This window comes from Peromyscus eremicus, chromosome 16_21 (assembly GCF_949786415.1).
Source record: "Peromyscus eremicus chromosome 16_21, PerEre_H2_v1, whole genome shotgun sequence".
In the NCBI taxonomy this organism is placed as follows: domain Eukaryota; kingdom Metazoa; phylum Chordata; class Mammalia; order Rodentia; family Cricetidae; genus Peromyscus; species Peromyscus eremicus.
The window spans coordinates 43,603,146-43,664,093 of record NC_081432.1 but is presented as its reverse complement, the minus strand read 5'-3'; the positions used below and the strand labels follow the sequence as shown (position 1 = coordinate 43,664,093).

At 35.3% G+C, this 60,948-nt stretch overlaps 1 pseudogene; it reads right to left on the bottom strand.

Annotated features, from left to right (window-relative positions):
- Positions 1-5,680: 5,680 nt before the first annotated feature.
- Positions 5,681-42,056, bottom strand: LOC131926128 (ornithine decarboxylase-like; annotated as a pseudogene).
- Between the last annotated feature and the right edge of the window lie 18,892 nt (positions 42,057-60,948).

Sequence of the window (60,948 nt, the reverse complement as noted above, 5' to 3'; positions counted from 1 at the left end):
CAGATGTACATGAACAGATATGTACAACAAAGAAAATAAACATATAGTAAAAAAAATAAGTAATTTTTAAAAGAAAAAAGAACTAGCAACTCACAGTCTGTATCTCAGCTGTGCACAAACACACCATGGAGTCTAAATAGCAGTGAATTAATTTTACTCTTTTACTTACTGGTGTCTGTTACTTGTGTAAATTACAGGTCTCATGATATTTTCATGCATTTTGAGTTAATTATTGATTATATTATTTTTAACAATACTCTTCTAAAGTAACAGGTTAAGTCAACAATTTAATTTTCGAATAAAGTCCATGTCCAGTTATTCAGTTAGTTTAAAATATTGTTGAAACCTAAAATATTATCTTTAGTATTCATACAGATACTTAACTCTCTAAAGTTTAAGGTTGTACAATGGTATTGAGCACAACTAAAATTTTAATTAACTATTTAAGGTTTCGAGACCATTTAAGCTCACTGAAATTTTGTCAGCTCTAGTTTGTTGTAATTGTAATTAGAATTTGTGATTGATAGTGGATAATGTAAATTAGATATGATGATCATTTCTCTTCCCTGATACTTCATAGAACAACTGAAGGAAGAGCATTCTTGATTTACAGGAAGAATAAATTGCGAGTATTTTGTTGATTGTAGTCTGTAGTTTATGTTATCTGTAACTTTTGCAGCAAACTTTTATTTAGAAGTAACAGCATTTGGTGTGGTTTCATTAGAATTCGAATCAATATATAAGCAATAAAGAAAAATGTTTAGGTGTTTGGTGACATAAATATAAATACAAATATAATTACACAGCATAAAGGCAGCCTTAGGTTTTCTGATAATTTTATGTAAACAAAAACCACATGCAAGCAAAGGCCAGAACCTGCTTGATACTTCTTAGGCAGAATTAGATGTTTAAAGTACCATAAACACGGCAAAATTGAAGGTACAGTCTCAAAAACCTCGTGCTTCTTCATTCTCAGTTTACCATTTATTTCTATGGTTATGTAACTACTGAACTCAGAATTCCTTCAACAGATTAGAGACACTGGTTGTTGTCAAATGCTTTGAGAGTCTAAAGTACAAAGAACACAAAGAAAAATTGTTCTCTTATCTGGAAGGCAGAGTTCCACTTAAAAGGGTACTCATATTGCCTATTTTATATCATGATCTGCTAAATAATTGGGTTGCATCTGAAATCTAGCAGGACTCCACTGGAAGGAATGTTCTTGTCTGAATTCCAAGTCAAGCTAATGAGGCAAAGAAGAAATTCTCACCAAGATTCAAGCACTTTAGCTCATGATGCCAACATGGTATGTCACAAAAAATAGATGGTTGGTAAGAAAATAAAACAGCAAATATTATCGTTCATATATTTTTTGAAAAATGTTTAGGTGTTTGGTGACATAAAATAAATACAAATATAATTACACAGCATAAAGGCAGCGTTAGGTTTTCTGATAATTTTATGTAATTATTTAAAAATTGCAATTCTGAGAAGAAAATATGAATAACCTGGCTTCACAAAAGGGTAAAGAACACCCCCTCCATCCAAAAAACAGAGAATATATTTAAGAAGAATAAAAGTTATATTTTTCTTACACATGTTAGAAATGTCTTCTCATATAAACTGCATCATACTAAAAAAAAGAAACCAAAAAACGTTTGTATAGTTTTGCAGATTGGCACAAACATTTGAGTTCTGCCTCTACATTGTTTATGATGTAAATAGGATACCCTATAGCTATTTCCAGAGTAATTTAAAACTCATCCTATGAAACTTCATAAGACAAGGAAATAGGAAAAGCAACTCTGGCCAGAAAATAGTTTTGCTAGATCTGTTCAAGCAATGAATTTTTAAAAGCTTTGTTTAAAACAACAGAGTGTGTCAGCTGGCAGCCCTGCTCCAGATATAAGCTTTCAGGTGCTTTCTCTGATCCCAGGCAGTTGGGTGATTTGTACTCTATTTGATGCTTTAGGTTTTCTGGAACTCACATTGATTCAGTACTTTTTGAATTTTTATGGACAACAGCAATCTGTGGTAGGCTTTGTTTGGCTGATAATTTTGCAAGCTGGTAAATATAAAGTGTGTACAGCACTCAAACCTTATGTAGATGTGCTATTTCAAACTATCATCCTTACTGGGGAAAATTCTCAATGCAAGTGCAATGCACCGTAATAACTGATTATAGTTCACAATTCTAAGGGTGATGTTTTTAATTTTTAATTTAATAGAAAATCTGCCTTCATGCTTACTTACTTTTTCTATGTATCTGTGATATGACTGGACTTCAATAAAAGCCTATAAAGTTATTTCTGTACAAAATCAGTGATGCAGTTCATAAGGACATTTATAATAGATAATTACGCTTCCCTGTGATAAATATTGTTACTAATTTCTGTCTGTTAAGAACAAAGTTACTGTTAAGAAGACCTTGTAATCTATAGTAAAACAAATGATATACATGCTGTGTATATGGGTAAAAAGAGAATTAATGTAAAACAATGTTTTCGCTCTCGATCTATTTAATAGATTCTATTATGAAATATTCCCAATAAGTATATTACTCTAATCATTCTTTAAATTAGGACATTGAAACTCACAGATGATATTAACATGTCCTGGGATGTTCAGCTTCTAGAGACTGATAGTCTTACTAACTGGTATCTGATGACAATAAATATCCTGGCTCGCAGGTGGCTGTCTTTCTTCTCACTGGGTTCTAACTTAGTGAAAGAGATGAAGGAATGGTTTTCCTATGAGGATACTCCATAATCTAGATCTCACATGCTAAAGTATAATAAATTAAGAAAAAAAACAGTAATTGATAGATGGGATCAAAATATGATAACAGAAGATTTTTCATATGGTGGAATGTTTGAAACAAAAGATAGAATCTTGGAGGCATGTCTGATAAATGAGAGAAGGACTGACTAAAGGGGTAGGCAAAGGTCATCAGAGATTCAATTAGAATTATAAATTAGTGCATGAATATTGTAGGTTCAAATATACAAAAAGGGGCATACCTAACTCTGTCACATTATTATGTTAACACAAACTATCTAGTGTTTAAAATGTGATTTCCTTTTGTATATTTCGATACTTCGAAATATGAAGCAGGAAGGTTAAAATGTATTAGTATCTTTGATTATGAAGTGTTTTTAAGTGTTACTATAATACATAATGGAGCCCTGTAGTAAAACAGTAACATATCAATATAATAAAAAATAGTATAGAGGTTAGTGAAGTAATGCTAAACTGAGCTGCATACTAAATAAACAGTATGTTGACATCAGGTGTTGCAAAGCTTTCTTGTCTTTGTGTAGTTCTAATTGGGTTCCCACATTGGGATTTGATGACTATCCAAGTCAACATTTACTAGCCCTAATCACAACTCAGAAATCATGAAGGTTGTCTGTGTCAACCTTTATCTGCTTCCTCCTTTCCTTCTCAAAAAAAAAAAAAAATAGAGAGAGAGATGAAAATTAAGCAAAAGAAAAAAATGTGAAAAGCAATATTCACTTTCCAACTTGTTACTCTAGAATCAGTCTCAAGTAAGCTTCAAAGGTAGATGAAAGACAGTTTGGGTGTAATTCTAAAGTTTTTAATTGATTTCACTGACCTCTCTAATATTATAAACAAAATATGCAAATGTGTTTAATGATAAAATATTGATCAGGAGATTTTTGATGGTAGTTAGGTCAAAATGATTGGATATCTCAAAGATTGGGCAATTATTAGTTTCCTTAAAATATTTGAAAGTTAAAAACAACACTTGGTGCTAGGGATTTTGGCTATTCATATATACAGGAGTGAAACTGTATCTCTTGCCAAGTTCAACAGTCAAAATCATATGAAGTAAAGGTCATGTTGTAAGATCTGAAATTCTGTATATGCTAGAAAAAAATTCATGTAAGCATTCTAAGATTTAGGGAATAAGAAGAAAATTTCTGGAAAGGATTCTAATAGCACAGGGAATAAAACCAAAACTTGAAGTGGATTGCTTTAGATGGGTTTTCTTTTTACAGCAACGAACATAAACAACACAGTTAAGAGACAGCCTACAAAATGAGAAAAAATGCTAGCCATATTCCCAATAAAGTATTAATATCTAGATCTAACATAAACTAAGAACTGATAATACTAACTACCAAGAACCAAAGAAGCCCAAACAATAAATGGATTAATAAAAGATCAATTTCAAAAGATGAAGAACAATTGACTAATAAGCATATGGTAAAATGTTCACCAACCTTAGTCATCATGCAAATACATATTAAAACTACATGGACACGCCGACTTGCCCCATTGTCATTGAGAATTGATATCCTAAATTAAACTAATACAACAACAAATACTGAAAACGATACATGGAAAAAAAGATCATCATTATACACGGTTGTGGGACAGTAAGCCAGCTTAATCACTAGAGAAATCAGTATGCAGTTTCCACCAAAATCTCAGAGAAGACCTACTGTATGATCTGGCTGATCACTCTGGCCCTAATATCCAAAGGACTCTAACTCATTTTCACAGAGATAGTTGAATCTCTGTGTGTATTGCAGCCTTACCCACAGAGCAAAGTTATGGAGTTTTCTTAATCATCTGCTGTTGTGGAATATTAATTTAAGATGTGTTACATTCATTTATGTGGCAGAATATTTGTTTAATGATACAATGACATGTTACATTTGTTTGATTAAATAAAATTAACGTGGGGTCAGGAGGCTGAGTCAGCAACTAGCTGACAGGAAGTGGTAGGGAGGAACTACATGTAGCTAGGGTTCTTAGGTGGGGGCAAAGCAAAAGGAGTTTTAGTTTTTTGGGAGAAGCAAGCCAGAAGAGAAGTTTAGCTATTTGCTGTTCAGCCTCTCTGAGAGAGCAGAACTTCACCTCAGTCTTTGAATTCTGAGTTCTATAGAGGGATAGAGATCTAGATAAAGTTCTCGTTAGCAACCCTGATAGAGCCTGTGCCTGAGGGAACAGAATTCCCATGTTGCTGGTGCCAATGCAGCTGATCCGCTACTGGTAGATGCAGAGTTGCAACTGTCAATTAGGACAGCAGTTGCTTTAGGGACAGCTACTGAAGTTAATGGAATACAACAATCTGCCAATAGACTAATGGGTAAGTAAAATACAACGTAAAACACAAATTCTATGATGTTCTGTTCAGCAGCAATGAAGAAAACTGTATTTTTATTTTTATTTATTTATTTATTATTTTATTTTTGGAGAGGACCAAGCAGATGTTATAAGAGGCTGCTCAGTCTCCTCTCAGAGATCCAGCCTCAATTCCAGTTTCCTAGGACTAAATAAGCAGTTACTGAAAGAGCCACAAACAAAGGACTTTTTTTTAATTTCAAGATAGTTTATTTTCAAAATGGGTCACAACATTAGCTTTTGGCCCATTCTGCCAAATGTACAAGCTACAAATGCTTGCTCAGCAGCTGAGGGGCACACATTAGTATCATGTCTGAAAAGTGAATAAAAATCCATGTAAAACAAATATTCAAAGTTTCCATAGGAACATAGGTAAGTGTGACCCATCTCCTAGCCTTCTATTCTACATCTCTTGCAACCCCTACTCTTACAAAGATCTCAAAACTAGCAGTAATTAAGTTAAATGGCCCCCCCCAAATCCCTTAATTTGAGCTAAACTTGCAGGTGAGAGCTACAAGAATGGCATCTACACATTGATACTAGCAGAAGCACAGGCTGCTGGGTGCCGGTCCATCCCACTCTCCTGGGCACATGACAAGGGCAGCAGAGTGCCAACATCCTGCTCCTCCACTTCTGGTGGGAAGCCATGGCTCTGGATGAGCTGCCACATTGACCTTGACATTATGTAGTAGATGGAAGGCCTCTGGAATCCACTGAAAGTAGATGCAGCAACAACGGTGTATGTACCCATGTTCTCAAAGAGCATCCAATCACCCACATGCATTTCAGGCAGGTTACAATGCTCGACGATCCGATCAAGGCCATCCCACGCTGGTCCCCAGATGCTGGATGAGTAATACTTCTCATCTGGCTTGGGTCTCTTCGGCAGCAGGGTCTTCACATGTGCATGATCGTAAAGAATGCAGTTCAATGATCCATGGACTCTGTCATCCACATAATACATGATGGTTTGCTCATTTGACTCATCTTCATCATCAGACCCAGTCTGCTCTTTCCATACTATTTTTTGGCAATGATATTGACTGCCAGTGTGAAAGCTGACATGACATAGTATCTGCCTGACTCACCTATGGCTCTTACTCCAGAGTGTGCTGGAAAGTACTTGTGCAGAACAAAGGACAATTAATCACTGATTTGCTTGACCACAGGGGCAAGGGAGATAGGATACACCAAGCTTGGGCCACTGAGCCAGCCCCCATAGTCATTATGTCCTAGCCCAGCCAGCCTCCATAGCAGCTCAAGGACAAAGCCTGGGACTTGTTCAGGCCTGCCCCAAAATGGAAAACTGTAGCCCTGACCTGCAGTTAGAAGATTTCCTTTGTCCCGGCCTGCTAGCGGTTGGGACAAATGTCTCCCAATCACATCCCCCAAGTAAACACACAGAGGTTTATATTAATTATAACTGTATAGCCATAATATTAATTATAACTGTATAGCAAGCTTCTTGCTACCTAGCTCTTATATCATAAATCAGCCCATTACTATTAATCTATGTATCACCACATGTTCCGTGGCTTTACCTGTGTCCCATTACATGTTGCTCCTTGGCCAGTCGCTGGTATCTCTCCCCACCTTCTTCTTGTCTCTCCCTTTGAATTTTCTGCCTGCCTCTAAGCTACCTTGCCATAGGCCAAATAGCTTTATTTGTCAACCAATCAGAGCAACACATATTCACTGAAAGACATTCACCTATCATCACTGACCAGCCTCTAACTAGCCCTGGCCAATTACAATGTACTGATATGATTGCCATTTGCTTAAGCCAATTACAACTAGAGTGACCTAACTGCCTTAGGACTTTCCTTTGGCTATGCCTAAAAGGAATTCACATGTCCTTCTCAGGGTCTTCACAATCTTGTCATTGTGTGGAATGGCAGGCCCTAGCATGCTGGAATAATAAACAGTTTTATTGATTGTATATGTGGATGTTGGTCTTTTGTGGGATTTCTCCAGGGTCCTAACATTTTCAGGAACATGGACACTATTGAAGTACCTCATATTAGGCAAAGTAAATCAGAAGCAGAAAATACCACATGTTATCTGTCATTTGTTGATACTAGATACTATATAGATTTATAAAATCTTATTAATTTATAGTCATGGTAGAAGAAGAGAAACTGTGGTAATAAACAGGGATAGCAGGAGGTAGAGGGTGGAAAAGATCATGGGGTAAATGTCATTAATGTACATAGTATACTTATATGAAAATGTGCTTATGAAACCCATCACTATATACAATGGATATACAAGAATAAAACACCACTCATTTTACAGATAAAGTATTTATAGTATGACCACATAGAAAAGAATAGTATTGGGATTCAAGACATTTTGACAGATTCTTGGAACATAAAATTTATAATTGCCAAGGGAAAAGGAACCAAACATTCCATTGCAGAGAAAAAGAAAAAATAAATCTCACATGAAAGTGAAAAACAGTCCAGAAGCAATTCCAGTTTCAGTGATGATCAGAGCACAAAGCAAAGGAGCAGGAGGAGGCCCAGGCCCAGGAGACTCCAGGCATTGAAAAGGCAGCACTGTGACACCTCAGGCCATTGAAGTCCTCCTTGCTCTATGACCGAGAGACTTGGGCAGCAGGGGTTCTACAAACAAAGCTCAACACAGTCCTGAAGAAATGGAATGGTCAGTAGGAAAAGCCTATTAGAATTCACCATAATACTGAAAGCTAAATCACGCGAAGAAATCGCTGGGTCTCCAAGCACAAATGATAGAAGTGCAAGAAAGGCAACAAAACTTCATCAGTATGATGGGAAGGGCCCAGTAATTTAAAAGCTGGAAAAAGATGTGACACTTGGCCTCTTCCACTATCTATATAACCTAATGCACTACCCACAGCTGCAGAGTGTGTCTTCTTTGTCAGTTCCCTGGAAAGAATTACATGCTAATGGTGCAAGCTGACACTTTGAAGGACTGAGGTCAATGGGTGTTTATTCCAGAAACTCTCTGAAAAATCAGGTTCACTAACTCTTTGAGAAACAACAAATTCAGAAGAGGAAGTTTTTGACAAGCAGGGCAGCTGATAGAGAAAACGTCAAAGTTGATATTAAAATGTATTCTCTGCAATAGAATACTCACTGTGGGGCTAGGGAGATGGATCAGAAAGTAAAGTGCTTGTTGCACAACCATGATGACATGATTTCAGACTCCCAGCACCTAACTAGTAGCCTGCTCAATGCTGTGTGGTTGTGAAGAAATGGGGAATAGAGACAGGCCTATCCTTGAGGCTGACTGGCCAGCGGGCCTCTCTGACGTAGAGGACTCCATCTTCACTGAGAAATCCTGTCATGAATTAAGGTGGGGAGAGATAGAGGAAGACACTAAGCATCAATCATTGACCTCCATACTCACACAAATGTGGATAGATGCAACCATATGTGTACACAGCCCCCACCCATGCACACATACAAGTAAAATGTACATGTTAATGTTAAGAACAAGTTAAAATGAAAATTGAAGCACCTATTATTCTCATTAAACAAAGGGCTGTAGGAGAATGACGGCAAGAAAGAAACAGCATTCTATTTAAAAACATTATTGAAATAAATGGGAATTTTCTTATTAATAACATTTTGATGAAAAATAAAAAAATATTTAAATTCTAAACATTTTTATCATATGAATAGTACAAAATGATATTAAATAAAATATCTTTTTTTCATATCACTCTAAAATTTGGGAAAAGAACAAAGTAATGTTGTCTATTAGTATTAGGTTTATGATACAATGCAATATAAACCTCTTTGAATATGAAATTTGAATGATGAAAAGAAATAAGAAATATGATTTCATAAAATTGAATGAAATAATTTGTACCTAAAGTGAAAGTATTGAATACAACAGATATGAAAGGAGGCCTCTTTGGAGACATTCATAAGCTGAAACACAGTGAGTGTCTGGAACTAGAAAAAAAACTTAGTAGATTCTCTAAGGAATATATCCTGAACAAAATATTTCCTGCCAAGAGTACAAAGCAGTACCAAGCAAAATACTTAGCAATTTTGTATAGTAGAACTCAAATTTGAAAATAAGAAAGTACAGATCCCAATTGTACATTAACCAGGCATGGTCTTTATATTAATCACCACCTACTGCAAAAATAAACTTCTTTGGTGAGGCCTGAGAGATGTTCTAACTATATAACACTTGCTTAGGTGATAATTTAATGCTTTATCCATTTAGAAGAGTATTTGTAGTACACTTCTCCTAGGTCCTATTGCCTGTCTAGACACAGATTTTTTTTTTTGACCAGCTATGTATTGCCTAACTTTAGCTCACAGGGTTCACGGCTGAGGAAGACTGTTGATTGCTTTTTTTCTCCCAGTGACATGATTACCAACTTCCAACACTATAAAAGCCAGCCAGTAGTGGTGTAACTTTTAGGTAGGTACCAGCTTGATTTTTCTACATTTGGTTAGGCAACTGTGAGGTATCTTCAGCAATGGAAGTTTAACATTAAGTTGTGGAGGGTAACCAAGAGCAATGACAGTAGCTTTTAATATTTGGGTGGGCCTGTGGAACAACACCGATGAGCATCTCAGACAATTTAACTGCTCCATGACATTCAGTTCTTTTGTTGGTGTGGTTGTTTATTTGTTTTTTTTGGTTTTTGACAGCCTATGTTATCTGAAGGAAGCACTGTGCCCTCACCTCCATTATAGATAACTTCACTTAGACTCTTTTATGTATGTGTAAGTATATATTTCATGAAGCTTCTAGAATAGTTGATTTTTGTTAGTATTTAGTGTTAGTTGTCCCTCCCCATTCTCTGTCTTGTGTCTTGCCCTCCCATCTTCCACTACATAGAACTCTTCTTGCTCCATTTTGGCACATTTCCCCGCTCATAGCACTTACGTTCAGTCCTCCTTTGTTTGAAATACACCTATGACTCTTGACTTCTGTGAAGTTTCCAAATCAAATACGTTTCTGAAGATTCAAAGTTAGGGTATACATATGGGTAAAACAAGTAGTCTTTTTCTTTCTGTGCCTAGCTGACCACATTGAGCATGATTATTCCCAGATTAATTATTTACCTGAGAATTACATAATATTTTTTACACATCCATAGTTTATAAGAACCACTTCTTGAATTACTATATTTATTTTTGAGATTGCATTTTAATTACAACCTTTCTCCCTTACCTTTCCTCCCTCCAAACCCTTTCATATACTGCTCCTTGCTCTCCTGCAAATTAATGATCTCTTTTTCATCAATTGTTATTGCATGTATATCTGTATTTGTACATATAAATATATTATCAAATAAAACCGATTGAATTCATATAATGTAATTTGTATGAATTCATTCATAGCTGACCATTTGGCACCAGACAACTAATTGATGTGCTCTTCACTGGGGGGACCATTTTTCAACTCTCAGCTTTATTCAATTGCCTGTAGTACTTTGTGTATAATTGAGGCCTCATGGAATCTTCCCACACAGCTTTGCGTGTTTATTCATAGAGTCCTTGTTCAGTTCACTCTTTCGTGGTCATGCTCATAAAATTTATAGGTGTAGCTTCTGATGTTACTAGGAGACACAATTTCACAGCAAAATACCTGATCTTTGGCTCTTACAATCTTTCTTCCACAATGTTCTCTGAGCCTTAGGTGTGTTCTTTTATCTGTATCCATCTGGACTCCATTTTTTTAGTTGATAAACATCAAGGCTGTTATCATTAACAGTTTTTTGTTGTTCTCTAGACAGAGAAACAGCACACTTAGATGAACCAGTGTGCATGTAGATATTTGGTCTTCTGGTATGTGCACAGCAGTGGTATAGTTGAGTCATATGGTAAAGCTTTTTCTAGGTTTTTGAGGAGACTCCACACTGATGTCTGAAGTGGCTATAGCAGTGTGTAATCCCACTAACAGTGATCACTTTCCTCATATCATCACTGGACTTTGTTGTCAGCTGTTTGCATACTCTTGATCATTCCATCTGGATAGAGACAAAATCTGAAAATAGTTTTAAGTTGCATTTGCCCTATGGCTAATGATGCTGAACTTTTAAAATTTTAACATACATTCTTAGCCATTTTCATTTCTCTTTTGAGAATTCTTTAGTACCACATCTCAATTGTTTCAATTATTTCTTTTAATTTTTGAGATTATGATATGGTTATATTATTTTCTTCTTCTTTTCCTCCCTCTTAGCCATCTCTTATATATTTTCATGTTCTCTTCCTAATCATGGCCTTTTTTTAAACTAATTGTCTCCTTGGAGCAGAGACTACTCTCAGTGGCTACATCTACAATACAGCACCCACAGCTAAGGCTCTGGGATCACAGCAAAAACGGGGCAGAAAGATTGTAAGTTGTGGAGGAACGTAGAGTTCACTGTGAGATTGTGTCTCCTAAGAACACCAGAAACTACACGCGTGAAGTCACGCTTCAATTTTCAATGGGCAGTTTTCCTTGATGTTTAGCATTTTTTAGTTCTTTCTCTCATCTACACAACCATATACTGTCTGATATAAAATAGTGAAGATTTTTATTATCCTTGTGTCCTGCTTCTTTGTTGAATTGATGTCTCCTTCCCCCCAAGACTCAGGCGACATCCCAGAAGAAGGGGTAAAAAGATAATAAGAGTGGAGGTTGTGGAGGACGACTATAAGACATGTTTATTCAGACATGCTCAGCAGTTGTGACTAACTACCCAGACTCACGCAAGATCAAGTGAGACAAAATTATACTATGGATAGGGAAGGGGTCCCTGAATTTTCACTCTTAGATGAGGACATATTGGCATTTGGCAGTTGTTCTTGGGGTTGTGAACTGAGCCTGTGCTTCAGAAGATGGCTATACACTCATGCAATTACTGAGCATACAAAATGGACTCAGTGAATCTAAAGCAAAACAATCAATTAAACACACAAAACTAAAGACATACATTAGGAAAGAAAGTGAATGGAGTGAGAATGGAGTGAATTGGACATGGGAGAATGGGGGACTAAACTTAATTAAAACACATTATTTAATTATTTACATGTGTGGAATTCTCACATAAGGGCTTAAAGTTAACAAATTAAACAATAAAAGTAACTGCAAAATCACTATTATGTGATGGTAGTAGCAGCAATAAAGTAATGATATAAATATGCAACAGACTCAGAAAAACATAAGATAGCATGTTGGCAAGCCTAATACTAAGTCCAAGCATTTAAAATAGATGGTAGAACGACAAACACTGGAACTGAAAAACGGACCAACCATAAATTTAGAAGTAATATTTTTCAAATGAGTATTATTGTGAGAAAATCAGAAGTTTAATAATCTTACATATGCTATACAGTAGAAAATGAAGTTTTGAGAACTGTTTAAAAAAATTAAAATGTAGAATAAGAGACACCCTAGCATCCAAAACTTAGAAAGTTACAAAAAGATAGAAAGCATGTATAACAAGTTAACTATCAGAGAAAATGCAAATAGAAAAGAACTCAGTTAAAAAGTGTGAATTTCATAGACAAGCTATTTTAGTTGTAACATATTCCCCTGTTTAGGTTAGTAGTTAGTATTGTCAACAATCATAACTTGCTGAAGATGCCAAAATTAAACTCTAAATAGACTTAAAAAAAAGAGATCTGCTTACTGATATTACTTGGTTTTGTCTCTATGCATGGTGTTAAAAAAACCACATAAGCAAAGGGTACTTAAAATACAAAGTTCATTTGGTCATTTTTTTTTTTTTTTTTTTGTTTTTCGAGACAGGGTTTCTCTGTGTAGCTTTGAGCCTTTCCTGGAATTCACTCTGTAGCCCAAGCTGGCCTTGAACTCACAAAGATCCTCCACCCCTGCCTCCCAAGTGCTGGGATTAAATGCATGTGCCACCACCACTCAGCTTCATTTGGTCATTTCTTAATGATGACTAATTCTGAGAAAGATTTGTTAGAATTATTTAATTTATTAGAGAGCCGTTCTTATTCTGATCATGGGGCTGTATACCTTCCAACATTATCTTGCTTACTTTTTATATGACTCACTCAGGTTTGAAGATTGAGCTGAAAGGAGGAGGTTTATGAAGTCTGGCCTAAGGAGCACTGGATATAGTTATGGGTCAGCACACTGGAAATTTCTGCTTAGCTGTACCAGTGTATTAACCTATTCTGTTGTATGCAATGAATTTGTCAGTGCTCTTTATTTGTTGGTTTCTTTGTTTTCGTTCGGTGAAAGTTACGATGTCACCAAAACATGTAATAATAACCAATTGCTATGAGAGTGCCTTGCTTGAATTTCAGACTGCAACTACAGGAAACACAAACAGGCAGTTCTCGGGGTATGTTGTTTTCACAGCTCAACAGTAGACTTTTATCTCAATAAAAAAAATAACCTTCCACTTCCTCATACAGTGTGTATAAGACATGAGTATCTGTATCTGCACATCACTTATGTGAAATATGCTCACTTAATAATTTAAGAGACAAGCAAAAAAATATACCTACAGGTACTGAGAATCAGCTTCATTTGTAGAGACCTTGTCTAGAATGCAGGGAATCTGGGTTCTATAACTGGCTTTGCATTATACTGAGTATAGTGGCACGTGTCTGTGATCCCAACACCAGGAAGTCAGAGAGTACTGATGATTAAAAGTTCAAGGTCTTCCTGAGCTTCATACCAAGTTCAAGCCCAGTCTGAGATACCCAGGACACTGTCTCAAAAGAAAACAAAAGAAAAAGAGAATACTTTTGTTGCTGCTGTTGTTACTGTCGTTAAAGAAACTGCATAGAGACTCACACTACAATTGATTGCATGCTTTCTTCATCTTTGCAGCTGAGAAAGTATTTATAGAATCCACCAGGCAGTACAATACACATTGAACCTTAGGCACTTTCTGTTGTTGTGAAAGGCATTGTTAATTTTAAGAAAAGGAAACAAAGTTAAAAACAACAAAAAAAAGTTTTTATTTCCCCAACTATATAGAAAGAGCCTTATGCCTTTAAAATTTGCGTAGATGCAATAAAATGTACCTGGCCCTTCATTAACACTCTCTGCAACTAAACATTTTTGTTACATTTTGCTGACTTTAAACCCTGTGCTTTGGCACATTTTAGCCCCATTTTCAGTTGTATGACTTTTACCTACATTTCCATTTAGCATCCTGCCTCCTTCAAGGTTTTCTTGATCCCTTAGTCAAGACAGAATATACAGTCTTGACATTTCAATCACAATTTTCCCCATTATAACACTGATGCTTAAATTTAATTCAAATGGTATTTTTATTCACTAGATTGATAATTGTACATATAGGTAAACCATTCAGTTCTGGTCAAGCCAGAAACCTGTTTTAATAGCTATCAACTAAAAATATTTTCTACATAAAAAACATTTAAATATTAAAAATACAATTCCATTTTCTTTTATGAAATAGATTTTTATCTATTGTATTATATTATCTATTTAATATATAGAGAGATAATATATCCTGATTATAGTTTCCTTATCCTCGATGACCACTAGTTTCTCCCCACTTCCCATCCCATATGGATCTACCCTGTTTCTGTCTTTCAATACACAACAAACTAGCTTCTAAGGGATAATAATAAAATATAATAAGATAAACAAATACAAAATTAAACATTGACAGAGTATTTGAGACAAGGAACCTCCAGAGACTCCTGTCAGTTCATTTTCTATTGGCTACCGACAGCAGGAAGCAGTTGGAGAATACAATGTCCACAAACCCAAGAGGGGTGTGGGAGGCGTTTGGTCATTAGGTGGGTTATGAATGTTTGTTATCATTTAGGGGAATATAGGAATGATAAGATAAAAGGGTAGATTATTGAATTTACTTTAAATTAAAAAGAACAACTATTAATCTCAAGCATTTTGCATTGGCATAGATGTTTGTATATTGATACACATTTAAAGTTAATTTTGTTACACTGTATATTTTATATATATATAATATATATATATATTACATATATTTACTCTTGTTTGGGATATTGTACTTAATGCAGTTCATGTAAAATGAGTGTATAAATAAGAAGTGAAGTTAGTAGTTAATGTATAATAATTAAACTTATAGTCACATTAAGTATGTTTTCAAGTTTAAATAGGTATGTTTTAGATAGATAAATGATCTTTAAACACTTCAAAGGCCTATAGAATATAGTATTTAAAACGTTTTTTAAGGTTTATCATGACAATGAGACACATCTGCATCTGGTAGTACCAATTTACTTCAGAGATGATGGGCACTGAAGACATTCCTTATGGAGTTTGCTTTTATTGTGGCAAGGGTAGCCACTGGATAAAGAAACCTCTCTTGCCTTTGACGGCTGACAATGTGCTTTGCAGACTGTACCTGCAGGACACACAGGAAAAAGATAGTTGAACTTTGCCAAAATAAGACAGGACAGTCCTCCAACTTTCCTGCTTCACTGAAAAGTTAGCCAAATGCTCTCGGCCTGTAGGCTAAGGATGAATGCCCCAACATTGCAGAGGAATTTTTGGTGACTGCCCAGGCAGCCAAATGTCTGTGTTGTTAGATACTATTGCATCCTGGGTCTTTGATGGAGTTGAAGACTAGATAGTTATAACTGCAATTTTCCTTAGTTAAGACAGAAAGTAAATTAGGTGTAAATTTTTTGATTCACTAAGATATAATAGATAATGCATTATTTTCAGTAAATATGCTAATTACAAATAGAATGTTGTAAATTAATTCTTACTTGATAACTGTTATGGTTGTGTATAGTTTTCCTATGTTAAAGTTAAAACATTTCTTTTTATTTAGACAAAATATTGTAGAATTTTAAGATGTGTTATATATGTTTATGCTATGGAACATTTGTTTAATGATGCAAAGATGTGTTGCATTCTTTTATGTTGCATTTGTTTAACTTTGTGAATCTGTGTTACTCTGCCTGTCTAAAACACCTACCTGATTTAATAAAGAACTAAATGGCTATTAGCAAGACAAGAAAAAAGATAGGCAGGGCTGGCAGACAGAGAGAATAAGTAGATGGAGAAATCTGGAAGGAAAAGAAGAACTGGCAAGAGAACAAGGAGAGGAGGAGGCCAGGGACCACTCACTCAGCAGCACAGCCAGCCATGAAGTAAGAGTAAAAGTAAGATAAATAGAAGTAAGAAAAGGAAAAATCCCAGAAGAAAAAGATAGATGGAATAATTTAAAATTAAGAAAAGCTGGGAAGAAACAAGCTAAGCTAAAACTTGGCATTTATCATTAAGAATAAGCCTCTGTGTGTGATTTATTTGGGAGCTGGGTGGCAGGCCCCTAAAAGAGAAAAAAAAAAAAAAACAACAACAATGTTTCATTTACTGACAAGGAATTTCCAGTTAGGACCCTGTCTCTCCCATTATTTGGTAATTTCATTTAGGTCTCCTTCATGTGTGCATATATTCTAGGAAGATTCTGCTGTGTTAGAATTCCATACTGACCCTCAAATGTCTCTCATGGTGAGAAAGACCAAGTGTCAGGAGCTTGACAAAGCTGGAAACAGCCAATACAAAATCCAGAAAACAGTAACAAATACCTGGATTCTAGACCACATCTAACTCTCTCCTTGCCATGGAATGGACTCATTCACAATAAAGATAGTTCTTCCCACATCAAATAATTAATTAATATTATCACCCACAAATATTTCAGAGCCCTATATTTCAGGTGACTCAATTTCTTTTTTTAAATTTGACAATTAATACTAGCCACTGTTTTTTATCCTTTGTCAACTTGACATTCAATTGCATAATTTCTTTACCATAACCTTCCACCTCTTGTTCCTGTAGGCTTATAACTATATAACCATGTTATAACAATACACATAGTGTTTAAAATGTTAACACTTTAAAAGTCCAAAGTCTTTGAACTGTGTGCTCCTATTAAAGGAAAAATTAAGAAAAAAGAAAAATACCAACAACAAAACTGAAAACAAAATCTTAGTTACATATTTCCAAAACAGAAAAAATATGGAGTAAATATTCTCATGTTAAAATGAAATAATGGAAGTACAGTAACATCAAAACTTAATGAAACTTCAGCAGGGCAAGAGCAAATTCTTGCAGTTCCCTGTTCAGTATCTGTGACTATAATGTAACCAACTGGATTCTTAAATGCTTAAGTAGTCTCATATCTCCTGCTTGGCTTCCTGTAGCAGACATAATTTCTATTCTGTTCCAGCTCAATTCCAATGCTAGTAACACGTCTAAAAGCCATGTCACATAACCCTGACATTCGTCAATATCCTCTACTCTCTACTCTAGCTGAGACTTCATCTTCACAGCTTCATACAATGACCTCTCCAAGCTTCTCTGAATGGACTCTGACCTTTCTATACATAACATGACTGTAGCTGTACCTAATATTATGGGGCAATGGGGTCCTAAAAACCAGGTAATTCCTAGGTGTATAAAATCAGTGCCACATGGACAACACTGCCTAGTTAATTATAATTTAAGATAAAATCTAGTTTCTTTGGACCACAGTTGATTCAGCTTCTGTGTGCTGACCCAAGAGAAACACTTTTCTAGGTATATGCTTTCACAGATCAGGGAACTGCATCACATTATATTTTCTGTCTTTGATAAATCAGAATCTTCATAAGATAGCTCTTCCAAGTGCTGGAGTTCTTCTCTGAAAACAGCATCCCTGTTGACCTGATGCAAAACAGAAAGCTTCTTTTGAGAGGTGCTTAGATCTTTAGTGCCAGCCCATGAGCTCTGCTGTTTTGTTTTTTTATATATATAATTTAATTTAATTTTACATATCAGCCACAGATTCCCTTGTCCTCCCTCCTCCCGCCCACTTCCCACCCTCCCCCCAGCCCACCTACCCATTCCCATCTTCTCCAGGGAAAGGACTCCCCTGGGGATTCAGCTCAGCCTGTTAGATTCAGTGGAGGCAGGTCCAGTCCCCTCCTCCCTTCATCCAGGCTGAGCAAATTGTCCCTGCATAGGCCAGAGCTCTGCTGTTTTAAAACTGCCTTCTCTAAACAAACTAGTTCCCATTCTTTTATTTCAGATACCTCCAGGTTTTGGGGACATGGACAGAATGAAGCCAGATTGTTGTCAGTAATTTCACATGAATGTCACCTAGCTTAGCTTCTGGTAGATACTTGTTCCCCCTTGAGATGTCACTAGCTAAGGCCTCTGCTGCATTCATTTCCCTCATCATTCTTGTCTTTCAAGCACCACCAACACATTCTATAAAGCTCTATTTATGGTATCCAGCTGTTTTCTCTACCACAGTCTTAAACTCTCCCACAAAACATGCCCAATAGCTTAAGTGTCACATGGATTATCATAGTCATCGACCAACTTCCCAATTTCTTCTCCTCCTTCTCCTTCTCCTCCTCCTCCTCCTCCTCCTCCTCCTCCTCCTCCTCCTCCTCCTCCTCCTCCTTCTTCTTCTTCTTCTTCTTCTTTTGGTTTCTCAAGACAAGGTTTCTCTGTGTAGTTTCGGTGCCTGTTCTAGTTCTCACTCTGTAGACCAGGCTGGCCTCGAACTCACAGAGATCTGCCTGGTTCTACCTCCCTGGGTGCTGGGATTAAAGGCATGTGCTACCACCACCTGGCTGGACCAACTTCTTAATAATAATTTGTATTTAAGTTTCTTTTCCCATTGGTGCACTAGAATACCCTGACAGAAACAACTCAATGGAGGAACTGTTTATTTTGACTCACCATTCACACACAGTGCGGTATATTATGACAGGGAAGTCAAGGAGTTTGAAGCAGGTAAACACAGCACATCCACATGGAGAAACCAGGGAGCAATGAATGGAAAGAGGCCAGACTGTGTTTTCCATTTTATGTACTCTAGGATCTCCTGCTGGAGAACAGTACTGCACACAACAAAGGTGAGTCTTCTCACATCAGCTAACAAGGAAATCCCTCAAAGGCATTCAAAGAAGCACCCCTCACAGGTGATTATAACATTTTATCAAGTTGACAATGAAATCTAAGAAGCATAGGCACCATTACTAATTTCTCTTGAACAATATTGTTCTATCAGAAAACATGAACCTATAAAATACCCTCAAAGTCTCATTTTCCCACTTGATAGCCTCATTATTGCAGTTTTTGTATATAGTATGTGACATGAGAGTTGTGGCCGTTGTACCCATAATCCAGCATCACCTGATACTCAATGGGAGCTGAATTAGATGCCAATCATGTATTTTCTACCATCACCACCATTTGTGTTCCACATTCTGGCAAAATGTAAAGTTTTTTATCTTTGTTTACTGAGGTTGATAAAGCAAAATGGAAAAAAAAAATAAACTTTTAAGTATAATCATGAGTAGTTTTGCTTGTGCATAAATTTGTATCCCACATAGTTAAGGCAGAAACTGTTTTAGTTTCACAGTTTCAATTCTGCTTTCTGTTAGATAAAGGGTAACATGGGTTATAAAGAAATGTTTTCTTTTATCAGAGTTGGTGAATGTGCTAAGTATATAATCATTCTACTTAAAAGAAATGTTATCATAGACCCCATTTTCCTTGATTCTATATACATTATGAAATTTAGAGCACACTTACGGCTATATTTTATCAAGACAGATAATGGAAATTTCATCTTTACTAAACACTTAGCATGATAATCCAGAGGTTCCATAGAAAGTGTGAGAGGAGCAGGAATAATCTTAAGATCTGTCTGAAAACAAATGTAATTAATGCTGGTGCTTGTTTTGGATGGGATCATTCTGTCTGTTTTAAACAGAATCTCATGTAGACTCAAGCGGATAATGTTAGTTTAGAAACGCAAATTCAGAAACAGTTATATGCCTTTATCCTCTTCCATGCTGGTACACTGTTGCAGAGCTCAATAACAGATTGTTGCAGAGGGGAAAAACTTGAATTTACAGCCTACTAGAGTAAATATATGAAACTCGCCAGGATATTTGATAGACTGAGAGGTGACTGACGGCATTCCAGACAGAATTTAGAAGCAGGCTCACCTTTGATTTTAATGATTGAGGGAAACCAAGGCAGGTACCCTGTTTAAATATCCTTCAGGGGACAGTGTCCCTGATGCGATTCAGTATCACACCTAGATGTTTTGTGGTAGATGAAAGAACAACAGAGGACCCAAAATGACCTGGAGCTTTGGTTATTCTCAGAGATGGTTATCCGTACCTTTCAAAAAGAATTGGCATACATATGTTGCAGTCCTCAGACCCCAGCAATCCAGCCAGCCATATGTCCTTAGATTTTTACATAAGTAAGAGACATTCAACAATAAAAGAGAATAGATAATAGAAATGTATTATAGGGAATTGATAAAGTGCTTACCTGATGTGCACAAACCACTGTATTTAATCCTTAGCACAAAGTAAAAACATAAATTAAAAAAAAATTAAATAAACTGACTGTAGTGTTCATTTTTTGCTCTAGTATACTGGTTATGTGAGACTGGACAAGTATCCTGATGGGGAAATGTCTTTCTGTGTGCTGTGAAAATATGTTGCTCTGATTGGTTGATAAATAAATCCATTTGGCCTATGGCAAGGCAGCTTAGAGGCAGGTGGAAAATCCAAACAGATAGACAAGAAGAGAAAAGAGACACCAGCGAGATGCCCAAGGAACAACATATGAGATGCAGGTAAAGCCACAGAACATGTGGTGATAATGTAGATTAATAGTTATGGGCTAATTTAAGATATAAGAGCTAGCTAGCAAAAGGACTGAGCTATGGCCATGCAGTTATAATTAATATAAGCCTCTGTGTGTTTATCTGAGGGACGTGAGTGGGAGAGATTTGTCCTGATCACCAGCAGGCCGGGACAAAGCAAAACTTCAGCTACAGTCCTCTGGTTTGTAATTCACTTTCCGGCATCTATAGAAAGGAATCTCCCTTACATATTGCATATTATTGATATAAAGTATGATTGCTTATCCTTAAAATTGCCCTATGCATAGCTCCTGTCATATTCTTCTTCCTTCTATGTTATTTTAGTCAGATTTATAGACATGAAGAACGACAAGGAAAATGTCATAGAGAGTTTGACTTTTGATCATAAAGGGTGATCCAACAGCTGGTGCTCTATGTGCTGAAGTAGCTACAGCAAATTGTTTTTTATTTACCAACTCCAAATCACTTTATAGAGAATGCTGTGCTCCTGAACTCTTACCAGCAAAGGGATTATATTATAGTTACGTATTCATATAAATATGTCCTCATTAATTCATCATGGAGATACCCTGAAGTATTAATAAAATTTTCTAATGCAACAAGAGACATACCACAGAAAATAGTTTACATAGATGACCCTGTGAAAAGAATTTCTTAACAATTTAGCAAAAAGTCCAAGCACATAATTGTCCTTTCTAGGGGATCATTATAAAACCTTACCATCAGGCTTTAATCCAATCATTCTAAGAAGGTTATTAATGAGAATTCAAATTCTCTTATCTTCCTATTTTTCACATTTCTCTCTATTAAATGTATCAGTGAAGCTTTTTAAAAAATTCTTCCTAATTATTTTTTGTTCTCCAAACTGTATACAATTTTTGAAATTCTTTACAGGTGTTAATTTTGTTGATTATCCACCAGAGAAGATTACTCAGACATGGGTTCAGGCCAATAGAAAGTATTAGCTGGCCAGTGACTACACTGGGTTTTTGGGACTGAGTATAGTCCCTAGCCTTACTCAGAGTGAAATTTTAAGAACAAAAAAATCTCATCCTAAGTTGACACATCTCAATTAACTAAAACAGTTTGACAAGAGTGGAGCTACAGAAGCCAAAAAGAAAATTTACTGCATTTAGGGCTATAGACTTTGATGGATAATGACTTTGTTCTCTTTTCAGCAGGTATTGCTAACTATCTACATCCTGGATTCTAAGGCTTGAATGGCACTTACATCACGACATCAGTTGTGCTAAGGCCTTGGGGCCTACTAAAGTCTGGGGGCCTGTTTTAGCATTAACAAACACTTTGCAGAATCTTAGTGTAGGTTGATAGCAAAATATTTTTCAATAATATTCTTGATATTCATATTGAAATTATTTGAAAAAAATATAATGCCTGAATACATTGTTATTCTGATATTTTTCATTTACAGTTGACAATTTAAGCTTCATGATAGCATTTGAGCTATTAGAATACAGTAACTGGCCCTTACAAGTCAGAGAACATTGTTTTGCCATTATTTGACTTTGGAGCAAAAATTAATTTCAACACGTGATCATGAAGTGTCTTTGTATCTCTATGAATTATTCAAAGACATTGTCATCCTAATAATTTTAAAGTATATGATTTCATGTATACTGAGAACTTTGATTTAACTGTAAACTTAAACTGTTATGACTTCTTTTTAGTTTTCATCATATAGTTAAAAATATACTTTTCTTTATGAAGTTTGCCTTTGCCTTTTTTTTTTTGAAAATAGGTTCTTTTCTCATACAATATGCCCTGATTATAGTTTCCCTTCTCTCTACTTCTCCCAGTTTCTTGCTATCCCCCCTCCTCTCTGGATCCAATCTATTACTGTCTCTCAAGTGAAAAGAACAGGGTTCTAAGAGATAAAAACCCACATGTCAAAAGAAAATATAGTAGAATGAAGCAAAAACTGTCATATCAAAGTTACACACAGCAACCCACAGGAGGAAAAGAGTCCTAAGAGCAAGCACAAGAGTCTGAAATCAGCACCTTCTCACAGTCAGAAGTCCCTACAAATAGTAAGCTAATAGCTAAAATACATGCACAGAGGGCCTGGTGTGAACCCATGTAGGCCCTGTACATGCTGCTTCAGTCTCTATGAGCTCAAATGCTCTTTGCTTAGTTGATTCAGAGGGCTTTGGGTTCCCTGTGTTCTCTACACCCTCTGACTCTGATATTCATTCTTCCTCCTCTTCCATGGGATTTCCTGAACATTGAGGGGAGGAATTTGATAGAAATCTCCAATTTAGACTCTCTCTCCACATAATGTCTGGCTGTGGGTCTCTGGATCTCTTCTGATCTGCTTCCAGGAGAAGCCTCTCTGACCATGACTGGATAAGGCATTCATCATACTATCTTTAGGAATGTTTCTATTTATTTACTCAATCATTTATTTAGACTAGCAGTGTTTGGTTTTACTCTAGGACTCTGAACTGTACAGACTCTGGTTATTGGTTACCCAAGTAGTATCAGTATGGATTCCTTCTTGTGGATTGGGCCTTAAGATATTTCATGATAAAGTCAAATTTAAGCAATATCTACCTACAAATCAGGCCATACAGGAGGTGCTAGAAAGAAAACTTGAAGATAATGAGGATAATTACATCCATGAAAACAGTGAAAATAAATAATCTCACACCAGCAAAATTGAAACAAGGGAAGCATGCACACACTCACACACACACACACACACACATACACACACACACACACACACACACACACATACAGAGAGAGAGAGAGAGAAAGAGAGAGAAGAGAGAGAGAGAGAGAGAGAGAGAGAGAGAGAGAGAGAGAGACTCACATACACACAACCACAACCACCACCACCAGCAAAAATTACATGAATCAACAGTCATTGGCCATTGATAACTCTCAATATCAGTGGTCTCAGTTCCACAACAAATTGACACAGAATTACAGAATGATGTGAAAACAGGACCCATCCTTCTGCTGGATCCAAGAATTACACACGATTAAGGATAGATATTACTTCATGGTAAAGGGTTTGGAAAAGATGTTCCAAGCAAATGGATATAATAAACAAGCTAATATAACCATTTTATTATCTAACAACCTAGACTACAAACAAAAGCTATCAAAAGAGATAGGGAAGCACACTATACACATAAAAGGAAAACTCAGCCAACAAGACATTTCAATTCTTAATATCTATGCCCCCCTCCAAAAAGTCATCCAAGTTTGTTAAAAAAAAAATTCTACAGCTTAAATCACATATTTCCCCATACACTGATAGTGAGAGACTTCAATATCCCTCTCTCAGCAATAGGCAGGTCATCCAGACATAAACTAAATCGAGAAATACTGGAGCTAACTGAGGCTACAAGCCAAAAGTTTCTAAAAGACATTTACAGAACGTTTCACACAAACACAAAAGATTATATGTTCTTTTCAGCACCTAATTGAACTTTCTCCAAAATTTACCACATACTCAGACACAAAGCAAGTCTCAAGAGATACAAGAACATTTAAATAACTCCCTACATTCTATCAGACCACCACAGATTAAAGCTAGATATCAACTAAAATAGAAAACTTACAAACTCAAGGAAATTGGACAACTCTCTACTGAATGACTATTAGGTCAAGATAAGAATAAAGAAAGAAATTAAGGAATTTCTTTAATTCAGTGAAAATTAAAATACAGCATACTCAAACTTATGGGCCACCAAGAAAACAGTACTAAGGGGAAAGCTCACAGAACTAAGTGCCTGCATAAAAAATTAATATTAAAAATGAGAGATCTTATATTAGCAACTTAACATCAATCCTGAAAGCTATGGAACAAAAAAGAATAATCACACCCAAGAGGAGTAGATACCAAGAAATGGTTAAATTGAGAGCTGAAATCAATAAAATGGAAAAAAGGAGAACAATACAAGAGTCAATGAAACAAAGAGTTAGAGTTAGTTCTTTGAGAAAATCCACAAGATAGACAAACTCTTTTCCAAACTAACTAAAAGGCAGAAAGAGAAAATGGAAATTAACAAAATCAGAAACAAAAAGTGGGACATGACAAAAGACACTGAGGAAATCCACAGAAACATAAGAACATACTTTTAAAACTTGTACTCCACCAAATTGGAAAATGTAAATGATATATGCAGTGGGTAGCTGTTCCAGCTTTGACCTGGAAGTACTACTCCCACTGAGGGAGTACATAAGAACATACTTTTAAAACTTGTACTCACCAAATTGGAAAATGTAAATGATATATGCAGTGGGTAGCTGTTCCACCTTTGACCTGAAAGTACTACTCCCATTGAGGCTTCCAGTAACTGTTACACCTATGAGACGGGGCTGAGACAGGAGCTCTTAAGACCTAAGATCCTGATGTGCTGGCTCTCTTGGTTCCTGGATCCGGGACGCTGGAGGTAGACCGAGCAGAGTTCTCCAGAGAACACCTCTGGACTGCATCACATCTTTCCTGGACCCTCTAACCTATCCCTTTACTTGTAAGTTACCCCACAAAATAAACCTCCCTTTTAACTATGTAGAGTTGCCTTAATACTTCGACCAATATATATAGATAATTTTCTTGATAGATGCCATTTACCAAAGTTAAATCAAGATCAGATAAGCAATTTACAACCCCCAGTGAAACAGAAACAGTCATTAAAATTCTCTCAACAAAAATCAGCCAAGGTACATGTGATTTTAGCACAGAATTCTACTAAACTTTCAAAGAAGAGTTAACACCAATACTCCTCAAATTTTTCCACAAAATAGAAACAGAAAGAACACAGCACAATTCAATTTATGGGGCCACAATTACCCTGATACCTAATCCACAGAAAGATGAAAAAAAGAAAGAGAATTACAGACCAGTTTCCCTTATAAACATAAATGCAAAAATACTCAATAAAATGTTTGCAAATGGAATCAAAGAACACATCAAAAATGTTATCCACAGTGATCAAGTATGATTCATCCCAGACATGCAGGGATGGTTCAATATATGAAAATCAGCCAATGTAAACCACAATATGAGCAAACTGAAAGGAAAAAAAAAACACCCCACATGATAATCTCATTAGATGCAGACCAGCCTTTGACAAAATCCAACACTTCTTCATAATAAAAGCCCTGGAGGGTTTGGGGTACACAAGGGACATACTTAAACATAATAGAGAAAATTTACAACAAGCCTATAGCCAACATCAAGTTAAATGGATAGAAATTCAAAGCAATTCTACTACAATCAGGAACAAGACAAGGTTGTCCACACTCTTCATATCTATTCAATCCTCTACTTGGAATTTTAGCTAGAACAATAAGGCAACTGAAAGAGATCAAGTGGTTCCAAACTGAAAAGAAAAAAGCATAAGGATTGTTCCTTAAAAATGATACGATACATACATAAGTGTCCATAAAAAATTCACCAGGGGACTCCTACAGATGATGAACACTTTCAGAAGAATGGCTGGACACATGACTAACTGAAAAAAAAATCAGTAGACTTCCCATAGTGAAATGACAAACAGACTGAGAAAGAAATCAAGGAAACAGTAGCTTTCACAATAGTCTCAAACACTATAAAATATCTTGGATTAACTCAAACCAATCAAATGAAAAAAATGTATGCTAAAACTTCAAGCTTTGAAATAAGAAATTGAAGAGGATATTAGGATCAATAGGATTAACACAGTAAAACTGGAATCCTGTAAAAGCAATCTAAAGATTCAATGCAATCCTCATTAATATCTCAGTGCAATTCTTACAGACCTTGAAAGTATAATTCTCAAATCATATGGAAAAAACCCACAGGCTATCTAAAATAATACTGAATAATAAAAGAACTGCTGAATGTGTCATTATCCCTGATGTGAAGTTGTACTACAGAGCTATAGTAATAAAAGTCACGATATTGGCATAAAATGGGCATATTGATCAATGGAAACAAAATGAATATCTAGACATAAATCTGCACACCTATGTACACATGATTTTTGGTATAGAATCCAGAAAAATACACTGGAAGAAAAGATGGCATCTTCAACAAATAGTGCTAGTCAAACTACATGTCTGCATGTAGAAGAGTACAAATAGACCCATATTTAGCACCCTTCACAAAACTCAAGTCCAAGTAGATCAAAGACCTCAACATAAAACGAGATACACTGAACCTGGTAGAAGAGAAAGTGGAGAATAGCTTTGAATGTTTTGGCACAGGAGATGCCTTTCTGAACCAAACACTGATAATGCAGGAATTAAGATCAACGATTAATAAATGAGACCTCAAAAAACTGAAAAGGTTCTATAATCATTACTTTCAATCAGACAAAGACAGCCCACAGAATATGAAAATATTTTTAACAACTCCACATTTGATAGGGGACTAATATCCAAAATATATAAAGAACTCAAACTAGATATCAAAAAAAACTAAATAGTCCAATTAAGAGATAGGGTACAAATCTAAACAGTGAATTCTCAATAGAGGAATATCAAATGACTGAGAAACACTAAAAAAAATGTTCAACGTCCTTAGCCATCAGTAAAATTCAAATCAAAACTACATTGATATTCCATCTTACACCTCTCAGAATGGCTAACTCCTGACAGTAACAATAACACAAATGACAGCTCATGCTGGAGAGAATGCGGAGCAAGGGGAACTCCTCCATTGCTGTTGGGAGTTGAAACTTGGACAGCCACTTTATAAGTCAACTTGTCAGTTCCTCAGAATGTTGAGAATCAATCTACCTCAATATCCAACTATACTATTCTTGGCATATACCCAAAGGAGGCTCCATCCTACTGAAGGACATGTGTTCAACCATGATCATTTTGACTTTATCCATAATAGCCATAAACTTTAAACAATCTAGATGTCCCTCAACAGAATAATGCATAAAGAAAATGCGGTACATTTACACAATGGGGTATCATTTAGCTGTTTAAAACAAATGACATCATGAAATTTGCAGGCAAATGGATGGAACTAGAAAAAAATTATTCTGAGTAAGTTAACCAAAACTCAGAGAAAATAAATGGTATATACACTCATAAGAGCATACTAGCCCTTAAGTAAATAATAACCAGTCTACAACCTGTAGTCCCAGAGGTAAAGAGGAGTCTAGGGTTATGCATGGATCTCCTTGGCAGGGAGAGGTGAGGTAGAAGGGGAGATTTTAGGGAGAGAAGACTAAAATTGGATGTCATTTGGGAGGTGGCGTGGAAACTTAGTGCAATGGAAACTTCCTGGCATCTATGAAGGTGATCCTAATGAGGACTCCTAGTAATGGGGGATGAGTCCAACTGGCCATCTCTTGTAGGCAATTAAGACTTCCAGTGGCAGGACTGGGTTGTATTCAGTTGGGTTTTTGGCCAAGGGGTGTCCAATGGAAATCACCAAACAACCTAGGCTGCTGCTAGGACAAAGGGTTGTTGTCTGCAAACTGACAGAGGGACCCCATTTTGAGGAAAACACCCACACAACTCACTGAAAATGGAGAAGTAGAACTGGTGCCTACATGGGGCCCTAACCCCTTCTTTCTAGACTCTGAGGTGCAGTAAGGTACTCTGTAAGTTAAGGAAAGAAAAATCTGGTTATGTACCCAGTCAAAAAAACCTTTTACCTACAGTGATGGCCTGGAGCAACAGTGGCAAATAACTGTAAAAAATTAAGAAGTATCTAAAGTTAATGTATTTCATATATATTAAAAATTTAGATATTTAGTAAAATTAAAATGTGGAGAAAATAATGCATGTATGTGTTTTCAATATCTAATGTTCATGAGTTTTTTTATGAAACAACTAAATGAACGAGAAGAAGTGACAGAGCAGAAAGGAAGGAGAACAGAAGGGAAGACAAGAGAAAAGAACAGAGAGGAAAGGAGAGGAGAGGAGAGGGGGGAGGGGAGGGGAGGGGAAGATCATGAAGCTCTTTGGTATTTCACAGGTCTGTGAAAAGATAAAATGTGATTAGTTATTTCATATTTTCTAGAATGCTAGATTTCGTGCTAGACTAAATTTGTATCTTTTTCTATTATTATTTTTAGATGCCTATCTGTTTTCTAACGATAGACAGAAAAAATGAGGATCCAGATGGGAGGAGATAAGAGGAGGCACTGGGAAGAGTAATGGAAGGAGAAAATATAATCTGAATATATTGTTTGAAAAAAATACGTTTTCAATAAAAGGAAAAAAGTATCATACAAATGTATGTCATAAATTAGAAAATTTATCTTTAAATCATTGCTAACGTTTTTAATATACATGAAAAATGGGACTGAAGTGGTGACTTGGTGGTTCAGAGAATTGACTACGTCATAAAAGACCTGAGATTAGTTCCCATCACCCACAAGCAACTAACAATCCCGAGTAATGCCAGTTCTAGAGGATTCAAAGAATTAACTCTTCTGGTCTTGGCCAGCACTACATGTATGTGGTGCTCCTGCAGACAGACATTTATAACATACAATAAAGTAAGTACATTTTTAAAATTGGAACAAATATCTGATATATAACATCAAATCTGAATTATACTATACTGGCTAGCATTATGTCAACTTGACACATGAACTAGAGTTATCTGGAAAGAGGGAAACTCAACTAAGAAGATGCCTTCATAGGATACAGTTGTAAGGTATTTTCTAAATTAGTGATTGAGGGGAAGGGCCCAGTCTATTGTGGGTGTTGCCATCCTGGCTGCTGGTCCTGGATTTTATAAGAAAGCAGGCTGAGCAAGCCAGGAGAAGCAAGCCAGAACGCATTAGCTCTTGCCTCCAGGTCCTTGTCCTGTTAGCGTTCCTGTCCCCAACTTCCTTTGATGATAAACAAGAATATGGAAGTGTAAAACAAATAAACACTTTCATCACCAACATGTGTTTTGGTCATGGTGTTTTCTCAAGGCAATAGAAAACCTATGACCTATATCAATGAAGCTATTTCCATAAAGTCAAATTTAATCATTTACAAATATATTCCTGTGTTACTCTGTTACATTGGGGTCAATATATTTATTTCAAAACAAATAACATTTAGAAATTTTCTTAAAGATTAACCAAAGCAGAGGCTCCAAATGTCTCACTGAATTTCACAACACCAATTTAGGGAGAGGTGTCTTACAGACAGGTATTTGTTTTCTTCTGTAGGATTATTTTGCAGTGTATTTTGCATATATCTTCATGAAATAATTTTTTATTTCAATTTGGGAATAATCAGATCTAAAATAGAATATATAAATATTTGCTAAAGCCAGTACATGACAAATGCCTGTTGTCTTTCAAGTGATACGGAAGCAGTAGTATTTAAGAAAAATAATCATTCCACAGCAAAAAGACTTCAGGCACCAAAAAATTATTTTCTAGGCCTGTAAGTATATGTGTGTGTGTGTGTGTGTGTGTGTGTGTGTGTGTGTGTATGTGTGTGTGTGTATGCATTCGCCTCCATATACACACACATAGACACACATACACCTGTATACATGTATGAACATTCCCAAATATGAAAATAAATATATATATATACATACATACATATATATATATATACACATGCATATTATACATAAAACCTTTTGTATCACATGTATTTATCTGATTCTGCATCAATAAATCAAGAAATATAATAAAGAAAGAAAGGATGAATCTTCAAGTTTACCATGTCTGGCCCTCAAAAGAAATAGTAGAATAAGCCCAATTCCCTGTTAACTCACTCTCACATGGCCTTTTAGAGAAACAGTACAAGCTGAGGATGTCAGTTCCATGCCACAGGCTTTTAAGGAGCCTGTGATTTAAGCCATGGGGTAGCAGATGGCTGTGAGGTAATCAGTGAACATAATCCTAATGTGAGGGCAGCACAGACAGAGTCAGCCTTGCCTTCTGGGATGTGCATGGTAAGGGCTTCTCAGCATCATCAAAATGTTGCAGGGCATTCTATCTTAAATCGAGAATATTGTAATTATCAGATGCAGTGTGACATTTTCTACATATATGTAATCATTCCAAAATGAGCAATGATATGTAAGAATCAATCCCCTTACCTCACATGACATTTCTTTGGGTGGTGATATTAAAAATCTAGGTTTTTAGCAGTCTTTAAATGTTAAGTACAATATTTATAATTCCCTTGCTGGGCAGTACGTCACAGCATTGATCCTTCCTATCTAACCTGCTGAGCCTTACTTCTCTGTAGTCAATATTTAGGCTTCCTTCTCAATGGACAATGTGGTTTTTAAATATCATATGAATATTTTTTTGTAAACCATTTCATAGATAGAAGGTATTTTTATATCCATATATTACCTGTGAAAAATTAAAATTACAATAACTGGCAAAATTTATACTTTTTGTGATAGATACATTTTTTTCCTGGTAATCATCCTAAACTCCCTTCAAGGACGTTAAAATTATTATCCTTGTCCCATATTTACATATTTAGGACATGTAGAGAAATCAAGTCTGTTTCACTGAGGCATGAAACAGAAAGAAGTTCAAAGTGGTAACCAGGATTTGTTGGGATCTGCCAAAAGTCAGTTTCTCTGTAATTGTTTAATGAGGGTTAGCTTCTTCCTTCTACCTGACTCTACATGCACCTTTTCTAAACTCTGGGCTTCCAACAGTAGCGTAAGTTTGATGTTTTCGACTTGCCTTAGCAGATCACTCTAATGAATTTAGGCGTATTCATAAAGGTGCAAATACAATGATGACATCAAAAGGCCAAAGTGAAAATCTCATTACTTGTTCCTGTAATGTAATTTACACAAACCTTAATGAATTTGCATTTACCTTAATGTAAAATGTACTGCAAAAGCATGCCTCTTCCTCCCTTTGTTTGTTTCTTCTCCAAGAACCCCAGGACAAAATAGATGTTGGAAAGGATGGCTAGGTTCTGCTGTCCTCTGTTGCCAGCTGAACTACTCATCTTTTTTTTTCTTTTTTTTAAATTTTATTTTATTAAAAAATATTCATTTTATATATCAAAGATCCCCCTCTTCCCTCTCTTCCTGCCCCTCCAACCTCCCCTCCCAACCCATTTCCTATTCCCTCCTACAAGAAGATAAGGCCTCCCATGGAGAGGTACATTTAGTAGAGGCAGGTCCAAGCCCCTCCCCCTGCCTCGAGGCTGTGCTAGGTGTCCCATCATAGAAGTATGTTGCAAAAGGCCTGCTCATGCCCCAGGGATGGATTCTGATCCTACTGCCAGGGGGCCCCTTAAGCAGATCATGCTACACAACAGTGTTACTATGCAGAGGGCCTAGTCCAGTCCCATGCAGGCTCCACAGCTGTTGATCTAAAATTCATGAGTTCTCCCTAGCTTGCTTTGGTTATAGATAAGATCTCCATGAGTAAACTTGGGATGAGGGGTGGGCATTGGAGGGTAGGGGATGGGTGATGAGAACATAAGGGAATGCGATGGTCAACCTGGAACAGAGATGGAGTGGGAGGGCAATGAAAGAAATACCATGATAGAGGGAGATATCAATAGGATAGGGAGAAACCAGATGCTAGGGAAGTTCCCAGGAATCCCCAAGGATGATCCCAGCTTAGACTACTAGCAATAGTGGAGAGGGTGCTTGAGATGACTTACCCCAGTAATCAGATTGGTGAATACCTTAACTATCATCATAGAGCCTTTTTCCAGTAACTGATGGAAGCAGATGCAGAGATCCACAGCCAAGCACCAGGCTGACCTCCAGGAGTCCAGTCAAAGGGAGAAGAGGAATTCTATGAGCAAGGGGCAAAAAGATCATGATGGGGAAACCTACAGAGACAACCATCTCTTCCACTGGACCTGTTTTCCTAGTCCCTAATTCAGTTGTGACTGGACTTCACTAGGATCCACTTAACATGAGCTGTTTTCTTAATCCTGTGAACACAAAATGACCTTGACTTCCATATTATCTCTTATCTTTCAAACCACAATTTAGACACTATTAGCTAACTGAGATTCCAGAATGTACCATAAATTTGCTTCTGTTTCTAGATCCAAAACCACTGGAAATAGCCTGTTCCTCAGTTCTCAGTCACCTTTATATAATTATGAAAACATATTTCATTCATTTCTTATATTGAAGCAAGCTCAAAAATATGAGAGTGTACTTAGAATCTCTCAAACTATATTCCTGCCTTGACCTACCTCAAGACTGCATTTGCTCCATTAGATTTTTCTCTGAAGATATAATTATGCAGAACTCCACGGACATTATCTGTGGACATAGTAACAATTGATTATACTTCTGAAAATTGTTTATCCAGGTTGCTTCTAATGAAGGAGTGTCATGTATTCCATTTTTTTCTTGGCATGTGTCATAGTTCTAATCAAAAGACACCAAAACCTCAAGTATCAGGGTGACCTAAACATTGGCAAAACAATGATAAAATTTTCAATCTTATTGATGAAATGCAATCATAAGTTTTGTTATTATCCTTTGCCCCTGCATTGTAATGAAGCAGCATTGATTGGCTCTTAATCTGATACACACAGTTTTAATGAGGCAAATGTAAGGACATGTAAGTTAACAGAATGGAGCTTTCCTTAGGAACAGTGTCACGCTCTGCTGGAATAAGAACAAAGCCCAGGAATGACTCTCCTTAAAGAGACTGTGAGTGCTGTTCCATGAGACTTGTCTATAATTGACTTGCTCAGAGATTACAATTTTATAGGTCTGTCTGTAAAATAAGAAAAAAGACACCAGGGACAGCGACAAATGGGGTCAATTTAGCTACAGAGGTAATATTTACTCTCCCACTAAGTGTATTGAAATAAATGTTATGTATGCAAAGTCATGCATATATTTTAAGCCATTATAGAACATTTATTTTACCAAATAGTTGTTTTGGTAAATATCATCCCATAATTTGTTGACTCAATACATATTTTTTTTCTATTTTTAATGTGCCATTCTCTGACAGGCCACCAAAATGAAAAACGAAAAGAGATGGATCTTTCTCACAAAGCATAGTATTTTAATAACAATAAAATATTATTCAAAATGCACTGTATTTGTGTAATAATAGAAGTATAAAGGACTTTTGAGAAAAATTAGAGAAATAACCCCACCTTTTAGGGGCCAAGAAGGAATCAAAATAGTAATTTTTTTCAGGTTGAGTGGTTCTTTTCTATGGGAAGACAGTAAGTGCATCACTTACATACAAAGAGAACCACAACGTAACAGGCTTGCTCTTTTGGAAAAGAGATAAGTTCTCCTACATATTAGTTATTTGAAAAGAAAAAGGAAAATGGATTTGGAGAGCAAACAAACCTATAAGAATTTCAATGTTATCCCAAGAGTATTGTATTCTATAAATGTCTATGAATTTGCATATCCACCTATCAAAACCAAAATAAGGCCAAAAATTAATTTATTGAAAACAACAATTGTTTTTGAAACTTCGATTAAGTAATGTCATGTTTGTAGAAGAAACCATACAAATCTATTTATTTTTCAACTCAAAAATTTTGCAATTTGCTGGTTATATGATTTTCTTATATTGTCTTTCTAATTCGGATTTTCAGTACATAATCTAAAGATTTTATTTATCATGTATGTATGTATTTATGTAAGTATATACACATGTGTTTACAGATGTTTATATATGCTTGTGAGCAAACATAAACCAGAAGTCTCTGGATCCCTCAGAACTGGTGTTATAGCTTGAATTATAAATATTTTAGGGCATTTTGCTTGTTTTGTGGGTACTGAAATTCAAACGCAACTCCTCATGATTGCTCCCCAAGCCCTCTTAGTCACTAATCCATCCCTTGAGGGCGTATTTACAACTGTCTATGATATGCAATAGAACAAAACTTTATGTTAATCTCAGACCACAAAGCACTTGTAGCCACATCTGAAAAGGTGATTTTATTCTCTGGCACACACAAGGAACAAGGAGAGAACTGACTCCAGTAAGTTGTCCTCGGACCTCCACATGTATATTGTGGTAGGTGAATTCCCCCCCACACACACATACACACACATACACACACACACACACACACACACACTCATTGTAAATAAGTAAATGGATGTTGTTAACTATTACTCAATACTTTTATTAAGAAATATTGAATTGGTAGGTCATTTAAGTCTCTTTCATCATGAACTTCATCCAGGATGATTTTGGTGTATGCTGCACAAAAGTTCCTCAATTTATAATGATTTTTATTCAAAAGGCTCTCGTTTTAATAAAAGATATATAGTTTAATAAATATCTGTAATTTACCATTAAAATTAAAGCATAATTCAAAAAATATAATTTTCCTACAAATATGGTCTTAAATTGACACATGATATCATAACAAATTGTCAAATACTTCGACAAACTTAATATTCCTAGAATGTATGGAAATAATCTTAGACCAAATACTTTATCAATAAATTCCTGTTCTAATACAAGATTCACATGCATCTTATGACTGTCAAGCAAAGTATTTGCTCACATAAAGTTTCAAATTGGTATTGTGTAAAAATATTGCCTGAGAACACAAAGCTGCTCTCAATATGTAAACAGAAATAGGAGTTAAGTGATTGTAACTGATGCTCCTTTTATGAGAACATTTTTTTTTAGAAATTTCATAATCCTTGCTTTATTTTGGAAATGAGATTGAGCATGGAAATCTTTGTCATCAGCAGCCCATAATTATCTTTGCTCTGTATGCTTTGTAGTTCTGTATAAAAGAATAAACAGTTAACAAAAACAAAGAACTAAGACTGAAAATCAATTGACTTCTGCAAACATCGTTAAATGGAACAGTAATGTTTTATAGTATTTTGTTGCTGTTTTGGGCTTTAAAATTGGCATAAAGTCAATTCAAACTCATAAGGAACTGAAACAAATAGACACACTTCTCAAAGTCTTGGAATCACATATTCAAATAACATGGTAAATATTAGCTCATGAATTTCTAACATACCTGTGGGTCAGTGATTATGTATATTATGATAGCATAATCTTTAAAACTCTTTTTATTATGAAACAATTTCTTTGCTTAACAATTTACTTAACAAGAACCTCAAGCATCACAAGTCTCATTGTAAATTTTTAGTTTGATTTAGACTTGAAACTGTTTTTGCAATATTTCTATTATGTTATTTATTTATTTTACTGAAAGAATAAAGATTTGTATTAAGCATTGTAAGTTGCATTCAATAGCCTCTGGATACAACAAACCACAATCCTTGTACAGTCAATTAAACACCACAGCAGTTCATTCTTCACAATCCATGAGTTAGGGTGGAACTCCACTCAACTTACAGTAAGATCCTACTTAGCTCCTGTAGGCAGGGCCTGGGGAGTTACAAGTCATTTCTCACCTTGAATGTAAAGAAGAACGTTTGAAATATAGAAATGTAAGAAGTGATTTTGATTCAAAGAACATTCTTTAGAAATAGTAACAAAAAATCAAAATGATAGAAGTATATTTTCTTCCACTAAATTCCTAATGGAAAACTTCTCATGAACAAGCAAAAAAAAAATTATATATGTGGGATAAAATTGTCACTTCAAAATCCATTTTATCACGTTTAACCACAAGTCACTGTTAAATGACTGTTTATAAATAGATTTATTCAGTTGTATGCAGATGACCTTCTAATACAGAACGCAAGGTTTACCATGCGTTCCTTCCTTTTCTTTTAGATTTTTTGATAAAATTCTTACTTCTGTAAACACATTTTGCAATGTCTGTATTGTAATTCTGAAACATAAACTGGTCAAATGACAACTGTGTACTGCAACATCAAAGTTAGGGCATGCCTTGTCAGGAAAGGTTTTTCTTTTCATTACAGATGACTGAACCCTGGACACTGCATGTAGCAGGCAAACCCAGAGCATGCTGGCCTGTGGGGCTAAACCTCAGCTTTGCACTTCCTCTTAATGTGATAGGAATATTACTTCTTGGATTAATGACTGCTGGAATAGTCTAGGAATTTTCTACTGATTCCAAGTTTCAGGGAAGCAGAACTAAAAGCATTGTTGTAGTTTCTGTTTTGCATTACATATTTAGCTTTTAGCAAATTCTTGATAATGTATAGCTTTGAAAATAACCATGTAAAGAAGTATTATGTTACTTTGATGCAGTTTTGAAATAATGAAGTTAAGTCTTCCACAGAAAACAAAAGACCAATAGATACTTTTGCAAATTCTAATTACTACCAATTAACACAAAATGTAAATATGTAATATATAAAAATAAATTTCCAATAATATATTAAATACTATCATTCTAACGTAACATAAAATATAGGTAACTGAGCCGGGCAGTGGTGGCGCACGCCTTTAATCCCAGCACTCGGGAGGCAGAGCCAGGCAGATCTCTGTGAGTTCGAGGCCAGCCTGGGCTACCAAGTGAGTTCCAGGAAAAGGCACAAAGCTACACAGAGAAACCCTGTCTCGAAAAACCCCCCCCCAAAAAAAATAGGTAACTGAAAGTACAATAAGGCATTCTATTATCAGCAATATTAAAATAGTCACTAAGGTATAAGTAATCCATCTTTGTTCCTCCTAAATCCCTTCATTTGTTCAAAAATTAAAATTTAAAATATATATTAATAAAGGAGAACCACACAATGACCCACTGCCTAAAATTAAATACTCCAGAGAAGACAGCCTGACTACTCAAACCCACAGCAAAATTCAAAGCATGGCAGTATCAATGCTGTTCTTTTTGCAGTTTTAGACTTGACCTCATTTTTTTCATGTTCACTTACGTAATTACACTATGGAAACTCTTCAGATTCCCTTGTGTTTCCTCAACATCTTTTGTTCCAGGATACCACAGTTCCCACAGATTTCCCTGTCTCTATGGCTCATGGTAATAAATGATTGTGAAAACTAATCCAGTTTTGTATTTTTTTTTCAGGTGAGACATTTGGAGTATACATAGCATTGAGCTACAGTTGATACTCTCAGTCATTAAAGATTCTGGGATGAGTTGGGATGCAACAAGGTTCACTTACAGAAGAAATGGCAGAACAATGTGAATGATCCAATGTGGTATTCATAGGTAAAGGTTGGTAACTCACACTCTAGATGGCAAAGGGGGAAAAAAATCAAACAATCAGAGAAGGAAGGAAGTGATTTGGTTGAATTAAACTGATACAGTAGACTTGGCTAATGAAGTAAACAGATTGTTTTTTTATTTCATGAAAAAAGTTAACTATATGTTTTTTAATTGGAAATGAATCCTATTTACAAGAACCTGGTTGACAAATATAAAACAAACTGAAGCTTCTTAGCCAGCGTATTTCATGATAACCACAGAATGAATTGTCCTCAAAGAGGTCACTTTTAATTCAAGCTCCTAGACTTGAAATTAGTGTTTTAGGAACTTTTACAGACAAATTCTTAGAGAAATGAGAATACAGTGATAGGCAGCAAGTTGGGAAAATCAAGCAAATGGGAGGTAAAAACAACCAGCCAAACTTGCTAATATACTTCCCACTGTATCAAGTTTCAAGAGAAGTCTGCGGCTGTTTTCAAAGTTTTACTGTGATCTCTCAAGTAAGGAAGGGGTTAGGGTGACTTTTTCTCTGTAAGACTTAATCATCTCTTCTTGAAAGTAGAAAATCTGAAAGTTTTCCCACACTATTTTCCTCATTTCAGTGACTCGTTTTATTTTGAAGAGGCATATTAAGGATTCCCATTGTACTCAATGTCATTTGAATAGCTTCACTTTCATCTCACCAAACTGACCACAGGGCATCAAGACAGCAACATTTGTGCCATCATTTCACAACTTCTGAGCACACTGGTTTTCTCACTTGGGCTCCATGAAATAGAAAACCTCTCTAGATCATGCTACTTTATGCTTCTACTTATTTATTATATTTCCTAGTGAATCCTGTGCCTGCAAAAACACAGAAAAGAAGCAATTTTCCCCTGGAAATTATTGCCTTTCTTTTTTGCTTACCACACAATGCAGTTTAGCCATTAATAAAGCTAAAAGAAACAGTAATCACATTTGTTCTGTGTTCTTTATAGCATTTACTTGGAACTATGTTGTTGATAAAAATGGAAGGCTGTCAAAACAGACACTGAAAGAAAAAATGTTAGCATATAGCCAATGTCTGACGGAGTGCATGATCCTTAGCAGTCATGCACAGAAAAGATAATTTTAATTCATATTATATCCAATTAGATCCTCCTAATTGTGTCTGTTTGTGTGTGTGTGTGTGTGTGTGTGTGTGTGTGTGTATGTGTGTGTGTGTGTACTTAGAAAATGACGAAGTAGAAGAAAATACCAGTTCTCTGCTCAAATCCTAAATCACAGGAGGGAGAACAAGGAATTTTTCAGCTCAGTGACTCTCCATATGTGTCCAGAAATGTGCTATGTCTTCACACTGCACACACTGATGGTGCAAACAGATCACTCCTAGGGATGAACAAGCCATTAAATGATTCTGGGAGTGTGGAACTGCATGGTCAAAAAGGAAGTAGCACACAGAAAATTCAGAGAAATTTCTGAGAGATGCACTGAAACACTAAAATGGGAATTTTCTAAACATTAAAGGTATTTACAGCTAGCCCTACAAGAAATCCTTGTTTTAGTGTACAGTCAGTCAAAATTATGCTGGGCCTAGAATATGAAACACTTTGGGCAACATGCCAAGGCCCCTTATCAACAATAGAAAAGTAATTTTCTTACATTCTAAGGTCTATTAAATGTGTGATAAACTATGATTTACATGGAAGATGGTTAGATAAGCAGCCTACACAACAACTGCAGAGATAAAATAATTATATTCTCCTAGCTGTGCCTTTGAGAAAGACAAGTCTAAATAGCTCTTACCAACCATAATTCCATTGAATATTAATTTTATTAATCCAGGAACAGAGCACACCTGCATTTATCAGTCATAGAAAAGTAAAATTATTCAACATTTTATCACCACTGAAGATGCCACACAGTTGTACTACCATGACAAAGATCATCTGACAAAAAGCCTGAAGGCTAAGAGAGGCAAGATGACTGGTGATGGAGAAACCAACACAGACTCTAGTCATATATGAAGACTCATCAGCTTATAGCTGTTTGTGCAGAAGACTGTTAGCAATAGACTTTAAACACAAAGCCACATAGAACATGTACAAGACAAATTTAAGGAAGCAACAGAATATATTCAGGAAATCTGATGGCCCCAAAATTATTTAATAATATTCTCCCAAAAGCGGTTTGTTTTAAAATTACACACAAATACTACCATACAATAAATGTTTTAAAAACAATTCCAAAATGTAAAGTTTGGATGTTTGAGAAACAAGATATATAATGTTTCTTCTTATATACTAGTGGCTCATATTCTGCATCCCCTAAGATCTACTTGCCCTTTGGGAAGCTGTTGGTTAGAACTTCCTAAGAATGTGTTCTACTTGGACAATGAAATCACAAAGTGTGAATCATCCTGCTTTGATTGATCGAGTTAGATTTGATTCATCACTATATATGTTGCCTTTAAATAGTAAAGCCAAAAGGACAATATTCTCATTATGTATAACATATGCATGCATTAAAAAATATACAAAAGGAATAACTCATCAAATGATATTTTTTAAAAAATTAAGTTTTCTTCTCATTATTTTTCATACATTGATGCTAATTTCTGGTGCTGTGGGATTTTCTGTATGGCAAATGTGTTGCTAATTAGTCAATAAATAAAACACTGATTGGCCATTGGCTAGGCAGGAAGTGTAGGCGGGACAAGGAGAATAAAGCTGGGAAGTGGAAGGCTGAGTCAGAGAGACACTGCCAGCCGCCATGATGAGAAACAGCATGTGAAGATGCTGGTAAGCCACGAGCCATGTGGCAAGGTATAGATTAATGAAAATGGATTAATTTAAGCTGAAAGAACAGTTAGCAAGAAGCCTGCCACAGCCATACAGTTTGTAACCAATATAAGTCTCTGTGTTTACTTGGTTGGGTCTGAGGCTGTGGGACTGGCAGGTGATAGAGATTTGTCCTGACTGTGGCCAGGCAGAAAAACTTAAGCTACATTCTGGTGTCTTGGTGTCTGACACATTTGGAACATTAGTATATATATGACTTATAACTGAATATAGTACATTCTTTTGAAGTGAAGAAAATGTCTTTAAACTTGATAGAGGGAGTAATTGTACAACATTGTAAATAAGGTAACTGGATTTGTACTTCAGAATGTTGATTTTGTTATGTAAGTTGTATGGCTTTCATGTGGTTCTGTGGACAGACATTTAGGCACCCCAAATAGGGCACTCTAGAATATCAAAGAAATGATTCCATCAAGCCTAACAGTCAATACCTTGACTTATTGTGATTACTTACATGGTTATAGATGGGAAGTTAAAGGAGTTTCGATGCCTAAAAGGCAGCTACATCTCTGGTGTGATTGGGTCATTACTTAAGGAAAGGTGCATCTTTGGAGGTCCCAGGATAACTTTCAGGCAGCTGTGCATATCACTAATCAGGCCACTGTTCTCAGAAAATCTTACTGATTATATAATGATAAGGAAGCAATTTGTAAAACTTGTGAGTTTTGAAAGCTTCTAGAGCATTTGAACTCTCATTTCTTTTAGGTATCTTATGTATTGTGTTTACTTTTTAGTCCCTCAAAAAGAAAATATGCCATTTGGAGTAAAGAGTTACATAATGCACAAATTCCACTTCAATCAAAATTAAAACACTACTGTTGAACACCTTAAAATGTAATTTTTGTTTTTCACACCTTAAAATCTTATTCAGTTTTACATAAACGATATTATATGTATATTGGCATGTGCTTATGAGTTTTTTACAATCCCATTTAACCGTTTCCTTAAGGGTTTGAATTTGTACTATGTGTCTCCTGAAGCAGTCATCATTAAGCCCAGAAAACTGCTCTGATCATTCTGAATTTATTCCAAATTAGAAGATCTAATTTTAACTGTTTTTAGAAATGTTTCCAAAGGAAAGAATAAAAAAAATCTTTGTATTTCATTACATGGATTTTTGATCAAACATGAATAAATAGTTTGCAGACTATTTACAGAGAAAAACAGTTGACTGTGCTGCAACATATATAGACTGATGTGGCCTACAAGCTCTATTTAAAAAAAAAAAAAAAATAGTAACCAGATCTATCTTCAATCCCGCCTAAGCCAGCAGCCACTCAGACTCAAATAAACACACAGACTCTTATATTATTTAAACTGTTTGGCCTAATGGCATGGCCTTCTTGCTATCTAGATCTAAAATCTTAAATTAACCCATTTCAATTAATCTGTAGGTTGCCACGTTGCTTGTGACTTACCGGCATCTTAACATCTTCTCATGGCAGCGGCTGGCAGTATCTCTCCCACTCCACCTTCCTACTCCCCCAATTCTCCTCTCTGTTAGTCCCGCCTATACTTCCTGCCTGGCTACTGGCCAGTCAGTGTTTTATTTATCAATCAATGATAACAATACATTCACAACATAGAGAATATCCCACAGCACATCTACAGAAATTTTCACATGTCTACATTAATTGTTAGTCATCTGTTCTAATAATATGAGTATTCTGGAAAGAAAATACTTCCAGTAGATGAGAGGACACTACTCTAAATTTGAATTTACTATTAACCAGTCTTTAAAGAACAAATTCAGGTGCTGGCCTGATTGTGTTTCTTTAGTATCTCTCATATTTAAGGTAAATCCATTTTAGAAATAATGTTTTTCTCTTATATGTCTTCCCTAAATAGGAAAATTATTTTTACTTAGTATATTCTTCTTAAACATATATATATATATATATATATATATATATTATTTATTTATTTATTTATTTAGTCATCCATTCACTCATGTATTGACTTTTCTAGCCAACCATGTATCTGCTACATGGTTAAGGAAAACTTTGAATATCTGGTTGCCTGCCTCCACTAGCAGAGTCCTGTGCTTATACATGTATGCCACATCACAAGACCCTGTTTTACGTGGTGCCAAGGTGCCAATCCAGGGATTTATGCATGGAAGATGACCACTCTGCAAACTGAGAGATTGCTCAACCCAGTAAGTATAATCTTAGAACAGTGTTGCTTTTTTCATTATTGTATGTGTGGTATTTTCATTTTCATCCAAATACCCACTTGTAGTAAAGGTTGATCAAATAATATTTAAATAGTTAACTTTAGTCATGTAAATGACAGCCTACTTAACATTGAACTTATCTCATGAATTCTAAAAAGGGTTGATCAAGGCAGTGAGGTGATCTTCTACATACGAGTTTTATTTGAATATGAGAATAGTCACAGCATATGTCAAAACCATCCAGCCCTGCCCTGGGGTGTGGGCATCTCAATTATATTACTCAGTTCATCTCTGGAGGCCCAGAAGCTGCTATGAAGCACAAAACAAGCAGCATCTGTTTCTGTAAGTCCTACCTAATTTGGGATTTAAATCTCCTTTAACTGGAAAATTCAATTTATAGATTACTGGTGCTTGGCCCTTGCAATTTTCAGTTCATTGCCTGATGTCTATGCCAAGTAAAAACAGTTGAGTGATTTTTCACCCTATGGCATGATTGCTTTGTACTTTGGTTGCTTCTAATGTGTTTTATGTTTCTAAATATTAGTAAATATGTATCTTGATCTGGGGTCGTAGCTCATGGATTGAGTAGTTGCTTAGTATGCCCAGCTCTAGGTTCAATTCCCAGTACCAGAGAATCAGAACAAACTCTAAAGTGATAAATATATTTTTTCAAACATTACCAATTAATCAAGAACTTTTAATCAATGTTTCTGTATCAAGATGTTAAGATGTGACTAAATGTCAAAACGGTGTTAAAACAGAAACCAAAGATAAGAAATGAAGTGGCTTAGCAAGATTTTACATTTCAGTTACATTATTATAATTATTAGGTAGGCTGTGGCTTGAAGCTACCTACAGGGAACCAGGCTTTATTGTCTTTTGTTTGTTTGCTTTTAAGAAAAGAATGTTCCATTGTTTTCTGACTCTCTTTTTTAGTGAGTGATTCTTACCACTTCCAAAGTAATTTAAACAGTAATTTTAAACTAAATACTAAATACTAAAATACTAAATACTAAATACTAAAACAACAAATCAAGTATATTTTCTTCAACCTTTGACATTTGAATTAATGACTGGCAATACTCATAATTTCCATAAATATACAAGCCACATGCCTACTATTTGATTTTGTGGGATAAAATTTCTTTTTTATTATAAAAATACTACGGTTTCTTTGGAAATCTGTCAGAATAATAGTAGTAGACAATTTGGTGAAGAGAGCCTTGTAAAATACAGTAGCATACAATGGCATAGATCATTGCAGCTCCTTTGAAGGTTGACAGTAAATCTTCATTTTCTATAACCAAGAAAAATTGCTCTGAAATTTGCCAAAGAAAGACTTTCATCTATGTAATTATAGAAGTATGTGTTTTAGCCAGAGGTAGTGAAAAGAAAATCACTTAAGTTTGGGCACACAGCCCTTTATCTTTTGTAGCAAACCCACATCACTTTTATAAAATTACTTCCTGATTCTTTACACACTACCAATCAACTTCAAATAAATTACAGAATATTTACAGAAAAATAAATCTTTATAATAAAGTTTTATTGCAGACACTATTCCTACATCACATACTCAATACTATACTCATTTAAGGTCCTTTTGAATCTTGCCTCAATTTTCCTCATTTACGTGGAAGGAATTCAAGTGAGATTAATTTTTTTTTCTATTTCTTCCCCTAAATCCAAGGAAACAAATAAAACTAAGAAGAAAGTCCTGTATTGGAGGAATGAAAAAAGCAAATAAACATACAAACAAAAACAAAAACAAAAACACACAAAGAAATAGAAAATCTGTATATTTTAGGTTTCCATAAAATATACAATACATATAACTATGTGTAGAATATCAATATACATCAATAGCTGTCTCTCATATATGTATATAGAAATATATGTCAATATATACAGATAGATAGAAATAGTACCACACACTTGAGAAAGAGAATGTGGATGAATCACCTGGCTCTTACCTGAAGGCCTCTTTCCTGCAGTCTACCTTCGATGGTTCTAGAAAATACTATGTAAGCTGCCAAGGGAGAAAATAAATTAAATAGCCATACCCAACTGTACTACCTATGAACCATGACAATTACCAGCAAGGTAGATCAATGAATAAATGTCTTAGATGGCACTCACATGACAGTGGCAACTAAGAGATATGATTTAGACTTAAGGCCCACCAAACAAGTAGGAAATCATGATTGGTATTGGAAATAGGGCTAGCAATGTCATAGACCTTAAAAAAGAACCTATGTAGATGAATTTCTAAATGATCTTATTAAAATAAAAGACATGGAACCAAACATAGGTGTGAAAGCCTTAGCAAGATCAGGGAAAGAGTAAAAGCCACCAGCCAACCTTACCTCACCAACTCTGCAGCTTCCAAAATACGAGCTACTTCCTGTCTTACACATGCTTTTATATGCCTTGCTTTTCTGCCCTCTCACTGGCTCTTAGCCCAGCTACCTCACTTCCTTGTCCCTGTCTGTCTGCACAGAACTCCAGGTCTCTATGGTTGGTACTGAGATTAAAGGTATATGTCACCACACTTGGCTCTGTGCCCTAGTATGGCCTTGAACACACAGAGACACTGACTGATAAGTGATCAGATTAAAGGGGTTTGCTGCCTGACTTTTTGTTTACTTAAAATGGCTGGCCTTTTCCCCCTAATCTCCAGGCAAGCTTTATTAAAGCACAAATAAAATATCACCACATTTCAGCACAAATAAAATATTACCACAAATCTACTATGGTTACTTTGTTAGGCTCCATTACTAGATTTTATTTTTTTCTGGCCCACCTAGGTCAACCTAGGTCCTTCGTCACTGGCTTTTTGGCTTTCTTAGTTTGAGTGAGAAAGGCTATGAAAGGCTGAGAACTGAATGCCATCACCAGCCTCTTTGAGGACATTAAGTCAAAAAATGAAAACCCTGCTAGCATTCTAAGGAGTATTCCTTTACAATATTACTTTACTTAAATATGATGAATCAGTTAAAATATGTATGTATTTAATACATGCAACTAGATGAGATGGGCATAAGTGTGAACATATGATTTGAACCCCACCATCAGCATAACCAGCATAACCAGCTCTTAAAGTTTCTTCTTTCTCTCTTGAACTATAATGGCCTCTTAGAACATTTTAAATATACAGCATTCTACTGTTAACTGTAGGGACTTTGCTGTATACTGGAACTCCAAAATATGTCTTGCCTATCTGAAGCTTGGTATCTGGTCATAATTGTTTTTCCTTACTTCTCTTTTCCCCTAAGTATTGACATTTGCCATTTTACCCAATTCTTGTATTAGCGTCAACATTTTAGTATCCACATTCAATTATGTGACAGTATTTTCTACATCTGGCTTATCTTGTTGAGCATAAATTATCTGCGTTCCACCCATGCTGCCATAGATAAACTGCTTTTAAAACTATTTAGGATTTAATGGAGTTTTTGTAATAATCCACAAAGGTGTGTACCACAGTTCTCTTTCCATTCATCTGGTAATGAATAAATTGTACCATAATTTAACTGCTGTATGCTACAGTGAATGCGAAATATCTCTTACAATCTTAGAAATCGTTTCTTGAAATAATGAAATTACTGAATCATATGTAGCTCAATTGAAAGCATCCATACTGTTTTCACAGTGTACATGCCATTTTGTGTTCCAGTCAACAGCATAGAAAAGTTCATTTCATTTCTCTTCACATACTGGCTGATACTTGTCTTCTCTCTCTCTCTCTCTCTCTCTCTCTCTCTCTCTCTCTCTCTCTCTCTCTCTCTCTCTCTCCTCTCTCTCTCTCTCTCTGTGTGTGTGTGTGTGTGTGTGTGTGTGTGTGTCTTAGTCTGTATCTCTCTCTGTCTCTGTCTCTCTGTCTCTGTCTCTGTCTCTCTCGGTGATGCACATGTATGTAATCATACCTGTGGGAAGAAGAGCCAGGTAGATTCCTGGGATTATTTATCCAATTGGTCTGCCATATTGGGCAGTTCCAGCTATTTCTGGTTATTATTATAATTGATGACCTTTTCTGTGATCTATGGAGTAAAAGTCCTTTTGGGGACTAATAATTAGTGAATCTGCTTTATGAGACAGCTCAGATATACATCCAAGGTAGAATTCGATCCATTGACATGCTTTTGTCAAATTACAGAGAAAAATGATACAGTTCATAAATTCCTTTTTATACGAGAAAATTACTAAAAGTGAAAGAAGTATCACGTGAATGCATGGTGTTCAACATCATACAATACCTTGTGCCAAATGATGGAATTAGATACTCAATTTGTGTATACATTAAAAAAATCAAGTAAAAAGAAAACTAGTTTTAAATAATGTTCTGAAGCCCTAAAATTCATACAGAAAACAACAAAACACTAGCTGGGTTCTGACATAAATTTAGGGGGGGGGGGGCATTAAAGTGAAAGCACAGACAAAAACTCAGGAGTAGCAAGCCCATTTCCTCAAAGTAGAAACAAAATAAAGAGGGAAACTGTGGAGTGAAGAAAGTACTACAAACCACTTATTTGATAACAGTTAATATCGAAAACATGTAAGGCACTACAACAATTCATAGCAAATAAGCCATTCTGAGGGAGAAATAACCAGATTAAAGTTGTTCATAAAACTCATTTTTATTATCGAAGTTTTGCTGACCGGACACTTTTTTCGTGTCTTCCAATTGAAAATACAGAGTGAAAACATTTTTTTTTTTAATCATTCTGTCAAGCCCTTCGGGATGGCGTTCCCTGATAAATTTAGACATTAATAAAATAGAGGAAAAGATGATTGCATTTAGCAGACTCCCACACAGACCCAGCCTACCGATCCTAAAGCCTTCCAACTGTGTCACCTTCGGTGTGAGTCGGGCTTTTCTACAGGAAGAGATTTGACAGGAAGCTTTGTATTGCTGCTTCAATCTCATTATTTGTTATGTGTCTCTGAAGGCTGTTGGTATCTTTTAAGTTTAACTTTGGGGGCTTGAATGAGAAATTAGTTCATTTCTGTTAGAATTTCTAGTTTAATGGAATTAAAAGTATTCTCTCATAACATAGTCTGAATTTCTTTGGTGTCTGTTGCAATATTTTTTTTGTTCATTTCTGATTCTATTTGAGTCCTTTCTTCCTCTTGATTATTTGAGCCAAGACTTTGTAGATGTTGTTTGTCATTATAAAGAACAGTTGTATAGGCCTGATTATTTTTCTCTGTTTCTATTTCATTAATTTCTCCTTTGAATTTTTTTTATTATTTTTTACTTTCTAATGAATTTGGCTTTGATTTGTTCTTGTTATCCATAATTCCTGAATTACATTATGAAGTCATTTATTTGTGCTTTCAGGTTTTTAAATCTAGGTATTTAGAGCTATAGGTTTTCCTCATGGGACTGTTTTTTTTATTAATTTATTTTTTATTAAGAAAATTTTATTCATTCATTTTACACACCAATCAAAGATCCCCCTCTTCCCTCTTCCCACCCCCCAGCCTCACCCTCCCCACCCACCCTACACTCCCCCCACAAGAAGGCAAGGATGGAGGCACATCCAGTAGAGGCAAGTCCAAGCCCTTCCACTGCCTCAAGGCTGCATGAGGTGATGGGACTGTTTTTAATGTGTCCCAGAGAACTTGTATTACAGTTTTATTTTCATCTAATCCTAGGAAGTTTAATTTTGCCTTCTTTATTTTTTTTCTTTTACTCATTCACCACTTAGCAATGTGTTCTTTAGTTTTCATGAGATTCTGTAATTATTAGAGATTGTGTTTGTTGTTGATTTAAAGTTTTATTATATTGTGATCCGATAAGATACCTGGAGATATTTCAATTTTTGGAATTTGAAAGTATTCAGAAGCTCATGCCTAGCTTAATGTCTCTGTCTCTCTCTCTCTCTGTTTCTCTCTCTCTGTTTCTCTCTCTCTGTTTCTCTCTCTCTGTTTCTCTCTCTCTGTTTCTCTCTCTCTCTCTCTCTCTCTCTCTCTCTCTCTCTCTCTCTCTGTTTCTCTCTCTCTCTCTCTCTCTCTCTCTCTCTCTCTTTCTCTCTCTCTCTCTCTCTCTCTCCTCTCTTCCTGCTGCCTGCATATCAGGATATAAAGCTCTCAGCTACTGTTCCAGCACCCCAGCACCATGTCTGTCTGCTTTCCGATTCAGATAGGGTCCTATCTTAAGATGAAGAGCTACAGGCAGCTAATAACTGCTGACCTGAGAGAGGAAGAGGAAGAGTTAATCTTCCCCAGGAAGGAGTACCTGTTTAACTATCCAATAACAAGTGGTTAGCCCTGAAAACATACTCATATAAGCAGTAATAAATGAACTCATCCTGTTGTAGCTATGTATATATGCATATGAGTGTGCAACAGTGTGCAACTAATATGCATATTAGTGTGAACTAAAGAATAAGAGACCATGAATTTCAGAGGGAGCCTGAGGTTGATGGGAGGGATTAGTAGAGAAAGAAGGAGAAAGTAGTATAACAATATATTAATTTAGAAAAATAATATAAATTTTAAAATATAAATGAAAAATGATATATTTCCAGAAGTTTAATTTTAGCATGTTATTTTAATATTTTGTCATCAATTTTAGTTCATGGGCATGTTTATCAGCTATCAGTCATATATTCTATGCTTCTAGATTCAAATTACTGAATCAAAAAATCACATTTTACCTTATTATTTCTTAGAAAGCAACACATATTCATTTATGACCAAAAGGACCACAAAATAAAACATTTGTAAGGCATTATGACATTGACAGGTCAAATGTTTTCCTGGAAAAAATCAAGCCCTCAGATTTTGAGTGTATGTACCTGTGCAGGATTTTCCAGAATTTCCTTTCTCTTTGTGATATTTCTTCCTTGTCTTCTTCTTCCTTCATTTTAAATTCTCTCATTCTGATATTGTTTGCTGATGTATATGTTACCTTTAGCTCTGAGCACAGCTGGGATGGTATATAAGATTAATAAATGCTATCAGTGAGATGATATGTAAGTGTCAAATAGAGGACCCAGGGGCTCATTTTTCAACAGACTTATTTAAGAACAATAAGAAAAGAAGATGCCTGGCTTAATAGGAAACTCATTACTGGAAAGATGAAATAGCAACAATTATAAGAATGGATCAAAAGAGGAAGGTGTTTAGAGAAAGACTTCATAATCCAATTTCTTTAAACTTTCTAAGAAAAATAACTTGAATAAACTTATTGTTATAAACTCATAGAGTTATGGAATAATCTTTAAAAAGATGAAGATAATTTTATCAAATTAACATTTATCTATTTTTCTTCTGGTATATTTTAGAGAATACTAATTTAAATTTATCAAATATTATAGGAAACCTTTCTTCATTTTTAAAATAAAGAATGATCTAAAATATAATTATATTTTAACTGCTTAGTGATTGTTTATATTTCATTGAAAAATTGTAATTTTAAAAAAGAAAATATTTTTACACAATCCATAAATATAGAAATAAACTAAAATATGTATTGGAATATTTCAAAATTTTAAGATGTAGATTCTCGGGCTTTCAGAAGCATTCACTGTGAATTTCTATTAAGGGGTATAACAAGCTCTCAGAAGAAACCCAGAATCAATTGAGAAAGTCTTGAGGGGTTCAGAAACTAACTTCTAAGCATATAGGGAACCATGAATACCAAATTAAATCCACTCATTAGAGGATGGCAAGAAGAAAGCTAGCAATGAATCATAACCGAAGAATAAAATGGTGAAGCTTTAATTAGAATCAGCCCTAGTGATCCTGTGGGAAATGTAACCACTTGGGTGGCTGAATCAGGTAGGTGGCTGTGAATTCTGGACAACCTGCGATACATAGTTCTAGGCTAGTATGAGGGCCCACAGAGGTGTCATAGTGTGGCCTTATTCTGTCTTGACTCAACGTCAGAGAGTCTGAGCAATTTTTGCCCTTCAAGGCTGCATAACAGGATGTTTTGGCCAAAGGCGTGGTTACCAGGTGTCTTATTATTCAAGGCCTAATTACAGGATATTTTTCCTTAAGGTATGGCTACTAGATGATTTGAAAATTAGGGAAGTGTTTACTCTTGTTTGTGCTTTGTACCTTGACCTTGAGAGGGGGAGGACGTTTGCCTCTCCCCTTGCTGGTGTATAAAAAGCTCAAGAGGAATAAGCTCAGGGCAACTGTAAGATTGACTCAGAGCCCTCCCAAAGCTATCCTATGTCTCTGTCTTTATCTATATCTCTATTTTTTATGTCTATTATTTCTCAATCCACACTCCCCTATACCAAGGACTGTCCAAGGTCGGGCTGGACCCAGCAGGCTAGCACGAAAAACAGAGTAAGACATTATTTCACATAAAGATTTATTCAAATTAGCTTAATAGTTATAAAGGCTAATGTTTAAAAAATGGCATTGTTATATCCTCCAGCACTTTCCTTTCTTCCTTTTTTTTTTAATAGAGTGAGAATTCACAACTAACTCTTGCCTATCAGTATGAGACAAACAGTACTATAAAGCACCTGACAACTTCATGATAATCAAACAGGTCAAATGAAAACTGAATGTTGTTTTTTACCCTATCACTAGCCAACATTTGTGGCAATTATCAATGTTTCAAATTTATCCTTGCCTATTATTATTTCAAAAACTTAAGAATGAAATTTATTCAGTAATATTATCTTTTACTTAAAAAGACAAAACCCAACTTAAATAAATTATATGTCATATAGTTGACATAATTCAATAAGAAACATATACTATGTAGTTTAACATTACTGCTATTATTAAATTATTTGGTTACTCTTTATTATAAATATATAATTATTGGCGATAATATATATGCAATTTTATATCTATCTAAATTTGAACATAAATGAGAGAAAAGTAATAAAATTAGCATTTACTATAAATTAATTAATATTTAGCACACTAACTTTAAATTTTTATATAGTATATATTTTTACTTATTTATCCAATCTACTATGATTCAATTTATAGAAATATCCTTTTGCAGAATGCTAGTCATACATTCTAGGAAGGTATATAAAATTTAAGCACAAATGTATTAATCATCCCTAAAATAAAATTATACTAAATAAACCAAAAATTACTAATTTTCTGTCTGAGTAATCTTTTTCACTAAGAATTTAGCTATTTGCTGTCATTATAATCCCTTAAATTACTGTTAAAAAAGATTTACTTTGACATCGATGGCCTTAAGCTAGTTTCACAAAATAAATGTTAAGAATGCATATATTACACACATACACATGCCTATGTGGTGGTATTGTGTTCTCCAAAATATTGTGCACCTTAATAAACTTATCTGGGGTCAGAGACAGAACAGCCACTAGATATAGAGGCCAGAAAATGGTGGCACACACACCTTTAATCCTAGCATTCCAGGGGTAGAAATCCCTCTGGATCTCTGTGAGTTCAAGGCCACATTGGAAACAGCCAGGCATGGTGACACATTCCTTTAATCCCAGTGAGTGATAGCAGATAGCAGAAAGGTATATAAGGCATGAAGACCAGGACTAGAAGCATTTGGCTGGTTAAGCATTCAGGCTTTCAAGCAGCAGTTCAGCTGAGATTCATTCTGGATGAGGTCTCAGAAGTTTCCACTCTGAAGAAACAGGATCAGCTGAGGAACTGCCGAGGTGAGGAAGCTGTGGCTTGTTATTCTTCTCTGATCTTCCAGCATTCACCCCAACAACTGGCCTCAGGTTTGATTTTATTAATAAGAACTTTAAAGATTCATGCTACATGTCTACTTTTAAAAAACATGTCTTTACCTTAAAAATCAACATGATGACATTTTCGGAGTGTTTCTTGTGATTCTCCTTTCCCAATTTCTCCCAACCAGCTCCTAACCCTGTCTCCTGTCAGACCCCTGCCACTAATTCTCTTTCTTTCAGGTTTCCTGTGTCATTTTGCCCTATACCCACCCTTCCATCTTTCCTTATAACCTAATTTTACTTTCTTATCATCCTTTCTAGATATTTAGATTTTAAGAACAATCACATCTCTTTACCTGTACCTGTATATATATTGTACACCTGGTAACCACGCCTTTGGCCAAAACATCCTGTTATGCAGCCTTGAAGGGCAAAATGTGCTCAGACTCTCTGACTTTGAGTTAAGACGGAATAAGGCCGCACGCACTATGAAGTCTCTGTGGGCCCCCTTTTTTTCTACTCACTCAACTTTGTGTCCTTTTGAAAAAATCATTCAAAGCCAACTTTCTATTTCCCAATATTCAAAGATAATTTGTAGTCTTCCTCTAGAGATGGTCAACTTACTCAAGCTACTTCATAGAGATAAACTGTCTCCCACATTCCCAACAGCTAATAATTGCCAGTAGCTCCATTGGACGAGGTGGGATTTTTGTGCCCAGTTTTTCTCTCCACACTAAAATTTAATCTGTCTTGGACTTTTACATATTTTGTTCATGCTATTGTAACATCTCTGAGTTCATTTTTGTAGTTATCTTGCTGTGTAGAGAAGATAATGTTTTCTTGTAGTTGTCTACCACCAAAGGCTCTTACACTATTTGTACCCACTCTTCCACAGTGATTCCTGAGCCTTAGAACAGGGTGTGTGGTATACAAACACCCTTTGGGGATAAACATTATACAGTCTCTTATTCTCTATATTTTTGCCAGTTGTGGGTCACAGTGTTAATCACTATTTACTGCAAAAAGAAGTTTCTCAGATGAGGAAGAACGATGCATTGATGTATGTGCACAACAATAAGTCATTAAGTGTTGATTTACTACTGTCTGTTCACTTGAAATATTGATGATACAATCAAGACACGTTGAAAATTTCCACTTCCTTAGATTTTTGATTAATTTATTTCTTCATATGTTAACCATGTATGTCCATAGAGGAAATAATTAAGAAAGCACAGAAAGTTAGTGGGACATATCAATAAATTTGTTTCTTACTCAATTACGGATTAACAGAGCTTCATCTAATTTAGATGTTATCTGGCTTGTTTCTGAACTAGGATTGAATTGTATCTGTCATACTCTTTAAATATGAAGAAAGCCAACATATATGATGAAGAAAGATTTAGCTGCCTCAGTAAAATCATGACAGAATAATGAAAGTTTTGCTCTACCCATTTTCACTATAATCCACTAGACAGAGAAATTTATATATTTGTACTCAACATTAACTATGCAAAAAGTATATTCCTGCCATAGTTGAAAGAATATATGCTAAGTAATAACACAACTTACCTCACTTGGATTTTGTAATACTGTTGAGCCTTGGTAATGAATTCTACTCCATCTTGAAATATGCGCCAGGATTAAGTCACTATCTGTATGTAATGAACTTGGGAGACTGAATGAAGTTGTTCTAAAAAGGAAGCTGAAGAACATTTTAATATACAAATAACTGTTATCTTTACTAGTTCTCAAAATTCCACATTTATTTTAACTGGGGAGGTGGACATGTGCCATAGCACACATATAGAGGTTAAAGGACAGGTTCTATGTGTCAATTCTCACCTTCCAATATGTCAGTTTTAGGGCTTAGGCTTAGGTGAGGTTTGTAGGCAAGCACCTTGACTCACTGACCCATGTCACCAGCCCATCCGTCACATTTGCTCTCAACTGTGTTACTGAAATTGATATTTTCAACTTTATTCATAAAAAATGAGATTTTTTATTTTAGATACAAAAAAAAGTTATCCTAAGTCCAAGAATCACTTGTTCTGAACTTGCAGAGAAATATGAAAGAAATGGTATCCCTGAGATACACATGCTTATGCAAAAATAGAAATATGAGGGTCCTCCCCCTCAAGATGAGACTTCCATCATTAGGTGTTTTATTGATAAGACCTATGAGTGGTCTAATTTTAAACTGTTTTTCAATACTTTAATGAAATTGACTTCAGTTTATTTGTTTTCACTCACTAGCATCTAAAAATTACATATGGAAAAAAATCACAATTATTCTCTTAACTCCTTGTTCTAAAGAATTGCAGTAACATCAGCATGTAACCCATTGTTTAGCCTTTGTTCACTGTTTAGTAACAAAATCCATTGTTATTGCTAGAAAGTAGGATTGTTGTAATGCACATTATTCATACTCCATTGAAATATTTCTCTGAGAGAGTTTTTTTAAGTTAAGGTTATTCATTGTTTATGAAATATTTCATTTAAAAATCTGCTTTGAAAGCCTGACGTGCAACATTGTACTTCCATAGAGTCTTCTCTTACATATTTTGTTTTCAGTTCTGAGAGATTATATATTAAATATTATATCTAGTTTCTGCTGAGTTATCTTACACATCTTCCTTTAATTCTCCATACATTATCCTCACTCACATGAAACATTAACTTCATTGATTAAGAGTAAACTTTAAAAAATATTTTTTCTCTAAATGAATTAGTCAAGAATGTTACCTCATATTTATCGTAAACATAGAAAATGCTCTTTAAAGGTCATTTACAAAGAAGATCTCTTTTAATCTATTTGATTATCTTAGTAAAAATACAGAATTACAGACCAAAATTGCTATAATTATATAATTTCTACCCACCAAGACCTACTAAGTGGTAAGGCCCATTTATTTAAATGAGAAACAGAATGTTTTCACATGTAAAGATTAGAGACTTTTACTTTATTTAACAAATATTTATTAATGCTAGGCAATGTGTGTAATACTGGGAATCATATTTGAAGAGATGTTCTCTACCTCCCAGAAACTCACTTAAAAGCACATTTGTCAACAGACTTTCATGACACATCATAGCACATAAATAATCTGAGAAGAAGCAAAGCTCACAACAGAGAAGTGAGATTTGAATGAGATCAGGAGAGGCAGTAGCATATTTTCTGACAGAGTTAAAAGGCAGCATACAAAGAAAAACAGAGTTGGATGGAGAGAGCTTGGGAATTGTGAAATCAAAACTTACTTTGAAAAGTTTTCTGAACCTTCAGCATATACTGATGATTGCTGATGGAAAGGCTCCAGTTGACACTGTGTCCCAATAAAAGTTAGAAATTAAATCTATAGGCATTAGAGAGGCACCTGTATCTACCAGTAGTGCAATGACATGATTGACTTAATGTTTAATGAAATTTAGCTCTCATAAAAATATAAAACATAATAAAAGGAAAGTGATGACCCTGATTGGAGCAGTTACTGAATGTGACGTAAATGCAGAAGATGTGGTAGAACTGATGATTGAAATCTCTTCTGGGCTGGAGGTCTTGGTGGTTGCTGATGTTGTTCAATTATGAAATAAATCAGGGCAGCAACTGACTTTAGTCCTTTGGATGTTTATTTAATTATCATTAGTGATACAAAGAAAAATGTTTGAGACATTTTGTATTATTTGTGGATTAGTGTTATATATACATATGTATGTTTATATATGTGTATATATATTAGTATACATATATATTTATATGTTCATATATATTCATATTCATATATATATAATCTGAAATACGTTATAGTTGGGCACAAAAATAGAAGATTCTATGATACAGTATAAGAAATTGTGAAATGAAATCCTACTTAAGAACAGCATGTAATTGGGAGAAGAAATAGGATGGGGTTTAGAACCTCAATCTATGAGAAGAGAACATGCCAAAGGAATCATCATTATTAAATACAACTGAATAAAAAATTTAGAAGTCATGTTTGTATTTGAAAATGGCCTTTGTTTGCAGGTTAAACATAAAGTATCAGGAGGATATTGAGCTGCTGTATCCAGCAGTCACTTGAAATTCCACACTTGTGGTTTGAGAAGTGAGATTCATGAGTACTGGGAAATTAAATGTGAAGAGAAGTTCTCCACTCCCAGTGTGGGTAGAGATCAGTGTGCACAGAGGTTCACGCAGTGCTGGTAGAAAACTTGGAATAAATGATGTGTCTGTAAAAAATATGCTGAAAGAACAGTTGTTAAAATAACATCATGGCAAGTATAGATGTTTAGTGGATAAAAAAAATCTAGCAAAAAAATGTGAGAGGTCAGAGATGTGCTAGAAGGACATCTGGTAAAAAAAAAAATCAAGGGATAAAAATAGGCTTAAGAAGTCAGAACACACTAGGCTTTAGACTCAGGAGAAAAAAAGTACAGCAAGGTTTTCAGTTAAAAGTGTATTAACAATGATACATATTCACAAGACAGTTAAAGGCAAAATTCAGATTGAATGTGGTAGAGGGGTGTGTGTGTGTGTGTGTGTGTGTGTGTGTGTGTGTGTGTGTGTGTGCAGGGGGTGTACATGTAGATATATGCATACAAGAATAGATAAGGCTGTAAATTAGTGGATATGTTTGCTTTTCAGTATTGAGACAAGTACCCAAGAATAAATCATTTCAAAAGAGAAAGGATTATTTTGGTTTCTGAATTTCAGATGTTTGTTCCATGAATATGGTACACAGTTGAGGCAGGACATCATGATAGAGATATCCTGATACTTCTTTACGATACAGCTTCGATGTCAATCATGACTAATAGTATATATTTATACATAAAGTTTTAAATTCATTTAAACTTGATGATTAAAATCTGTGCTTTACTACACAGATAGAACTTTAGCTTGAACAATTTTGAGCAGCATGTGGATTTTGATTTTTTAAAGTGATAATGCATTAAGCACATATTAGTGTGAGAATGTGTCAAATATGAATGCAGACATATTTCTATTAACATCATGAGCTTAAAGTTAAAATTCTGTCCAGTTGTTCTGTGTGGAAAGCTATTCAAATTGTTTTCTTCACAGAAATATAATATTACCTGTCTATATTAGTCATTAAAGCAACAGAAGTTGGGAGGACTACACATGACTGAGAGCCGAGATGGTAATATATCTCTATCTCTTTCTCTTTCTGTACACACACAGACACACACACAGACACACAGACACACAGACACACAGACACACACACACACACACACACACACATATATATATATATATATATATATATATATATATATATATATATATATATATATATGCAGTTAGAGTTCTATGCAGGGGTTCTAGCCTAAACCAACTTCAAAACCAGGTATGTTCTCACTGCAGAAAACTCATTTGCATTAGGCATTTAAAAAATAGCCAGAAGCAAATTGAATGAAAACACTGAAACATTATGAACAGCAAATAAATCTTTCATGGTGAGTTTTCAGATGTAGCCTTATAGAAGTGGCACCACCTATTATAGTGAGAGGGAAATTCAAAGAGCTTAGGGTGGCTACAGCTGGTTACATGCACAGGCACAAAGCTGTTGGTCACTGTGTGGCACCTGAGATTAAACTTCTGAGTCATCTCTTAGCATCACAGAGTAATGCTCTTGGAAAGGTCTCCAGCAATCACTTCCAAAATCCCCATAATGTGACATGGGGATATCAACTTTGTCACACATATAATCTTTCAGCCATGCTCAAGCCAGAGTAGAGAAACTCATTCTTCAAGGCCAATTTCAAGGAAGAAGGATATTGATTTATAGAAAATGATACCAGACATAAAGGATAATGATACATAGATTACAGATGCCACCTCAACATATGGAAGAGTTCTTGAATCAGCAAATGAGAAGGGTCAATAATGTGAAGAGTGAGAGTGAGATTTATTAGCCGGCTTTATTGCTTTGTGATTTATGAATCAACACAGATGGCAATGATGTAGTATCATATCTGCAAAATGATGCACTAAAGGTTATTAAAGCATATAGCAATGCCTTTTTAGTTTCACCAGAAGCAGCAAATATTTCCAAGTGCACTTTCTTCATGCAAAGAAGATGCACTAACGAATAAAAGAAACCCAAATTGTGTTTTCTCTGTACTTTGGTTTATTTTGATTTGGATTTTTATATATGTCTCATTGCTTTTTAGGTGGAACTGTACATGTGACTGACAAGAACAATGAACAGGCAAAATTTCCATAGACAGGAATTGAGGGACAATGTGAAAATGCTGATATTATCATACGGAGTCAAACACTTGCTTTGCTGTTCTTCATTCTCCTGATTACTGAATATTCTTAATCAATATGCTTGATTGCTTAGGAACTCCTAGTTCTTCCCTGTAAACTTCAACTGTAGAACCATTAAATTTTACCCTTTCAACATTTCAATATAAGCAGACACTGCTACAGTTACACTGGTATGTGAGGATTGAACACTTGAAGGTCACGTGTATTTTAATGAAACCTTGATGCATTGCTTTGTGACAACTATACAGAAGCCTGCATAATAGACTGACAATGCTGTCATTTACTAAAGAGAAGATTATGAATCTACCATTCAATTTATTCATTTCCAAATATAAAATCATTTTCTAAATTTGCTTTCACATGGCTATGTTTTAAAATAACAATGGCTACAAATTGATGGTCAGAGACAGAAAAGGACAGATTTCCATATCTACACAAAGAAGGAGAAAATAGCCTTATTTGAAAAGACCTATTATCTACTACTATTTAATGAAATAGTAAAATCAATTTCCTTCTTCACTGTACAAAATTCAGATTTAGTTTAACACATACTATATTTTTAGGTAAAGCACAGTAGCATTTAAATCTATCCCTGTGTTGTTCTAAATAATAGATTTTTATTCACGAATGTTAGTTTTCATTTGGTTTTCAAAAAAGATAGTAGAAATAATATTTACTTTTAGAGAGTGTTGCTTACCTCTTTTAGACACATTATGCCTCTTCTGCTCTTTATTTTATCAAATCTGTGAATAATCATGTCCATCTCCAATATCCTGTTGCCTCAGGTTATGAAAAATTGACTATGAATCAGTTTAGCACACATTCAATTATATTTTCTCAGTTGTGAAGCTTAAGATTGTGATTTGTGAACTGTCAGATCCATCCACTTTCTTGTCAAAATACTGTTCGACTATATTATATACAGTCCAACCATCTGTCACACTGACAGTTCTAACACATGCTATTTCCTTTAGATAGCGTGCATTGTTAAAATTGGACACAATGCTCTGTTTCTTTCCAACCAATATCAAATCTTTTTCCCTTTGATCATAAGCTGAAGGCTTCAACTCTGGAGCATTTTCTATTCTGCTCTACTGTTTATTACGTTGAAACATTTACAGCTCAGTTGACAACACTTTAGCTTTTCCCGAAATCCATGATTTATTTTATTTGTGTGTCATATATTACTCTGGAAGCTGTGTAATGTTTGAATAAACTCGCTGCATTTACTGGGTGTTAGACTGTAGGAAATAATCTTCATAAGATCAGCTTTGTTCCAAATGACATCGTTTCCAGCTGAGAAGCCCCATATGTAAGGCTGGGATACAAGAGAGCAAAGCTCAGACTAACAATAGGCAAACAAAGCCCACAGTCTCCATACGACCACTGTACAAGCCCAGTGTTTTTTTATAAAGCCATCTTGAACATTTCAACTTTTAGCAAATGAAGCCCTAAAGCACTCATCTGAGGTAAACATGATAGTCTTATTTCATAATTAAGAAAATATTTCCTTTGTTTTTCTGACAGATGGCTAATAAAAAAGCAACAACAACAACAAGCATGAGACAGGATTAATGTGAAGGAATGTCAAGTTCCTACTTAGAATGATTTTTCCTGAAGAAAGGGCTTTTGCTCAGGCACTGATGTAGTCTTAGTGTCTATGAAAGACCTCAACCCATTCAAGGAAGGAAGTCAATAAATACAGATTGAAAGGTGAGATGCTTGTTCTTCCTCTACATATAACTGTTGTTTTGAAATGTCATTGAAATCAGAGTCATGCCTGCAGTTACCTCTCTTCAAGTTATCTAACCCTGATGATTCTATTTCAAAATCACACTTTCCTCTAGAAACCATTTGTGTTATGTCTCACTCACCACTTTTCCTTGCCTTTTGAAACAGTCTCATCATGTAATTAATATATATATATATATGTATACATATAATATATATACATTGATTAATTATTTCATTAACATTTTTTAGTTTATTTCATTATGTGAACCCCATAAGTTCAGATGTTTTCATCTACTTATCTTTCCTTCCTGATTGTGGTACCTATGATCATAATAAAGCCCAGAATAGAGATTGATATGGAGTTGAGACTGTACAATTTGTTGTGGAATGAAGGTATAGGTTGAGGGAAGTAGGAAAGAACTACTTGATTCTTTTTAATTGATAGAATGCTAAAAGGTTTTATATCTTTA